This window comes from Mesocricetus auratus, unplaced genomic scaffold (assembly GCF_017639785.1).
Source record: "Mesocricetus auratus isolate SY011 unplaced genomic scaffold, BCM_Maur_2.0 Super-Scaffold_15014, whole genome shotgun sequence".
Classification (NCBI taxonomy): domain Eukaryota; kingdom Metazoa; phylum Chordata; class Mammalia; order Rodentia; family Cricetidae; genus Mesocricetus; species Mesocricetus auratus.
Window position 1 is genome coordinate 31,753,174 of NW_024429186.1, and position 64,259 is coordinate 31,817,432.

Here is a 64,259-nt window from a genome sequence, read left to right on the forward strand (position 1 = left end):
AGTTTCAGGGAGAAAGGGTTCATTTTGATTCGCTGTAATTTTGACTTGCCTTTCATAGGTCTCAATCCACCATAATAGGGAGGCATAGTGGAATCTGGTATCACTTATAGTGACAGCTTAGAAGCATTTGAGGGTAGAGTGGGGTAGGAGGGAAAGGGAGAGAAAGGGACAGAGGGAAAGACAGAGCTCACTGGGACAGGAAACAGCCTCCAAAATGTCCAAAGACGTTTCTACCTGCTAGGGACCAATGCTTTAGTTTGTAAGCCTTTGTGGGGACATTTAATGTGCAAACCAAAACAACGATGATCTTGAGGACAATGTGATGACGGGATTCTACTAGGAAACAAAAAGAGGCTAATCTTTTTTTTTTAGATTTATTTTAAGTGTGTGCATATGTGAGCACATGAGTGCATACAACGTGAATGCAGGTGCCCACAGAAGTCAGAGAGGAAATCAGATTCCATTGACCTCGAATTACAGGCAGTTGGTGAGTCACCCAACTCGGGTGCTGAATACCAAATCCAAGTCCTTTAGAAGAGCCATTCATGCTCTTAACCACCAAATGTCTCTCCAGTCAACCCCAAAGAGGATAATCTTTTTCTTTTTTTTCTTTTTTCTTTTTTTTTTTTTTTTTGGTTTTATGAGACAGGGTTTCTCTGTATTGTTTTGGAGGCTGTCGGTCTAGCCTGGCCTCCAACTCACAGAGATCCGCCTGCCTCTGCCTCCCGAGTGCTGGGATTAAAGGCATGCACCACCACCGTCCGGCTCAGAGAGGCTAATCTTGATCCCTGGCCTTCCACAGAGTGGAAGCTCATACCTGAGCTCAAGAACGGTAAGACTTAACCAGCTGAAAGGGAAATAGTATATGGGGTCAGGGTGGAGAAAAGCAAGTAAAAGACCAAGGGAAGTCACTATGTGTCCTGGGATCCGCACAGGCTCCCGTCTCAATACAGCGTCAAGGGCCAGCCCTGGAGGGTTTGATGAGGGCTGTGTGCAGATTTCCCTCTGTGTCTGCCAGCTCCATCAACATATATTATTGAGTAGCAACTAGACGCTGGGTTCTACGCGAGGTGTTGGAGACGTGGGAAATAAATATCATAGTTCCACTAGAGATGCGACACCAGTCTAGGCCTCTTAGATACTGTGGTTTTCTTAGATACTGGAGGGAAGAGGCAGTCATGTGTCCCAGGCACTGGACACAGAGCTGCAGGGTGTAGCATTGGCCCTGCAGGGTTTGAGATTTGCTTTGACTCAGTTCCTCCTTAGTTTTCTTCCACTTTTGAAGACTTATATTCCTATTTTTTAACTATGTATATTTATGTGCGAGTACGCACATGAGTGCAAGTACCCTTGGAGGCCAGAAGAAGTAGCTGGATCCTCTGGAACTGTAGTTACACGCAGCTGGGAACCACCAGATGTGTACTTGGAACCAAACTCGGGTCCTCTGCAAAAGCAGTGTGTGGTCTTAATCACTGAACCTAGTCTGCATTTTAAAAATCGAACTGTTTATTTACTACTGTAAGGTAGGATGGTGCAACTTGTTCCCTTTACTTTTACCCCTGAAAGGGAATTTAGGACCCGCATGTGTTCATAAGTGTGGCGTGTAAGGATGCATGTACCCAGGCATGTGTATGCATGTGCTTGTGGAGGTCAGAGATCAACCCTGAGTATCATCCCCCAGGAACTCTCCTTTTTGATTACTGTTTTTGTTGTTATTTTTTCCTCCTAATGAATATCTCTGGAAAAGTAACACAAGAGACCAAGCTTGTATTCAGACAGAGTCAATGTGTCAAGTGTTTAGGGACAATGAAAGGGGGTCCCAGCTATAGCATTCCATAATAAAGGTATATAAGGCAGAACGTGCTGCTAAGGTCAACACTGGACATGTCATAGGAGGCATGACTGGGCAAGCATGGTGGTGCCCCACCACAATCCCAGCACTTGAGAGGCTGAGGCATGAGGACTTGCGCTAAAGGTCAGACTGGGTTATATATCGAGACCCTGTCAAACAACCAAAGCCAAAACTAAGGCTATTACTTCAACAGCATTCTCCTGTAGGTGGAATTTTCTTTGGGCCTCCAACCAGCTCCCAAATAAAGACATGGAGACTTACTATTAATTATAAATGCTCGGCCTTAGCTTAGGCTTGTCCCACTAGCTCTTTTAACTTAATTTAGCCTGTTTCTATTCATCTATGTTTTGCCTGGAGGTTTTCTACCTTTCTTTCATTCTGTATGCCCTACTTCCCTGCTTCCTCCATGCCTGGCTGGCATCTCTTTTTATGTCTTCCCCAAGTCTTAATTCCTCCTTCTACTTAGTCTTCCTGCTCAGAAGTCCAGCCTATACCTCCTCCCTTGTTATTGGATACTCAGCTTTTTATTAGATCAATCATGTGCCTTACACAAGCAAGGTAAAACCAACATCTTTACATAATTAAACAAATGAAACACATTTTTATATAGTTAAACAAATGCAGCACATCTTTACATAGTTAAACAAATATTCTGCCACATTCTCCCAATGTTTGGGTATGGCAGGTCACTTTGTACTACCAAGGTCACTCTTACTGACTTTACCTGTATGCAAGTACGTAACTTCAGATTATGTAAAAAAACTGTCTCTGTCTCTCTCTCTCTCACACATACACACACACACATACACACAGTGTATTTAAAGAGCTGGGTTCATCATGCTCTCTTTTCCCATCTCTGATTTTTTTCCTTCACAGAAGCTGAGCTGCAATGACAGACAAGGTACTGGATCTGACTGACTCCTAGCATCCATTCTCTTCTTTTTGCGCCGCTTTCTATTTCTCTAAACTGTGTTTCTCAGACCTCCTGACAGTTAGGGATCTAGAGGAAGGAAGCTCTAGCAAACTAGATGCTCGCATTAAAAGGCAGAAGGAGATCAAGTCAGGCGCTCCCTCCCTATGGAACGCTGGCCACATCAGGGGACATGGGAACCCAAAGCAGCAGTGTTCCAGGGTGCTGTTCCAGATTAACGTGTGTAAGGTAGAAACTTGGCTGAGGGGGTGGAGGTGGGACCTGCTTCACCCTTCACCATCCTCTTAGCGCCCAAGCTTTCTTAGGCTAATTTCCCCGAAATGTAATGCACAGATCCAGTGGCACAGAAGACTGTAGGGAGTACACAATGCCAACAAATGTGTATTTATTTTAATGTGCACTGGAAAAATTAGTGTTATAACAGATCTCATTTCATAAATTGGTAACTTCATGGATATTCTTGTTTATAGCAAGGCTAGGAGGGGTAGAGATTGTTGTGGCAAAGCACGGTAATTAATTTAATGAAAATATGAAATAAATAACAGATGGGTAGCACACAGATTTGGCAAACCTCATGAGAATGGTATTCAAATGACTAAAACTTAGAAACCATTTCTTAGTTATGCATCCTGAGCCCCCTTGCTGTAGGAATGGGAAGGAACAAGTTGAGATCATGTGATATGTCTGTGTCTACACCAGATCTCCATGTCCAGAGACCACCATCCTTTTGAACTCCTGCTATTACTGGAAAGTCAACAGTGTTGTGACATCCTAGAGAGAACACCCAGAGCCTATGACTTATCACATGTCAAGACTCAGAAGAGCTCGTCGGCAGGACCAAGGTGTGGAGGAGGAGGAGAAATTGCAAAATGGACCTGGCTTTGAGAACGGCATGTCTTCAGCACACAGTTATCAATTCAGAAATACCAGACGTAGGTGTGTTTGCTATGGAGGCTTAGTTACAGTGAGAGGAAGGGTGTGACCTGAAATTATTGTCCTCAAAGGAAAAGTTGACAATGTCATCTCCCTGGAGCCCCAGTTAAGAGCCACAAGTCCCAGACACACTAACAAAATAAATGGAGGGCTTGGAGCCGCTGAACCTCTCCGTCCTTAGTCTTGTCCTAAAGACTTCAGAAGAGATCCTGCAGATATCTAACGCTAATATAATGAGTACAAATTGCAAGCACTCAAAAGCTATGCCTTGATAATACTTAATTGCAACCGAAAGAGATAAGATGAGAAACTGGACTAAAGGACAGCTAGGAAAAAATGTCTAAAAGGTCAGTGACTCCTGAGGGCCAGTTTACAGACAGATGTCCAGCTAGCTACAGAATACTCTCCACTATGCTGTCTGTTTCAGGAGGCGCGCGCGCACGCGCGCGCACACACACACACACACACACGTATATATCTTACTATTAAAATTAATAATTCCAGGTCACGTATGGTAGCATGAATTCATAGCTCTACTACTCAGAAGACTGAGACAGGGGGATTGCTGGGGAACAGCAGGGTAATATACTGTGAGAGTCCTCAGAACCAAGTAACATTTCTAACATAACAAACATAGCATTTGCAGGCAACACCCAGAAAATATTCTAGTTCAGGGAGCTGCGTTCCTGAGTTCACCCTTCTAACAGCAGTTCAATCAAGTTTGCAAACTACATTTGGAGTCCTTGAGCCTTATTCCTTAGTTTCTGTCTACTGAGCTCAGCCTTGTCCATTCCTCAATGCTTGTCAACTCTTACAGCTGCCCAACTTCTCTCCCTCCCTTCCTCCCTCTCGCTCATGCTTTTGAGTCAGAGTCTCACATGTCTGTGGCTCAGGCTGCCCTGGAACTCACTATACAGTACAAGCTGGACTCAAACTTCTAGTAAGTCTCCCGCCCCAGCCTCCTGATGTGCCCACTGCCACAACCAGCCTTGTTTCTCTTTGAACACCAGAGCCAAATCAATTATTCTAAAGGGCAAGAAAATCATATAGTAAAATAGAAAATGGGCCAGAGAGGTGACTCAGCAGGAAAAGGTACCTGCCACAAACCCTGAGGACCAGAGTTCAAGCCTCAGGACCTACATGGCGGGAGGGAAAAAGGGGACTCCCCTCAGGTTGCTCTATGACCTCCATATGCCTGCACGCACACACAAACACAAACACACACACACACACACACACACACACTAAATAAACTTACCTACACTATTGGATATCATAAGGATCAAAAGGCAGCTACTTATGCAAGCACCAAGTAGCAGAAGTAGCATGATGTAAATTGGTCACATCATTCCTACTTTCAGAAATGACCTGTAGCTATTAGTGTGCACATTTCTTTCAATGTGGTCAGCATCTATTCTTTGAAAACCTGTCTTCTTTTCCTAATTACAGAATCCTAGAGACCAGCCAAACCCAGATCCTATGAGCCAGTCAGACTCTCTTCTGGGAATAGAAATTTTAGAAGATTTAGAGATGGGGGTGGATACTAATAATTCCATGCCAGGTTTGGTGAGTGGCTCTCTACAGTATGAACCCTCCAGATTGTCCTCCATGCTATGTAATGGCTTTGCCCTGGTTAAGAACTAATTTAAACTCATGTATAATAGTCTCCTGCAAGACGGCTGGTGAATGGCTTGGATTTTATAGGTTAAAAAAAGATGTCTAACTCATCTCTGTAAGTCCCACACTATGTGGCTTAGTATAATTTGAACGTTTAAGACAGGAAGCCTGAACTGATGAGTCTACTGCCTGCTTGCTTTTGAGGCGGGATCTCATGTCTTGTGTAGCCAGGGCTGGTGTTGAACTCTTGCCTCGCCTGTCTCTACCTCCCAACTGTTGGTAATACAGGTCTCTGTCAGCTAGCCAACTGACTCTTTGAAACCTAAGGGCTCTAACTAGTACAGGTCTCCACTGAAGCCAGACCCTCTGGGTTATGCAATTTGATGTTCAGAAAAGGTTACTCATGTCCTCAGGACATCTTGATGATTCAGGAAGTCTTACGGTTAATGCATTTTGAAATTTTACCTTAGCATATTATCTTCATTTATATATTTTATTTTAAAAGCAATGCAAATTCCAATAGTTTATAAATAAAATGAAGAGACATTCTTGATTCTAGATTGATCTGCTGGTAAGACCATTAGAAAATGTCTTTCTTTAGCGTCCCCTCTCCCTCTGCCCATGTTATTAGCTCCAATTGCCAACTGGCCATTGCTTTCTGGGGCCACATTTGCCAGAGCTTTCTCTTTGTTCCCCAACAATGAAGAGAGGTAATGAGTAACAAGACTACCCTACAGTCTGAAAACTTGGCTTTATAGCCTGCTCTAGACCTGTTAATAGCTTACCTTCAGGCAAGCCATTTCTTTCTCTAAGACTCAGTTTCTTTATCTATACAATGGGGACAATAAAGTCAGATTCCATCCCTAAGATCCTGGTTCTATGATGGCTTGGATCCTTGGAATTTTCTTCACAGTGCTTAGTGGGTTATTGTAAGGAGCAAATGTACTAAAAGCCATGGAACAGTTCAATAACAGTCCTTTTCCCTTCTCCTTCAATGCCCTCTTCCGTAGTACACATGTGTCTGTAGACACAAAAACACAGCCTCCTCTACAGGAACCTTATCTGTGTGCTCATTGGCTCATTCGCACAGCCAGTGGTTAGCGAGAACCTTTTTGTGCCTGGCACGGTGACAAAGCTCCCTGTTGTCTGGGACTTACTATCTTAAAAGAGAGCCTTTTCAGTGACACAAGGGAAGCCCGGGAAGGTGTGGAGGAGTGAGAGGACGTTTCTCTGAGAAGGCTACCTCTGATCCAGAGAAAGAGACGGGGTCATACACAGCCCAAGCTGGTAGGAATACCCAGGTCTAGACAGAGGGACTACCAAAGATGTAGGCGAGGCTTAGGCAAGTGTGCTCCCACTCACTGAGCTACAGCCAAGTTCGGGATCAGAGTCTCCAGGAGGGGTGTCGAGTGCCATGCTGGGTCAGGAAGGTAACAAGATGTTCCCGAAAGGGCCAAGAAGCAGGCCAGATGAGGTTTTCAAACAGAAAGTAAAACTGGAACCGAAGACACTCCAGGAACTAAAAGCATGAGCCACAGAGAAGGTCCTCCAGGTTGCAGGTGAACCCAAAAAAATGTGGCTTAAAGCGAGCTGTTCCTTACACCCGAGGTGACAACAACAGCCCTTGATTCTGTTCCTACTTAAAACATCTGGATTCTCTGCCGTGGCTACTTTGCCATCTATGTGATGAAGTGTTGTCTTGAAGTCTGTTGTACATTGTGCTAAATTTTTATTTGAAAAAGAATCGAAGCCCTAGGTCAAGAGTAGCTCGATGTGAGGAACCCAAAGTTCCTCGTGGAAAGAAGAGCACAGATGAGGGGGATGGGAACGGAAAGGCCAGCCCCCGTGGCCTGTTGCCCATGGTGAAGAGACTGGAATGTAACACGCGGGGAAGGATGAAGCAGGAGGAGCAAGGGATGGGGTATAAGAACTTCGCTCAGAGCCGGGCGGTGGTGGCGCACGCCTTTAATCCAGCACTCGGGAGGCAGAGGCAGGCGGATCTCTGTGAGTTCGAGGCCAGCCTGGTCTACAGAGTGAGTTCCAGGACAGCCTCCAAGACAATACAGAGAAACCCTGTCTCGAAAAACCAAAAAAAAAAAAAAAATCACTCAGGCTGCTGTGGTTTACATAGGTCAGGATGGAAACAAGACTGTGTGGCATCACACACACACACAAATATAATAAGAATAGTTTCAAGATTCAGCTTCTCAATACTGTTGCCTTAGGGGATTAAGTTTCCAGCACATTCCTTCCTCAGGAAGGAGCACAAAGGCGCTCCGTTCAGAGGAACAGGTAGGCCTGTGTCACCTGCTTCAGAATCGCCATCCTCATCCTCAACTACATGGTGCAGCTACCCTGAACACTACTGACAAACCTCCACAGACCAACCCAACCTCGTCAATGGAAATCTCGTAGAATATGGACATCCAGAGTGGGCAGTGTCTAGTAATCTATTTAGAGCCCTAGCCCTTAGACATCTTGTTACTACAGTGTCCCTTCCCAAACCAGTTAAACTAGGTGCCTTCCTGAACAGTCAGTTCTGTGAGGCCAGCCAGCCTGTCTGTCTCTTCTCTACTAAGGTCACCCGTCTCTTCACCCATCCCCACACTCACCATCACCAAAGGAAAAGGGAGTGATGGAGGGAACCCAGATCTGAGCACCCTGGGCAGGGAAAGAAGGATGCTGGGCCTCCCCTCAACTCTCTGTCTATCAGTCTAACAAGTTTTTGCACTAGGAGCCACTGAGTATAGCTTTCCAAAAGCCATGACAGTGAACTGATATGCCCAAGTCCACTTGCATTTACCAGAGAAACTTAGGATTTTAAACATAGATAAGTTAACCATGGGTTGGCAGGGACAGAGCTAGACATTAAATATAGTCAATTCTATAGTTCTAGGACATTCCTAGAAGTTCAAGAGAGAGGAAGGGAACTTCATCCCTGTCTATATTGTGTTGTGCAATTAATAGTCTTTACAAATTCTAAGAAATTTATCCTCATTTGGACAGTAAGAAATTGAGGCTCAAAAAGATAAAAGTACAAATGTCATGGAAGTTACCAACCACTTTCCGATTGGATTTAAGGTCCATTCCATGAGATGGAATCTGAAACTAGATAGGTCATGGACCTAAATTCTAATTCCTGATAAAGAAACATAGAAATAAAAAGATTCCTAGTGACATATTGCTATACCCATGGAAGAGAGCATCACACAGCCCTGATCAGAAAAGCTTGTTCTTGTAGTAGATGGAAGTTAACACAGAGACCCACAGCTGGACAATGTTCAGAGAGTGAGAGACCTTGAAGCAGTCACTGTCCTAAATGGGGTGTCTGCATCAAACCCTCTCATTTCCAGTAGTCAGCCAACACACAACAGACTTCACAGTTTTTGTGTGGTTTTTTTTTGTTTTGGTTTTTTTTGGGGGGGTCTTAGTGATTTTATTGTTTTGAGTTTCCTTCCTTCCTTCCTCCCTCCCTTCCTTCCTTTCTTCTGAGACAAGAGAGGGAGAGAGAGAGAAACATAAAATTGGATGGGTAGGGATGTAGGAAGGATCTGGAATGAGTAGAGGGAGGGGGAAACATGATTGAAACACAGTATATTAAAAAAGATTTAATGATAAAGATTTTTAAAGATAAAGTAACTTTGCCATGATCACATGGCTAGCCTGTACTGAAGGCCTGATGAGAATCAAGGCCTGAAACACACCAAAGCTCATGGTCATGGCCACACCTTGTGCCTTTCTGGTGTCCTTCTCTAGAATATTCCTCCAATAGAGGGATAGTTAGTTTCCTTTCCCATGTGAAGTCAGATGGCAGCTGGCATAGCTCTCCAATTCCTGTCTCTCCTTGAGTCCCCTAGTGCCTCTTCTCCCCATGGGACTGAAGAGTGAAACCTGGGGCAACTTAAGTGCTCTACCACTAAATAATGTCTACAGCCATCTTTTTTACTTTAAGAAGTTTTATTAGTATATATTAATTATATATAACAACTGGTTAACTTACATTTTTATACATGTATATATTTTGATCATAGTCACACACAATATGACCTCTCTCATTTAGGATAATACTCTTCCTATTTAATCCCTCTTTTATCTTCATATCTGTTTTGTTTGTGTTGTTTTGAGTGTTATTTTGTTTTGTTTGCTGTTTGGTAACCCTGTGAGCTTCATTAGGGCTGTCTGCAGAATCATAGGCAGAACTGTACCTAGGGTTGTTCATAGTCTAGTCAGAACCCTAACCTGGACATCTGCATAGTGAACTTTTACAGAAGTGTGGCCACCCTACCAGTGGCTACAATGAAGAAAATGACACTCACACACCTGCCACCATCACCAAGATGGTGATGTTTATAAATTCTCAAGGAAGGTAGCAAGCTTTCTTTGTCAGACTATCTTTGGTCTACCAACCTGCAAATAATGACCTGGAGACATTAATTTTGAAAGCTTGGCCTTACTCCCATCTAGCTCTTATAACTTAATCCATATATTTTTAATCTATGTTCAGCCATGTGGCTCGGTTACCTCTTCTTAGTATGGCACATCCAACTTGCTTCAAGTCTGCTGGCAAAATCACATGTCTAGATTCCTCCTCCCAGTTTCCCTCTCTCTGCCCGGAAGTCCCCCCATTCTCTCCTGCCTAGCTATTGGCCATTTAGCTCTTTATTAAACCAATCAGAAGGTGCCTTAGGCAGAGGTACATTTTTTTTTTTTTTGGTTTTACGAGACAGGGTTTCTCTGTTTTGGAGGCTGTCGGTCCAGCCTGGCCTTGAACTCACAGAGATCCGCCTGCCTCTGCCTCCCGAGTGCTGGGATTAAAGGCGTGCGCCACCAACGCCCGGCAGAGGTACATTTTTACAGTGTAAACAAATACTCAGCAACAGAGGTGGGCACTCATGAGCTCCTACCTCTTACTTTTTATTTCAGGACAAGGACTCACTGACAAGGACAAGTTCAGGTTGAATTTGAATTCGCTCTGTAGCCCAAGCAGGACTTGAACTTGTGTCCCTCCTGCTTCAGCCTTGCAGAGAAACTGTGATTACAGGCCTGTGCCACTAGGCTCAACCATCCAGACTTTTCTAGCCCCATCTCTCCTCTTCCTCCGCATGTTCCCTGAAAATCCAGGCCAGAGAATTAAGGAAAAACCAAACACAGATGCTTAGAAGTTGGCCACTTTGGTTGCTTATTGTGCTGGAGAGGTGGGAGGGAAGAAATTGTTTTCACTCTGTGTTTTTAAGTGTTGATGATGGCTTTGCCTGGGGTACTGTGATTTTGCACGCCGACTCCTCAACAGTGAGAAATTTCCCAGCTACTCCAGGCCTGCAGTGATCTCTCCTTGAGAGATTACCCACAGAGTTAGCATTTACCTGGGAAACAGTCTTATCCTAAAACGTTTTCTTGTCCTGTACAGATACATTATAGCTAATCTCACCACCACCCACTCACACTGGTTAACCAAGGGGTAATATTTCATTGCCTCACTCATGGGCTCCACCTTATCCCAAACACAGACAAACACATTGCTTTCAACACATTCTGTTGGCTGCCTGGTTGACTGAGCCTCCAGCAGGTGGGAACTTCTTGGTTTATATTTAAACGGTGGCACCGGTTCTTGGCTCCTGGATCTAGTGCCCCTATCTCAGGCGCCCTGACACACCCTTCATGCACCTTATCTTTGTTAATTCTCAACAACAAACTTACACAGTATTATTCCCATGCGCAGCTAAGAAAATCCAGGATCTGAAAGGGTAACCAGCTTGCACCAATATAAGAAAGTGAGCAAAGAGCAGAAGCCAGGTTAGGGGGAAGGCGGGTGGACCACGAAAGAACACCATGCACACATCCATGTCTGTGCTTCCTATCCACCAGAATGAGACACCTCAGGGCACAGACTGGGTTTGGTCTCCTTATAGGCCTGCCCAGAACCCTACCAAGAGCACAGTAAATGTTTGCTCAGTAAATTGTCAAAGGAAGTTTACCCTGATTACTGATTGGGTGAGAACCAGTCCCGGAGAAAAAGGATGTATTTGCACAGAGATAAGGCCTGTGTGCCTGGTGGTAAGCCCTATGCCCTGAGCCAGTGAGGAAAAGTGAGCAGTGAGCAACAGAGGGGGCCTGTTTGAGAAATGTCCTGACCAGGAAGGAAGAAGGAGGGACCAGAGGTGGTCAAAAGACCTTGGATGTAATAGAAGGCGGTGTTTTGGCTATTGTTGGCATCTAGGCCTGTGGGTTCTTCCCAGAGGAGCTGGAGAGAGGGGAAATAAGCAGCGGCTCCTCTCTACACACGAGCATACCTGGGGGATGGAGAGGCCAACTGGGACACTGGCATAAGGGGCCTCTGGACAGAGATACCGAGGGTGGAAATTGAATCTGGAGGATCTTGAAGGTACATGTCACAGGGAAACAGAGAAGTATTGTCAGGTCCAACACCTCTGGAAAGGGGATTTTTCCATGGAGGGAGCAGACCAAGAGAGTGATAGGAAAGCATGGCAAGTGGTTAATCTCGGCCAGAAGAAAGCAGCAAGAAAAACATTTGGGGTGACAGAATAGCAGGCTATCATCTGAGGTGGGACCCAAACCAAAACTTAGTCTCAATTCCAGGTCCACTGGCTGTAGACTTGAGCGGTGTCTAACCCTTCTGTTTTTAGTTCCTGTTTGCTTTCTGTTGCTGTGACAAACACCATGACCAAAAGCAAACTTGGGGAAGAAAAAGGTTTATTTCATCTTACAGTTTGCTGTCCATCATGAAGAGAAGCCAAGACAGCTTAAGGTTGGAGGCTGAAGCAGAAGCCACAGAGGACTGCTGCTTACTGGCTTGTTCTTAGGCTCAAGGCCAGCTACCTGTCAGGCCCTCCTGCCCAGGAATGGCACTTCCCACAGTGGGATGGACCCTCCTACATCGATTAACAATGTAGAGAAATCCCTGCCCCCGCAGACTTGCCCACAGGCCAGTCTGATGGAGGCAACTCTTCAGTTGAGGTTCCCTCTTTCCAAGTGTATCTAGTTGACAACTAAGATTAGCCATCACTCCATCTGACCCTCCGTCTCCTTATCCATTAGGTGAAAGATTATACCACATGCCTTCGACCATTGCTCTCAGCAAGAAATGAGATCTGGAGGAGTCATTCCTAAGACCCTATTGGATATCAAATTGAGGATGGTCAAGTCCATTATCTAAAACTGTACAGTGTTTTCACAGAACAAAATGTATCTTCTTAGATAATTTAGATCATCTCTACATTAGTTATACTACTTGGTAGAATGTAAATGTTTCATGAATACTTGTTATGCTGTATTGTTTGGAGAACAACAAAGGAAAAGGACAGATGTTTATGTCCAGGATAGATGCAACTGCTCCTACATTTATGTATTTACTTGCCATCCATGGTTGGCTGAGTCTACAGATATGGAACCTAAAGTTTGGAGGACCAGCAGTACAGAACTTAGCACAGTGTGTAGAAGGGGGAAAAAAGGCCGTATCAGTGTTAACCACCACTGATGGCAGACAGAGCAGAGTAAAGCTTCTGGAAGGGAAGGGTCTAAGAATACAGTGAGAAAATTAGCTTGTTTCATGTCAGCTTAAAATTTTGGGATTGTACCATGAACCAGACCCCCTTCTTAGCCATTTAAGTGTTTTATTTCATTTATTTCTCAGAACAGCCTTAGGAAGTAGGTACTCCAATTATCCCTGTTTGCATGAGGAAGCAGATAGAGTGAATTCAGGAAAGCTATAGTCACATTGCAAGTATGTGACAGGATAGATTCGCACGTAGCAGAGTTCCGGTATTCTGAATCTGTGGCTCCCATACTTAAATCTTGCCACCCATCAACTTAATGCAAGGTAAAAGTTTAGAGACACAGAAAGGATATGTGGCAGAGGGTTAGGTGGCACGTCACATACTTTAGAATCTCCCAGAAAGATAGCTCAGCAGTTAAGAGCAGTTGTTACTCACGCAGAGAACCAAGATTCAGCTTCCAGAAGTCACGTGGTGATTCATAACCATTCATAACTCCAGTTCCAGGGTGTCCAATGGCCTCTTCTGGTTCCTGTGGGCACTAGGCACGTGCATACACAGGCGCGCATGTGCGTACGCACGCGAACACACATACACACCAGGAAAAACACATAATAAAACAAAAATAAAAATGTAAAAATTATACATTAAAAAATCTCCCAGGGATACAATTAAAACTGCACACTTCTAGGCATGATCACAGAAAGTCAGATTTGTTGGTAGCAGTGACAGTGGGGGCTGACACAGAATTGACAGAAATTAATTTTTTTAGCTAAACTCCATAAATAAAATCATTGTTATGGGTTTCTTAAGTGTGTGTGTGTGTGTGTGTGTGTGTGTGCGTGCGCGTGTGTGTACATGTACCTGTCTGAGTGCAGCCATGTACATATCACACTATCTGTATGGAGGTCAGAGGCCAATTCCTGGATGTCAGCTCTTCCCTGCCACCTATGGAACCCTGGGATTGAATTCAGGTCTCTGGCCTGAGTGCAGGTACCTCTACCTGATAACCCATCTGGCCGGTCCTCCGTAGGTAGTCTGATGCTGGAGATTCAGACATGAGGAGGGAAATAAACATGGCATGAGAGGAGACAAGAGAAGGTCCCGTGGAGGAGCTGAGTGCTGTGACAGGCGGTAACACCTCTGGCACCTAAACTTTAAGGACAGGTAGAATTTTATACATCCCTCCACTCTTTGCTATTTGGAGGGTGTGTGGGGTTAAAGGCATCCCCTGAAAGACTCGTGGAAGCCCTGGTCTAGAAATGTGAAGGTGGCTGTACTGGAAATAAAGGTCTTTGGAGATGTGGACAGTGCAGAATCTTGAGACCATTCTGGATTACTCAGTGGGTCCTAAATCCAGTGACATGTGTATGCAATACACAGAGAACGGGTACAAAGAGGAGAGAATGGCTACGTGAAGATAGAAGCCGAGATTATAATAATGAAGCCAGAGCCAAGAACTGCCTGGAGCCATCCAAAGATGGAAGGGGCTGAACGGAGTCTCCCTTTGGCCCCCAGAGGGAGAGCATCCCTACTCACGCCGAGAGAATGTATTTCTGATGTGTAAGCCATACACTTTTTGGTTATTTGTTGTGGCTGTCCTGGAAACTAGTACAGGGGCTTGCATCCTAGACACACGAGTGTCCCTACAGAGGTCACCAAGACTAGACTGAGCACTGGAAGTCACTGCCTGCAGGCAGACAGGACTCGGAGCCCCAAAGGAGAATAACAGCAAAAACACAGTGTGGTGGTGCCTGTGTAGGTCTGTTACTGTTCTTCTCTTGGGGTGTAGGGACTTGCTTTGCTTGGGATATTTTTTGTTTTAATTTTTATTACATACACTCATATGTTTTATTTTGAAGATGATTGTAACAAAACAGCAAACATTTATGGATTGATTGATTGAGCATTAAATGGTGGATTAAAGTCTTTTTTGCTTGTTTGTTTTGTTTTTCAAGACAGGGTTTCTTTGTAGCTTTGGAGTCTGTTCTGGAACTCTCTCTGTAGACCAGGCTGGCCTCGAATTCACAGAGATCCACCTGCCTCTGTCCCCTGAGTGCTTCTTTTTCATTTTTGAGGCAAGGTTTTACACAGTAGCTCAGGTTGGCCTTGAGCTCTTTATGTAGCCCAGGCTGAACTTGAACTTCTGCCTTAGCCTCCTGAATGCTAGGACTATAGGTGTATTAAGCCAGCACTCCTAGTTTAGAATCAGATTTGTTAGAATTCAAAGAAAAGCTTGGTCCTATCAATGGCTTCACAAGTTACAATGAAGGAAGTTAGCACCACCCACAACACTAAATATCAGTCCAAAGTCTCTGGCTAAGTGGGAGAGCTATGGCAAGTTCATACCATTAAGCCCTGTTTGGGATGACACTGTAATGTTCCTTTAGTTTCACTCCAAAAGAGATCACACCCACATCCCCAATGACTGGTTTTGGGGTTTGGTTTTTGGGGGGTCTACAGCCAATATGTGGGTAGCAGCTTTTGACCTTTGGCCTAGAGACTATTTCTTCCCTCTAGTTGGGGGCTTCTGCTTTAGGGTTGAGAACTGTACCAGCATCAAAAGCTGTCCTTCAAAATGCAGAAGCTGGCCATCTGTAGGACAGACAGCCCTGGCTGTGGTTGACAAAGCTTCGTAAAGTATGTCTTCACAAAAGTTATTAATACTTCCTTTGTCCACGTGCCATGGTGACTTTCTGCAAACTGAGAGAAAAAGGGTTCCCTTGGGGCCTTGGAGAGTTCTTCCTCCAGCCTTGAAGCCCTGTTTCCCACTCCTCCGTCTTCACCAGCACTTCAGCTGGGGGCAAATGGCCTGCTGGAGCGGGAAATGAACCTTGTCCTCCAGCTAGTATTGCAGATACTCTCCTTACCAGAGGACAGATTTCGCATTGCATTCTAGGTGAAAGGGACACGGTGCTTCAGCGGGAGAAACAGAATGCAAACCAAACAGGGAAATATCTATTGAGAAAGGCATGGAGACTTCAGGGATTCAAACAGAAATGGGCAAGGGTTAGCTAATTGGATTTATTTTCAATCCTGTATACAAATTGGATCCTGAGGCTTTTTTAATCCTGATATTGAGGTTGTAGCCTAGACCAGTCACATCCAGAAGTCTGGGAATGGAAGCAGACATCAGCCTCCATCTATCTGTCTCTCATCTATCTCTCTATCTACCCACCTGCATTCATAAACTGGACTGAACTTAGTCCCTGTGGCATGTGCTGTGCAAGCTCTCTAACCCTGAGATGTGTAGCTACCTCTTTTTTTCACTTTATTTTGAGATACAGTATCAAATTAGGTCAATCAACTCTATAGCCCAGGCAAGCCTTGAATATATATATATATATATATTTCCTTTGAGACAGAGTCTTGTTATATAGTTCAGGCTAGCTTCAAATGCACAGAAGTCTCCCCACAGCCACTTAAATTTTGGGATTACAGATGTGTACCACTCAGCCTGACAGACCCCATTACCCCTTTGATCTTCCTGTTTCAGACTCTGGGTAACCTCAGTTTAGGCCTATACCAACAGGGTGGCTTTGTTTTCAGTTACTAAGTACTAGTATTATTATGGGGTATATGTATAAGTAGGTCAGAAGACAACAGAAACTACTTTTCTCCGTCGTCTACCACGTGGGTGGCTCCTAGGGCTGGAACTCAGGTGGTGGGTGGTGGCAGCAGGCACTTTTACCCACTGAGCTCTTTCACTGCTCTGGTTTGGCTACAAAGTCTCAGTTTGTAGCTCAGGCTAGCTTCAGACTTGCAATCGTCTTGCTTCTGCCCCTCCTGTGCTGGGATTGAAGCAGTGCACCACCATACACAGCTCCCAGTTGTTTAAAATAGGTTTCCAGATGATTCCAGCATGCAGCAAGCACAGTTTGGGCATGATGAAAACATATTGTTCCAGGTGGCATGCCCATATATCCATCCTGTTTTTGTTCTACCGAGTTAGGTTTTAGGCAGTAGGAGTGTTTAAAAGCTGCCCTGGTGGTTCTGGTATGCAGAGACCAGTCTAGTAGATACCGAAGGAACAACAGTGAAACAGATATTACCAAGGTTCCTGAAGCTGTTTTTCTTTTCAACCTGTGTGGTTCATGTCTCTCATGGTACTGAGTTCCCATTAAAGAATAATAAAATAAACAATAGAATAATAGAACCAAGTTTTAGCAGGCTTCAATATAATTCGAAGCCAGGTGTGGTAGCACACTCCTGAAATCCCAGCATTCAAGAGACTGCAGCAGGAGGACTGACGTAAGTCCATTCATGGCTACATAGCAAGTTTGTCTCTAAAAAACAAAAAATTGTGCAGCAGGGTAGTTCACTGAGTAAAAGCACTTGTCCTCTGACCTCCACATACATACCATGCATGTGCACAGCCATGCATGTGTGTGCACACACAAACACACTATACATACATGCATACATATATGAATGATAGGGTTTCTCTGTGTAGCCCAGGTTGCCCTGGAATTCCCTCTGTAAACGAGGCTGGCCTTGAATTCAGAGAACCACCTTCCACTGCCTCCTGAGTGCTGGGGTTAAAGACATGGGTCACAACCCCTGGCTAGGAAGATGTAACTTTTAAAGTCAAATAAATAACAAACGTATCAATAGATACAGTAGACACTAGATGCTGATTTACTCAATGGCCTGGGAAGGAAAATGCATTGGAGGAAATCCACGAACTTTCTCGGAGCCAGGAATGAAGGTCTGTTATCAGTTAGTTTTTCACTCCAGGACACCAAGCTCTAGGGCTCCAGGGCTTCCAGCAGTCATCTTAGGTCATCTGAGGATCTACACACATGCACGCTTCAGGCATGACTGCATCCAGGTGGAGAGTGTTGCTGATGTTGGGAGTAGATGCCCTTTGACTCTGTCTTAATTTTCCTGGGAGGCCTTAGGGAACTCCGGGGCTACTTCCCAAGATAATTTTCCCATTTGTCTTTCTTGGTATCTTTATTACCCCTTCTTTGTAGTATGAGTGGCTATCCACACAAGGTAATGAGGGGACCCTGCAATTCTCATCTTCTGTCACTCACCCTACTTCCTTATCCCCATAACTGCATCTTTAAAATTCTATTTTTCTGTCCCTCAGTTACTCCATTCTTGTTGGCCTAGTGAATTTCTTTTTACCTTGGGTCTGCCACTGGATTTTGCCTTCTTGGTTTCCAGGACACAAAATCTCTACCAGGCTCTAGGAACAGTGTCCATAAGCAAATAGAGCTTGGAAGGAGGGAGGGAGGGAGGGAGGGAGGGAGGGAGGGAGGGAGGAAGGGCCCTTCTAGATCCATCCTTTCAACTCACAGGTTTTCTGAAACTTGTGTTTTTGAGGCATATTTTGCATCTTTTGCTTAAATCATCTCTAAAATGATTCTGAATTAAAACTTGACATGCAATAATTATATTTGTGAAGGACATTGTGACATTTTCATACACAGTACAATGTACAGTGATTAAGTAAACACAATCACTAGAGTCACTGATTTTTGCTGTTTTTGTAGTTAAATCTACATGACTTATAACCTCAGTTCACAGATACAGCACTAGAACTTTGATCTTGGCTGGGCGGTGGTGGCCCAGACCTTTAATTCCAGCACTTGGGAGCAGAGGCAGGTGGGTCTCTGAGTTTGAGGCCAGCCTGATCTATAGAGCTATGCAGGGAAACACTGTCTTGGGAAAAAACTAACCAAACTAAACTTTGATCTTGGCAATGAGAAATGTATAGGTTATAGCACACACAGTGGGAAAGTGTTCTGCACAGCACTGAAGAAGAGCATCGATCACCATGGAGAGCTGGAGAGAGGAATCCATGTTTCCCCCTCTACATTTAGCACCCTAGAGCTAGGGATGTTGTTTTTCAATAGAGGGATTACTTATCAAATGTGAGGAACTGGCTTTAACCCTTAAGACCATGGGAAAAAGTTTATTACCATGGACATCTGAAGAGGAATATAAATCTTGGTTTTTTTTCCCAAGCAAAATGAATTGAGGGGAGATGCTATAAGTTTAAACACTAACCATTAACATCATTGTGGATGTTCTGGAAGACTTAAATTTACATGTGAGCCTTAAGTGTTGAATTATGAACATTAGTTTGGGCAGAGAAAGACTATCCACGAGTATAAAACTTCTCAATGGAGTGGGAACTAAGTACGAAATAAGAAATTTTTATCAAGTGTGGTGACAATCCTATCTGAAAACTGGTCACTTCTATTTTCAGCTCTAACACTGACTCATTGTATGGTTTCAGACAAGTCACCTAACAGCTTTGGACCTCAGCTTCTCTATATGAAAAATGGTTATTAAAATACTGCTAGATAGAGGAACTAGCATTTATTGAGCAACTGTTCTCTGCCCATCATGTGCTGGGCACTCTGTACTATGCTGTAGTATTTCATTCAATCATAAGGCAAATATTTGTTGAACACTTATCTACAGGAGAATATGCCTGGCCTCAGAAATACACCAGGTCCCAAACAAAGCCCTTGCTCTTCGGAGTTCAGACTCCAGTGAAGTGGCAGTGAATGAATACACACGAAGAGAAATATGCAAGGCAGGGACGACTGCTGTGCAGGTGATGACACGAGATAGCATGCTGGGAAGTAAGCCAAGGGGGGTTCCATGTACCGGCGAGCTCTCTGGGAGGTGGTGTAGGCACTGGGACCTACATAATGGGTAGACTGCAGAGTCTAGAGTCTACAAGGCCGGAGGAGGAAAGCTCCAGGGAGACCTGCATGTTAGCAGGGCTGGATGGCTATAAAAGAGTGACCAAGCAGGATGAGGAGGAAGTCATCACTGGGAAGGACAGAGAGAGAGAGAGGTTGCAGTAGCCTTGTGAGCTGTGATAAACTGCTTGGGTTTTATTCTAGTTTAGCTGATTAACTTTTTTTTAAGTTACTTTGGGAGGGTTGGAGATGGCTTAGTAGTTAAGAGCACTGGTTTCTCTTGCAGAAGGCTCTTGCTTGAAACCCAGACCCCACGAAGTGCCTCACAACTATCTGTAACTCCAGTTTCAGGAGATCTGATGCCCTCTTCTGTCCTCCAGAGGCACCAGGCACACACATGGTGCACAGACGGACATGCAAGCAGGCAAAATGCACACACACAAACAAAACTTCAAAACATCCCTTTGTGTATAGTAACGAATGTGGTTAGAGGTCGACAAGAGGGGAAGGAGAGAACAGTAGGGAGAAAAGCAAAATACATCATAAAGATCCGATAGTTACTATCTCAGGGTTTGTGGGTCACAGTTCTCTGCCACAGTCTGTTCTTCCTCCTTCTTTATTAACAACCCTCTAAAAATGTAAAAGAGCGAAAGAAAAAATCCCACATTCTTAGCTCTTAGGCAATACAGAAACAGAAGGTCCCATGCCTGATTTGAGCTCCTTATCTGAGCAGCAGTTTGCAGCCTCTGGCTTAGAGAGGAGAAACTGATTGCTATCTATTTAGGACACAGAACTGATAGGATTTGCTGATGAACTAACTGCCTGTGTATGGAGAGAGAATGGACGACGAGGAAGCAGAGATAGTTTCAGGCACTGGGTAGAAGGTGGTGTTATTTACAGGGGAGATGAGGAGGAAGCAGATTTGAGAGGCAAAGGAGAGAGGAAATCTAGAGTTACTCATCTAAGTGGAGTTCTTGAGACAGGCACTGGCTGTAGACTCTGCAGCTCAGGGCAGAGGTCAGGGCTAGATATCCATGTCTGGAAGTTATCTGTGTGCAGATGCATTTAAAGTCATGGGATTGGATGACATCACCAGAGAGCAGCACAAGTGTTCCAGGGCCAGATCTGGAGGGCTCCATCACTTAGACGACCCCATTGATGGGATCCTTGGGATTTGCCTCCATGTAAGAGACTAGGACACATGGCGAGCACTGGGAACTGCTTTCCAAAGGGTCTTTTTTATCTTCATGAAAACTAGCTTGTGTCAGCCATGTAAGTACACATTGCATGTAGGACTTTACACATGAATGGGAAGGGATGTGGGAGCCAAGGATCCTTATAGGTTGGTGTCCACAAAACTCAAGCCACTCTGAAATGTTAGCTGGTTAAAGTGGGTGGCTTGAGAGGCCCAAAGTGCTTCACCCAGCAAACTTGTCACAAATGCTTCCCCCCCCAATATAATGCTGCCTGGCCTGGAACTTAACCATGTAGACTAGGCTAGCCTCAAACTCACAGAGCTCCACCTGCCTCTGCTTCCCAAGTGGTAGGAGTAAAGGCATTTGCTACCACCGCCCAGCCCCCAAAGCTGAGTGAGGTGTATTTTAAGCATGCTCCTTCTTTTTTTTATTTATTTATTGTTTTGTTTTTTCGAGACAGGGTTTCTCTGTATTGTTTTAGAGGCTGTCCTGGAACTTGCTCTTTAGACCAGGCTGGCCTCAAACTCACATAGATCCGCCTGCCTCTGCCTCCTGAGTGCTGGGATTAAAGGTGTTCGAAACCAATGCCCGGCTATGCATGCTCCTTCTTATATAAAAGAAAGGTTTACGAATCTATAGCTTAGATGGACAGACTAGATGTTTTACCCCCAAAGACTTTTGTGGCTAAGGAATTTTAGGTTATGTGGCTTGGTATGTTTCAGGACGACAAATATGACGGCCCAGGACTGCTAGGCAGTTAGAAGCATTTACTCTGATTGAGGCACACTTTCTAGTCCATCACCAGCTCCAAATGAGGCTTTTCCCTCATGCAGATCAGATGGTACCTTCTCCAGTACAGGTGCAGAGTTTATAAGTTTTGGTTCCCTAGAGCTGTCTCCTGCCCACAGCACAGAGGCAAGATTTTGTCATTGTTGCTATTCTGTGTCCTTCTATGGACTCATTTTCTAATAAAAACATAGTTAGGTGTGGTACAATGTGCCTGCAATTCTGCCACTCAGGAAGCTGAAGTAGGACTGAGAGTTTACCCTCTGGGCTATATATGTCCCAAAGAAACAAAAGCAAAGGGATTTAGGTAACGGCGGTGAAACTGAAGTCAGGATTACAGTTTAGATACATCGTGTATTCAGTGAATGTGTGTGAAATAGCTAAAAATAAAGGAGGGAACTTGCTGTTAGTCCTTCTGCATGAGCCAAGAACAAGTATTGTCTTGCCTTCATGGTGCCAGCACTGACTGTGCCTGAGTGGCAAGCAATACTTTGGGATAAGAAGAGAAAGCAATCCTTGCCCTTACAGAAAAGATATTGTGTTAGGTAGGCAGACAAGTAAGTACAATAAATAAATAAAATGGAGGCAGTACTAAAGGGGAGAGCTAATAGAGGAAATAAATGATAGAAGGCAGAGACAGAAAGTGTTGGGGGCTGGGAATAAGTGAGATTGCCAGACAAGAAAGGATCCAAGAGCTGTGTGTGATACAGGAAGTAATCTAGATTCTCAGCCTCAATTTCTCCATTTGCAAAATATTACAGTGCTTTCCCAAGGAAGGCTCTGACCTTTGAAACTTTTTTTTTCTGACACAGGGTCTTCATGTGACGATCTGGCTGTCCTCAAATGCAGGCCAGGTTGCCCTTGAACCCACGGAGATCTGCTTGCCTCTGGGAGTGCTGAGATTAAAGATGCTCACATCCAGCCTGACCCTTCATCACTTTTGAGCTGTGGGGTTGTGTTGCTGTTTCACATTAATCTGTCTATCTGTCTGTCTGTCTGTCTGTCTGTGTGGGAGGGTGGAAGTCAAAGAACAACTTCCGAGGGTTGATTTTTCTCCTTCTACCATGCAGGTCCCAGGAATCCTACTCAAGTTTTCAAGTTTGGCAACCAGTGCCACTTTACCCCTGGCTCTCTCACTGGCCTCTGGGATTCTGAATATTGGCAGTCTAAATTCAGGCTAAGTCTGAACTATTTCTCAACCAGACATTGTTCACGTATGGCAAGAATGCTGCTAAGTTGGTTTGACCAGAAATTCCCCTTACTCCAAATATTTCCTTAGTTGCTGAGCCGTAGTTCTCTCCCCTACCATACAATCCCATTACAGCACTGTGGTGTACATCTGGCTCCAGTTTCCTTGAATAAAGTATTACAGTTCTCCAAGCTAAGCGTCATCAGCACTTTCTAAGATACTACCCAAGTTTGTTATCATCTCATATCCTCAGTGTCTCATCTAAAAACTGAAAACGTTTGTCTAAATTATTTTACAGGGTTTTTGAAAATATCAGATGAGATCTCTAAGATAAGTGAATTAGGCTGTGTTCTGATGGTGAATGTCTGCACGCAGAGGGTAGAGATAGCCAAACCACTGCAAGTTCCAGGTCAGCCTGGACCAAAAGACAGTCTCAAAAGAAAAAAAAGTGAAGGCACTTAAAAATACATAGCCTATTGTGTAAAAGTTAAGATGAAAATATAAAGAAAACATATGCACAGGTATTTTACAGGTTGCCAATCTCAAGCTAGTGGTCAGAAGACCCTGAGGACTTGAGTGGACAGTGAATTAGAACAACCATTCATGTTGCTTCCCATGCATCAGCAGGGAAAAGGCCTATGCAAATTTTCAGGACTGTCAATCTCATCCAAGATCAGGAATAAAACAATCAAGCCAAATGCTCCTAAGTGGATGCCTCATAAAGTATTATATGGCATTTGCCAGATCTTAAAATGCTTAACAACTCTATTATATTTGTATTTGTTTTGTTTTCAGACTTCTGTTCCAGGAAAAGACTTGGTAGACAAAGAGGAATCATTAAAAAAAAAAAAAAGATCAACCATTAAAATCACTAAGGGCAGATAGTTCATCTTCTGACTGTTTTTGCTAAAGTTCAAGAAACATGAATTAAAGTGGGTAATGGTACCGGGCATTGGTGGCACATGCCTTTAATCCCAGCACTCGGGAGGCAAAGGCAGGCGGATCTCTGTGACCAGCCTGGTCTACAAGAGCTAGTTCCAGGACAGCCACCAAAGCCACAGAGAAACCCTGTCTCAAAAAAATCAAGGAACAAAACAAAACAAAACAAAACAAAACAAAATTGGGTAATGGTTACACACATAGGCTACTGTTTATTCTAAGGTGTTGAAGTATGTTTTTTGAGACTGTATAGCCCAAGCTGGCCTCAATCTCAAGATCATCCTCCTTCCTCAGTCTCCCAAACTCTGGGATTAAAAGCACGTACTGAGTGTGGCTCTTTGTGTATTTTTCATCTCTAAATACTTGGTTGTAACATAAAGATGATAAACTTTTGTTTTAAGGCTTTTTGTTTTGTTTTGCTTGTTTTCCAAGACAGGGTCTCACTATGGAGCTTTGGCTGACCTGGAATTCACTATTTAGACCAGGTTGGCCTTGAGCTCATAGAGATCTGTCTGCCTCTACCTCCCAAGTGCTGGGATTAAGGGTGAGCAACCACTGTCCCAGGCACTAAATATTTTTAAATTGACCAATAGCATTTAGTAACTATTTTGTTATGGGTCACGTAGTTTGGTTGCTTTATCACTGGTTTAAATACGACTGATAGGTCTGTTGAGTATATGAGAATGTACACCAATAAACACATCACACATGCATAGTGTGGCGTCAAGCAGACAGTTGGTAACAAATGAATGATTCCTATGTGAATCAGCTCACTAGGAATGATTAACTTGGATGTACAGAGCACACTTTGGCAACTTGACAATGCTCATCTGGTAAATAATATTGTATGCACATCTCTGACTGGACCAAAAAATGACTTAAATGTTTGGTTAGAGTATAGCTTATCACAGAAGACTGCTGATGTTTCTTTCAATAAATGACATTTCGAACACCAAAGTCACACCAAGACTGAATACTAGGTTCAGAGGTGTTAACTGGATACCTGTCAATTCACATTCATCTGTCGTCTCTACACAGCCTTCTCTGGGTTAGTGGAGCACACTCAGTGAAAAAAACTTCCCTTTGCATTTTTCCTCTTCAGTGCTCACTGTCCCAGCTGCTACCAGAGTAAGCTTTAGGGCACTCATCTCATTTTGTGACTTCAGGCCCAGTCTAAGCAGGCGGTGGGCGGGCCCCAGGAAAGACTTTGTGGCTGTTCCTTATTGGAGCCTGGTTGCTATGGTGTCACCGACTTTAAAACGCGCACGAACCACTTCCGGCAGGTTAACCTAGAATTACTTCCAGGGCTGCCCATACTTACTATGGCTCACTCAGTGGTCTTTCGCTCCAATAAAAAAATAAAGCCTATTCGAAACAATATCTGGCGACTCTTCTTCAGCCCCTTAAGCCCGTGGTTTTGACACACCACCGTATCTCTGCTCGATTTTTAAAATTATTCGTCAGACATTCTTTCCTCTCTCGGCCAGTCACCAAAATGGCGCCGACGGCCTCGCCAGGTCAGAGGCAAGTCACGTGGGCCCCCCCCCCCCCGGTTCCGGCGCGCTAGAGGCCCCGGGTGGTGAACGAGGCTCCGGCACCATGTCTGGTTCGTCTGGCCCACTATCCTGGCCTGGCCCTCGCCCGTGTGCGTTGCTCTTTCTGCTCCTGCTCGGCCCCAGCTCGGTGCTCGCCATCTCCTTCCATCTGCCCGTGAACTCTCGCAAGTGCCTCCGCGAGGAGATCCACAAGGACCTGCTAGTGACGGGCGCGTACGAGATCACCGACCAGTCCGGGGGCGCAGGCGGCCTGCGCACCCATCTCAAGGTGCGGCGCGGGGGCGGGCGGCAAGATGGCAGGCGTAGTCCGGGGGAGGCCGAGGTGGGGGCAGGCCGGCCGGCCGGCGGGCGGGCGGGCGGGCGGAGGCCCGGGCTTGGCCGGCCCCCCTTCCCCAGCGCTCGGGACGCGCGGTGCGGTCCGCCCCTTCCTTCACCCCGCGCGTTGGGGTTCGCGGGGCGGGGCCGCGCGCCAAAGGTCCCGGGCCCTAGGAAGGGCTGTGAGGCGTTGGCGCACCTAGACTCCAGAGAGCTAGGACTATGTCGGCTGTCGTCAGGATCCTGTGTCTGTGAGGGCTCAGGGATCTTGAGCAATAACGTGGTTTTCCTGAGATACCTTTAGAGGATCCGCGGGGATTGACATCATAAGACACCTCAACACCTACAGGATAATGGAGACGATAAGATTGATTGACTGTGACTAATAAAGTTTGTTATTTGTTAAGCATCTGCCGCGTCACTTCCTGTGCCTCTTAAAGGTTGTTCGTTTAGTTCAAACTCTACCCTATGGACTCGGGTAGCATGAGCAAGGGTTCCAGATGGAATTGGCCCACTAAGTATATTGGCGGAAAAGTGCTACAATCTTCCTTTTGCTTTTAGTTTGTGATTTCTGGGATTTATTAGAATCCATTATTGGTCACTAGATGGTTAGTCTCTAATGCCTTCTCTTAGCTATAGCCTTGACCCTTGGATGGTGACAGCTACTTTACATAATGCCATTTGGTCCCAGTTTTCAGTGGAGTTTTACTTGGCCAGATTTTTGAATTATTAATAGCCAAGAGTTGATTGTGTTCTGAGTAATTAACACAATGTGTATTCATTCACAATGAACACTGGTAATTTTTTGTTTCTTTTTAACAGAATGAAGATTTCACATTCTTAAGCTAAATAGAAGAAACAGTTTAAATTTTATGTATTTATTTTATTTTATACATATGAGTGTTTTGCCTATATGTATATGTGTACCACGTATGTGTGTGTGTGTGTGTGTGTGTGTGTGTGTGTGTGTGTGTGTGTGTACCACGTGGGTGCTTAGGACCAATGGAGGGGCACCAGATTTCCTAGCCCTGGAGTTACAGATGGTTGTGAGCCACCATATGGATGCTGGGAACCCGCTGGGTCTTCTGAAAGAGCAGCAAGTGATCTAACCCTGAGCCCTCTCTCCAGCCTGATACAGTGTTGCTGTCTTCTCCTCCAGTCTTGAGTTTGAAAACCATTCAGTGGCTCACTGTTGCCTGTCTGATAAGTTGCATTTGCCAACATGCTCTGTGGTGCTCTCATGAAATCTGTCTTGAGGCTTCATAGGATGTTAGCTTCCAATTTGTGCTCTAACCAGGGCACAGTTAGGTTCCCAGCACCCACTTCTGGCAGCTTATCCACCCCACCCCCCACCGTGTTTCTTGTGAAAGGAGTGAGGTGTAAATATGGAATCAGATTCAGTTTTATGGTTCTGGTGTGGGTATACTTCCTGACCAGAGTTCATTGTAACTACTTCTTTTTACCCTGTCTCCCTTATTAGGCTAGTAGTAGTTTCCTAAGGGTAGGACTTGTTTTCCTGGTTATGTTCTAGCTGGTTCAGTGAAATTAGCATTCAGTGAACTAGGAGCCATGGTATAACCTTAGAATAATGAGCAGCTAAGGATGGATTGAAGGCTGTTGACCAGACTGGGTTGACAGACCAGTTTGTGCTTCTACTTACTAGTACTTCACCAGCACTCAGTTTGCTCTCACTTTGTCTGCTGTGTCCTTGCTACTGCCCAGCTTAACTGGACTGCTAGAATCCTAAACCCAAATGCCAAGTAGATAATACACAAGAATGAATTGAGCCAGGTATTAAAGAAGCAATGATGATAAAAGGAGTATAGCTAACCAGCAGTGGCGGAGAAAGTGAATTTGGAGTGGCCAGTACACTCCTCCGTTTTGGTTTTACGCCTCACTGGAAGCCCAGGTTGGCTGGAACCCTCTATCCTCATGCACACACCCAATAAATTACAACAAAATTCCCCACTTGTTTGAAGAAGACCTATTTAAAATGTATTTGTTGGGGCCAGAGAGATGACTTAGCAGTTAAGAACAAGGACTACGCTTTTAGAGGACCTCAGTTAGGTTCCCAGCACCCACTTCTGGCAGCTTATCTCCCCCGCCCCCCCCCACCATGTTTCTTGTGAAAGGAGTGAGGTGTAAATATGGAATCAGATTCAGTTCTATGGTGGTGGTGCTGTATGGGACTAGGGATGTAGCTTTGTAGTAGAACACTTACCTCATGTTCCAGACACTGGGTTTGACCCTAGTGCTGAAAAAGAAGTTTACTTACCTCATGGATGGTGGTGCTGTGGGACTGGGGGCCATGATAGATTCCTAAATTCAGATGTATTTTAGGGTCCTGCTGCTACAGTTACACAACCCCATAAATTTAGTGGCTAAAGAGACCACACTAACCTTAACTGAGTGGTTTGCTATGTGAAGTGGAATCAGGGAAGAGGAAGGTAGGGGGTTTTCAAGCCAGAAGTAGATATTTACTTATTTATTTATTTACTTGTTTACTTATAGATAGCAAAGTCTCATTCTGTAGCCCTGGCTGTCCTGGAACTCGATGTGTAGAACCAGGCTGGCCTCACACTCAGAGAGATCTGCCTGCTTCTGCCTTTGCCTCCTGAATGCAGGGATCAATGATTTTTATTTTTTTTTTAAGACAGTCTTTGTAGCCTAAGCTGGCCTTAGCCTCCTGAGTGCTGGGATTGTAAGATACGTGGCACCAATCTACAAAAACATTGCTTCTTGAATGGGCGGGCATTTATTTTGAAATTGAGAAAAGATTTTTATTTGTAGTATGACTATAAATACAGTAGTTTGTAAGACAAGATGCTGCTCTGTTTGCATTTATTCAGATGTTTTTCTGTGATTTTTTAAAAAGACCATTTGATTACCCTAAAGTTTATAGTTCATATAAACAGGACAAATGAAGACTTTATGCTTGGGGGGGGTAGTTGGAGACAGGGTTTCTCTGTGTAGCCCTGGCTCTCCTGGAACTCACTCTGTAGATCAGGCTGGCCTCAAGCTCACAGAGATCCACTTGCCTCTACCCTCCTAGTGCTGGGGTTAAAGGTGGGCACCACCACCGCCTAGCAATAACTTTTTAATTCACAGTGCTCGGCATACTGAATTTTTAAAACATTTCTATGTAATATATGTATTTCACTTTTACTTACAAGCTCTTTGTTAGCTTGCAACTATAGTATGTAATTCACTTAGTTCTACATCTTAAAGTTGTGGCTGTTCCTGCCCAAATACTGCCTCAAGGATCCCTACAGTGCGTTGTCATCTCAGCTTCAAAAGCGTACCTCCCAAGCACATAGCTCCTGCGTACATGTCAGGCCACAGTACCAGTCTTTGATCAGCCTGTGGGTTTTCATCTCTTTGGTGGTCACATACCCTTCAGCTGTCTCAGGTTCAGTTTGAGTGGAGGTAGGAGAAATGAGGACTGTGTGTAGTACAGTTGAACCACTAAACGTGGTAGGTGGGGATTGCTCTGATTGGTCTTGGTGAATGTATAGTGCCTGCTTTTGTTTGTTTTAAAATAGGGTCTTATCTATCCCAAGTTCCCTTTAACTTTGTAGCTGTGTGCCACTGTTACTGTGACATGCAAGGCAAGCACTCTGCCTCTCCATCCCCATCCCTTTTTGGAATGGGATAGGAAGTAGAGCTGAAGGTTGAATCTAGTAGACAAGCATTTTACCGTTGAGCTATATCCCCAGTTCTAAGTTACCTTTTAGGCCTTTGACTTGCAAACCTGCCTCAACCTCCCAAGTGTTAGCAGACCCGTGCCACCAGACCAAGCTATGCTTGGTTGAACCTTAGGGATTCATCCTCCTGCCTGAGACCATCTTAATGTCCAGTGAATGTACCTAGTGCCTATGTTATAGATCTATGTTTTTCTTGTCTACCTGTTTCTTAAGATAGGCGTAAGTTCCTTGAGTAGTGTGTGTATCCCATTGCAGTGCTATGTCTAATATAACGCCTAGCACATGGTAGAATTAACACAAGAAATGAGTGAACAGATGAGTGGTTACCACGCTTTCCTCCTCTGCGATCCCTCCCTTTCACTTCCATTCTCTCACCTTTAGCCATACTGAATACCTCTCAGATCTTTAAATATAATGTGTTTCTCAGCCTGGGGGCACCTCCTGTGTGCTTTCTTTATACATTGCTTGACAGGATAGCCTTCTTGGTGTAATGTGGTACTTACTTTTTGATCTCCATCATGTCTTATCCATTCCCCTCCCTCCCCACCACCACCTGATGATATGGAATGTTTTTTTTTTGGTTTTACGAGACAGGGTTTCTCTGTATTGTTTTGGAGGCTGTCGGTCCAGCCTGGCCTCGAACTCACAGAGATCCACCTGCCTCTGCCTCCCGAGTGCTGGGATTAAAGGCGTGCGCCACCAACGCCCGGCTGATATGGGATGTTTTAATGAGAGGGTTCTAGCATTCTGTTTGTAATTCCTCTATTAATCCAAAAACATTTATTTAATATTTTTGAGTGTTAATGGTTTATGAGTTAAGGTCCATGAATTGTAATAAGGAACAACAAAGAGAACATAAAAGAAGATGAAAAAGCCTCATTTCTGATAGTGAAAGGTATTCTGAAAAGTCAAATGATAAGGGAGGAAGTGATTGGTGGGTAAGGGCTATTTAAGTGGTCAGGGAAGTCCTCTGGACAGCTAGTCGTGTGTGTGTGTGTGTGTGTGTGTGTGTGTGTGTGTGTGTGTGTGTGTGTGTTTGGGTGTATGATTCTCATGCAAAGACTGCTGTTTCAGACACACTTTGTGTTGAACATTTCCAGGTGTCTATCTTATCGCTCTCTTCCCCATTCATTGCCCTAAATGAGGCTGAGTCGTCCTTAGTAATAGACTATCAAGACTTTACTACTCAAATTTGAAGCTGGAAGTGTCTCCTCACCATCCATAGTCAATATAGAGATTGCCCTGTTACTTCAGGTGCTAATAAAGCCTGTTGTAGGAACTGATGGTCCTAAGTGTAGGTACTGCAGACATGAACATGCTTACTGGACAGTGACAAGGCAGTATATGTAATACAGTTTCCAGGTTTTTCAGGGAATGATTATATTTCTGGTGTCTATACTGAGAATGTTTGTGTTGTAGGGGACAAGCAATGGCATACTTGTTGCTTATTTCTCAAAAGATCTTCTCTTTTATTAGTAGCTGTTTTGGGAATTGACTCCTTACTTGGGCTTACCTTTTTCTTTACATAAAAATATGGCCCTTTAAAATTGATATTTAATGTTACTTTTATCAGTGGATTAAGACCAGACCAGTAACTAGATTTGCTACAGAAGGCCAGTTTGTACATTACCATTTGATTGCATTACAGTCAAGTTTCTTCTTGTATTATATACAAATCTTCTAGCTTTTACTTAAGCTCTGGTCTTGTATTTCCTTCTTCATAAAAGTTAAAAGATAGTGTTTCTTCACTGAATTTTTTATTCAGTGAAGTTGTCTATAGCCTTACATCTTCTGAACTACTTTAGAAAGGGGGACTGCTTAGATTTTGATAGTCAGTGATAACTTCTGAAGACTGTCCAGTTTTTAGGAGCAGATTATAAAGATGACCTGGAGGGGTGCAATGACTTAGACTTCTCAGTTACTGACTGGATGATGCTAAGCCACCGCCCCCATATTCATATCAGCCTGGCAGTGTAGACAGTAGGGCCCTCTGTGAAATCATCCAGCTGGCCACAGACCAGAATTTGGGCTCCCAAATAAGCCTCAGACTTGAGTGAGGTTGATGTCATCTGCTTTATCCTGTGCCCCAACTTCATTGTTCAACATAATGTGTGGGAAATCAAGAGACTAGTTGTTAAAAAAGAACAAGGCTTTGTTTGTGCCTAAAAGGGTCACGCTGAAGGTTTTTACCGTAAATAACTCTGGAACAGTATGAAAAAAAACATTTGATCTGGCTTCACCCCCGCAGTAGTGTTGTTAGGGCAGCAACTGGTCTTTCGTTCTCATTCCTTCCCTTCCTCTTTTTCCTCTTCTTCCCAGCGTCCACCCCCTCCAGTCAAGCATGACTGTTGCCTGTGTTGAGTTAATGTAGCAAATGCTGATAGAAGCAGGAGAGAGCATCTGCCTGTTAGCCCACCACTGCTTGGAAGTTTCCATTTCTGATTCTCAACAGTTGTACAGGAACCTCCCTTCCCTGATCATAATTTAGCTTAAACACCATGGGCGTATTGTGCTGTGTCATCACTGAATTGGGTGGAGAATTTGAAGGAATTTAGTGTTGAATGCTGCTTGCTCTTTGGCTTTATTCTCAGTATAATCTGTGTGTTCTTCTGACTTCCAGAAATACAGCTGATAGACTTTGCATTTGCCCTTGGCTGGGAAGTCAGGGTAGGGGCTAGAGAGATGGCTAAGTGGGTATGAATTAGCAGGTACTATTCTTTTATTATTACTGTTACTATTTTTATTTTTTGGTTTCTTGAGACAGGGTTTCTCTGAATAGCTTTTGCTGTTCTGGAAGTCACTCTGTAGACCAGGCTGACCTTGAACTCACAGAGATCCACCTGCCTCTGCCTCCAGAGTGCTGGCATTAAGCCTGGCTGCAGGTACTGTTCTTGCAGAAAACTTGAGTTTGGTCACTTGTACCCCACTGGGTATCTTACAACCACCTATAAATCCACTTCCACATGTATTTAAAAATAAAAATAAGCCAGGCGTTGGTGGCACACACCTTTAATCCCAGCACTCGGGAAACAGAGGCAGGTGGATCTCTGTGAGTTTGAGGCTAGCCTGGTCTACAGAGAGAGTACCAGGACAGCCTCCAAAACAATACAGAGAAACCCTGTCTCGAAAAACAAAACAAAACAAAAAAATAATAAATTTTACAAAAAAGAAGTAGAAGAAAGAAAAATCAATAAGTTCTATTCATGTTTTTTGTTTTTGAGATACAGTGGCAGCTTGTGTTTTGCATATTTCTTTATGCAGGAAGTTGACCTCAGAACTTCTAGAATACTCACTTTACCTAACCCCTGCCCTGAGGTAGGCTAGGCTCAAACTTGCTGTGTAGCTGAGGATAACTCTCCTCTTCTTCCTCTCTATATTTTCCAAATGTTGGAACTATAGGTATATATGGATTAGTACCCCTGACTATATGCTTTGTGTGTGTGTGTGTGTGTGTGTGTGTGTGTGTGTGTGTGTGTGTGTGTATACGTACATGTGTAAGAATCCCATGTGAACCTGTAGATGCAGGAGTTGGCTTTCTATTTTTACTGTGTGGATTCCATGATCGGATTCAGGTCATTAGGCTGTCATCAGGCACCTGTACTTACCATCTTGCCAGCTGTGGCCTTTTGAAAATGTCATTCTTTTCCCAGGCTAGAACTAGTTTGACCTGGAAGCCCTGGCACTCACTCTTCTCTGAGGCTGCTCTCTAAGTTGATCCTTCCTCTCTGCCTTACATGTGCTGGGATTACAGGCAGGAGCAGCAGACCTGACTTACTGTTGGATTATTCCTGTAGTTTCATCAATATCAGATTATAAACCACATCTGTGTTGGTTAGGGTTTCTATTGCTGTGATAGAACATCATCACCAAAAGCAACTTGATCTTACAGCTTGTAGTCCAGGAAGTCAGGGTAGAAACCTGGAGGCAGAAACCGAAACAGGCCATGGTGGAATGCTTCCTGGCATGCTCCTGGAGGCTTGCTCAATGTTTTCTGTTATCCAGGACCACCTGCCCAGGGGTGGCACTGCCCCCAGTGAGCTGGGCTCTCCCCCATCAGTCATTAATCAAGAAAATGTCCACAGGCTAATCTGGTGGGTGCATTTTCTTAATTGAGGTTCCCACTTCTTAAAAGGGCTCTAGGTTGTGTCATGCTGGCAAGACACTAGCCAGCACGTTTACTCTCCTTTCTGCTTTGCCAGGCCTTTGGACCCGACAGTAACTATTCCACTGTTTTCCTTGAAGATGGACCTGGTGTTTCCCTCTATTCCCATGTAGTGCCCATCTGGGCCCCAATTGTCCCTAGGTTTCGTTAACACAGCACACTGTCCTGTGTGAGAAGAATGGGCTAGCCTGATGGTTTAGGGAGTTCTGAGTTAGGACTAACACGGTTGGGATAAGTACTGCTAGTCCTTCAGACAGTAACATTCCACTGAGTGCTTGTGTGACAGGCACTGTTCCAGGCCTTGACCGCCTTCAGGGATCTTATGGAGCATGCACATCTGTGTCCTTACATTGTGAGTTAGGCATACCATGTCAAAGCTTACAGCCAGTAAGTGATGTAGCTGTGATTTAAGCATAGACCACGAATCAGAATCTAGACCCTTCCATCGTTTTTCTTCCCTTTGTTTTGTTGTTTGTTTGTTTTTTGAGTCCGGGTCTCATAACCCAGCTGATCTGGAACTCTGTGAGCTTCTCCTGATCCTCTGCCTCTGCCCAAGCACTGAGATTGTTGACACACACTACCATGCCCAGCTTAGAACCTCACAGCTTTTTAAAAATTATTATTTTATTTCACATGTATGAGTGTTTTGGTTGCACGTGTATCTGTGTACCACATTCATGGCTGGTCCTGAAGGAGGCCAGAAGAAGACCTTGGATCCCCTGAGACCAGTGTCACTGATGCTTGTGAACCATCATGTGAGTCTTGGGGATTGAACTGTGTGTTCTGCAAGAGCAGCAAGCACTCCTTCCTAACCGCTGAGCCATCTCTCCAGCCTAGAACCTTTCATCTTAACTAACATCCTGTATTATCTCAAGAAAGGAAGGAGGTATCTTTGCTGAGAGTGATTTTATTCTGTACTAGAGCTTATAGGAGGGACCTACAAGGTTGGTTGGTGGTTGTCCTTAAAGTCATTTACTCAGTATTCCATCAAACTAGCCAGAACTTAAGAGGATAAGAGTGTAGATAAGGTCCAACTTGAAGGGAGTTACAGCTTCACATTTCTATTAAATTTATTTTAAACAAATTTTAACAGTACTTGGGAGACAGAGGCAGGTGGATCTCTGCTAGTTCAAGGCCAGCCTGGTCTACAAATCTGAGTTCTAGGACAGGCAGGGCTATTACATAGAGAAACCCTGTCTTGGCAAAACAAAACAAAAGGGGGCAGTAAAACATGTAAAGTTATTTTATGTGTGTGTTAGTAGTATGTATGTCTGTGTACCATGTGCAAGCCTGTTGCCTACCAAGACCAGAAGAGGGTGTTGGATCACCTGGAACTGGAGTTAGAGATTGTTGTTAGCCACTGCGTAGGTGCTGAGAATCAAACCTAGGTCCTTTGGAAGACAGCCAGTGTTCTTAACTGCTGAGTCACCATTCCAGCCCCTAGGATAGCTCTTTTGTCTGATGGTTTTCTCATAAGACTGTGTGGGTGTGTGGGGGGACTACAAAGGTCAAATGTCATTCTTACCACTTATCACCATGACTTGTCACAGGTCATCTGGCTGAGTTAGTGTTTGTCAGGCTTCTCCATTGTAGGTATTGTTTATGCTGTGCTCTTTGAGATGAAGTCATTTAGTGCAGCCAGCCCACACTTACGGAGAGGGGAGTTCAGTTGGCTTCCCTGAGGGTGTGGTACCAGTCTACTGAAAGAGACTTGCCTCTTCTCCCTCACTAGTTCAGTCGTGTAGTCTGGTCTGGATCCACAGACCCTGCATTCTTCAGATCACAGTCCACTGTCTCTGGTGATGATGCATTGTTTCCCACTTGACTTTCATAGCACTTTCCTTGGGCTTGTCTCTTTCACACACTTCAGTCCTTGGTGTCTATTTTTGAGGCTTCCTCACTTTCTGGCACTGTAAGGTATTATGATCTTGTATATTTTCTGATGGTCCTAGAGGCCTGGATCGCCACTTCTCCAGGGAGCCCTGTTTTTGTGCATTGGTTTGTCTGTTAATAAGTTTTTTTTCTGATGCCTTCCCCCCAGCAATTGTGGTAGCAGGTGGGCAAATAGTCCCACCCTTGCAATTTGGAACGAGGCTGGTGTTCTGTGGGCAGCAGGAGTGGGCTGGGATGGAGAAGAGAGTTGTGGTTCGGGGCCAGGCGGAGAGCCAGGGCTTGGGAACAGTCAGGTTCCTCTAGATTCTGGTGCAGTGCTGTATGAGATCAGGCCATCGTCATCAATACCGGTCAGGTCACTAAGAGCGCCCACATGAACTCACTAAATAAAGTGAGTTTTTAGAGTGTTTTTAGCAGGCTGTGGTTGAAAATGACAGGGACCTTCCTGATAAATGGCTCATGTTTAGTTCCAGGAAAATTACCCCTGAGATAAATTTGTGGGCTTTCATCACTAAACAAATCATACATAGCTCAGTTTCCTTTTCTTCCAGTCTTTTCATCTCCATTTCAAGCAGACTTAAGGTACAAAGTGCTATACAGACCCCAGACACCTGCTCGTTCCTCCACATGCACACTGTTCTGTTTTATTGCGAAGTGCTTTACTGACCTGGGCTCTCACAGCTCCTCTGCATCCTGCAGGGTGTTATCGTGAACGTTTAGTAATGGAGTTGGTTAGCAGGCAGGCCTCAAGACCAACTCAAGAACCTGCTCCTCGCCACTGCTTAGACTAATCCAAGAAGACAGAATTCTAGATGAGTTTATCTCCCCAGTGACCTGTTTCCTCACTTAGTTGACAGTTTCAGTGTGAGTATTCACATAGTCTTGACATCAAGTACTCTGCTTATACAATTAACACCTTTTCCTCTCTTTTCAAGTCGTGAATTTTGGCTTGCTTTTCATTAGAAACTGTTACCTAGAAACAAAATTTTATTGCTTCCTATTCCATGATGTCATTTATGGACAAATTTTAGAGCTTACTATTACCTTTGTTTAACCAGAGAACTACAAGTAGTTTTGTTGTTTAGCCAAGCATGGTAGTGCAGGGTGATTTGTGGCTGTAATCCCATTTCCAGGGAGTAGGCTTCAGGAGTAGGATCCCATAGTGGGATTACCCAGGTTTGATGCAGGCTGAGTTTCAGCCCAGCTATAATCAAAATTTGGTAATTAAACGAGAGTTAAAAACATATTTGTGCCTTGCTTAGTGGTACACGACTTTAATCCCAACACTAGGGAGATAAAGGCAGGCAGATTGCTAAATTCAAGGCCAGTCTGGTCTATGGAGGGAGTTCCAGGGCTACACAGAGAAACCTGTCTTGAAAAACCAAAACAATAACAAACAAAACAAAAAGCAACATCATTTGTTTGGACTGTAACCCTAGGACTCAGGGGACTGAGGCAGAGGGTTACCACAAATTCCAGGCTACCCAGTGCTACAAGGCAAAACCTTACCTGGAAACCAATAAATAAATTAATTCATCATTTCAGCCCATAGGCTTTGTGGGCTTTGATTAATCACTGAGTTTGACCCAGTTTCCTATTCTTTAATTCATCTCCTGCTGGTTTGTATCATGATGTTGGGGTTAGCTGTGCTGTTAAATAAGTGCAGCTATTTGCTCTTGATAAAAATCTTACTGATTTTTAGGAAAATATGAAGATCTGTTAGAATGCCCAGCAGTTTGTTTGAGTTGGTCTAACCCGAAAGCTCAATTGCTAGGATTTCTAAGAATCCAAATAACTGCTCTCACATGGTTGGGTTAGCTTAAGTGATGAGGACAGAATTGTGATGTCCAAAGGAGCACTAAGTATTGTTGCACATTATTTTATGCTGATGAAAGGCAGTGGTTTGGGGGTTGGTATAAGGATCCCTACAAGCGACACAGCTGCCAGGGAAATGATCCTCGTGAGGTACTCTGGTCAGCACGACTTAGCTAGTGCTGGGTCAAATGCTTTTGGAGTCTTACCAAGTAGTTTATTTTTCTCAGAGATTTAAGCACAGTGAAACTTTGGGAAAAGCTTTCCATGTGACAGTTATCACAACAAAACTTTAGGCATGACTACCTCTCTTTAGCCAAGCACCTGACTATAGGAATGAATTTTATTGACTGATAAACAGTGTTCAGGATAAGAGCCTAGGAAGGAAGGGTTTGTAATAAGCATATAGATGTGTTCTATTGACTGAAAGGATTGCTGAGGATCGGGGGGATTTGGGGAAGGCTGGCACTATAGAATAGCAAAAGACCAGCAGGTTGTTAGACAGCACCCACTCCGGCCTCCAGGTGACCAGGCACCGTTTCCTCCCTTTGAAGAAAAAAGTCTGTGTTTTTAACAATTCTAGTTTCTAGTGCTTTCTGTAAGCTGAGACCCCTACAGGTTGGAGGCTGGAGAGATGGCTCAACAGTTCAAAGCCTCTTCTTGCAGAGGTCCTGGGTTCAGTGCCAGCAGCCCCATGGAACTCCATCTGTAATTGCAGTTTTGGAATATATAATGTCTCTTGGTCTCTAGGCACACGTATGTTGCACATACATACACGCAGGCAAAATACTCATACATATAAAATTAAATTTTTAAAAATGCTTTAAAAGATGGGTCCTTCATTCAGCCCTCTAGTAATACAGTTGCATCTTTGCCCTAGAATGAACTTAACCTCTAATGGTTTTTTGCAGATGTCATGGAACAGACAGAACAAGTAGTCCTTCCGTGGCTTTAGTTTCTCAGCACAGTGTAGAGGGGGTTGTTTAGAAGTACCGTTTGGAGGTATGAATTGTGGAGTCCTTCAGAGGAACACAGCTGAGTTCTTGATTTATTGTTGCAAATCACTCCATAAAGCATTGTTACCAATGCTTCAATAAGAGTTTATGACCTGCATTTGAGGACTTGTATCATCTGGAAAGCCTCCGTTCATTAAATTAAAAAAAAATCACTGAAGGACACTTAATATTTTAGGAGAAAATTGAAGTGATCATAATCTCTCTTCTAGGAAATAAGGTGGTTGGGCAAATGTGTGCTGGCTGTCATAAATGCTGTTAAATGAGTTGTTTGTCTAGGCAGTGACCTGGTCCCCTTCCTTGCCTGAGTGTGGAGAAGATGAAATCTCTTAATTGTTCGCTGCTGTGAGCTTACTGCTTTGTCCCTGTTGTCCTCTGCTGGTTCTCTTACGAGTAAGCACATCTTAACAACCTGCAGTTCTGCTCCCTTTAGAATTAGACTAGTGGCATAAGCAATAGTGAAATCTCTTTCACCCAGATTCACCCTAGAAACATTCTGTGTTGTCTGAGACACCATTTATATGCGATTAATCAAATTGGGGTTTTCACATCAGCTTTGTTCCTACCTTTTTAATTTTGCTCAGATTTATTTTATACGTATGAATGTTTTACCTACATGCATGTATCACATGTGTGCCTGGTAACTAAGGAGGTCAGAAGAACATGAATCTTCTGTAAGAGATGTGTGTGCTTTTGGGAGGCTGGCAGTAGGAAAGTGAGGGTTAGTGGGTGGGCTGATGCTGAAGAAAGGAATTGCGGCACCACGCTGGCTGCATCAGTTTGCGTTTGATGTTTCCAGACCATTTGCGGGCTCGCTTTTTTCCTTAGTTGACTATTCAGGAAGAGTATCCCACGAACAGAGACTTTAATGAGTCTTCAGGGCCGAGAGATCATGACCCCTGGGGCTGCCTGCTGATGTCTGGGTGTGAATGCAGATGAGCAGTGCTGTGGACCATTTGAGAGGACTCTCGGCTGCTGGAAGCTCTTACCTCTCTTCCCTTGGTTGACATTCATCTCGAAGTTTCCGCTTCTTCTCCCACATCCTCCGTGGCCCTCCACATTCCTGTGCACCTGCGGCAGTGGCTCTTTGCATTGCATCTATCTGTCCTCTTCCTGTTTCTTGTTTCAGCTTCGTTTTTGGTATAATTGGTAAACAGAAGTTGTATATACAATGTTAATGCTTTCATAAACCAGGTTAATTAGATTTTTTCATCACTTCATGCCAGACGCCAACAGGTACACAAAAAGGTGCCCATCATCATTAATCATCAAGGAAAAGCAAAGCTGAAATGGCAAAAAGGAATAGATAATAACCTTTCCCTTGCTTACCCAGTGACTGCAGATCTCAAGGTTTCAACTGTCTCAGGTTAATGGACGATGAGAAAGGCAGAAACACTGAACTAATATTAACCAGTGTTATTAGAGAATTTGGGGGTTTTATTAACACATCCTTTCTAATAAGTTAACTTTCGTTAGTTATTATTTTTCCAAAATAAAATAGCTGTATTGTTTTTCTTGCTAAGTAACATGCCATTGTAGAAAATTAAGAAAATGGAAGGAAGGGTTAGTAAAAAAGGCTGATTTGAGTTCAGTTCCCAGAATCCCTATGGTAGGAGGCAGTCAGCTTTCTTAAGTTGCCCTCTTCCTTCCACATGCATGGTATGTCTCCTGCCCCTGTCGAAATAAGTAAGCAGACATAACCAAACGGGTGTGTGTGTGAAGAGGAAGTCCTGCCTTTTAGAATTAACTATTCTTAAAATGTACTTCTACTTAGCCTGTGATACATGGTAGTACATACCTGTGAGTTTGAGGCTAGCCTCATCTACATAGTGAGGTCTGGGATGGCCAAGACTACATAATGGGGAGATACTGTCTCAAAACAACAACAAAACAAAAAGTGCTTCTACTTCCATGTATGGTGGAACCAAAGAAAATATTAATATATTTGTGTGTTTGTTGTATAAATATTTATATGTTTTATATATATAAGTTATATATTATAATATTATATATTGCATTTTCAATCATTGCACACATTCCTTGCTGTCTCGGAACCCTTTTGGAGCTTCCTGCAGCATGTCGGAGCAGAGCACCTGCAAGCTGGAAACCTCCACAGTCCCTAGGAGCTGTCAGGGCTGCTGTGGGGAAGGCCCTGAGAAGGCTTGGTGCTCTTCAGTAGAGAACAGTGGTGGTTGCTGGACAGGTTGGTGTGTACTTTGGACCTGGATTTGCTATGCTTTTCCTTATGGTCAAACACCAGCTACTTAAGAAGTAAAGTAGTTGGGGCTGGAGAGTCATCTCAGCACTGAAGAGTACTAGTGCTCTTCAATTCCCAGAACCAAATTGGCAGTTCACATTTGTCTATAACTCTAGTTCTAGGGGATCTGACACTGTCTTCTGGTTCCTGTAAGCACTAGGCATGCACACAGACATACATGCAGGCAAAACACTCATGCACATTGGGGAAAAAAAAGTTTGTTATTGTTTTTGAGACAGGGTCTCTCTACAGTCCTGATGGACCTAGAACTCACTATATAGATCAAGCTGATCTTGAACTCAGAGATCTACCTGCCTCTCTCAGTGCTGGGATTGAATGTGTGCCCCATGACACCCAGCTAAATAGTTAAGGTATTTTAATTTATCCATTCTACAAATATGAAGAATGTGTTGGGTCAGGTATGATAGCATACACTTTTAATCCCAGTATTCTGGAGGCAGAGGCAGGTGGATCTCTGTGAGTTCAAGGCCTCCCTGATCTGTATAGCTGGGGTTATATATGTTGAACTTTTACAGCATACTAAACACATTATTAAGTAAATAAAGAGCATGAGTACTTATGTGAATATGTGCATAAATAGGTTGTGTACATGAGCTAAATGCCTACAATCTCAGTGCTCCTGGGATGATGAGGCCGGAGGATGAAGAATTGAAAGTCATTATATGCTACATAACAAATTCAGGGACAGCCTAGGCTACAAGAACCCTGTCGTGAAACAACAGAAAGGTCTGAATGTGTGCCACTCAATTTTACTTTTACATTTTCACTTTAAGACTGGGCATTATAGTACATGATTTTATTAATTTTAGCATGTAGAGGCTGGCAGATCTCTGTGAGTTCAAGGCCAGCCTGGTTTATATAGTGAGTTCCAGGACTATGTGGGGAGACTTTACCTTAAAACATTTTTTCATCTATTCCGTTTTTAACAAATGACATTAGCATATCAAGTTTAAGGTAGGGAAGCTACTATTTGTGTTTCACATTGCAAACAGCATCCTCTTAAGTGATGAATATGTGCTTTTAGCCTGGGGTTTTATCCCTTAAATTGCTGCATTGATCCCTTGCTTTACATGTGGCCACTAATCACAGCATGCCCTTCATCTGTTCTTGTAGGTTATCCTTAATAATGGAGCAGTTAAAATAATGAGGACTGCTGTGACCTACTAATAAACAAACCATCATTTGTGAATGCTAAATTTGTCTTTTTGAAGAAAAAGTTGGGCTTATCCTCTATGTCTAAGATTCATTTATTTTTGTTTGTATGTGTGTATGAGAGAGAACCCCCACCTCCTCTGTGTGTGTGTGTGTGTGTGTGTGTGTGTGTCTTCATGTTCAGGTGCCTAAGAGGAGAAAGGCATAAGAACTCCCTTAAGCTGGAGTTAGAGGTGGTTGTGAGCCATCTGACTGAGTTCTGGAAACCTAACGTAACGTCCTCTGTAAGAGCAGTATAAGCTCTTAAGCTCTGAGTCTTCTCTCCAGCCTCCACTGACATAATTAACATGCAGAAACAGATCGTGTGTACACATGGCTTTTCCTTTTTGTAATCAAGTGTCTTGTCTATTCTCACCCCTCCAACCATGCCATGTCACGATTTATTTTATAAGAAATGTGTTTTATTGGACCTTTCTTATTTATTTCCCTCTTTAAGGAATATATAAGTCTATGTTCTATAATGTGAGTTTTTGGCAATAAAGTCTGTATAATTTAGAACATTGACTGGATCGGTCCTATACTGATTTTAGGGCCAGTAAGATGTGGCTCAGCCTGACAGTCCAAGTTAGATACCTGGGACTTACATGGGGAATGAGAAAACTGAGTCTCCTAAGTTGTCTTCTGCCTTCCACATGTGCCCATACATAAACACAGACATATACAGAATAAAACAAATGAGTATTAAAAATTTTTAAACAGATTTTAGGAGTTAGAAAGAGAGCTCAGCAGTTAAGAGCACTGGACCTGGATTTGGTTCCTAGCACCTCTATGGTGACTTCGGTTCCAGGGGATCCATTGCCCTCTTCTGACCTGCTGGTATACAAGGGAGCACAGTAAAGAAACTGCACCATGACCACTCCATTGGGAGAAGGCTTTTATTGTGGGTTAGAGAGAAAAATATCCAGAGTAGAGAGAAAGAGGAACAGACTGGACATGGCTAGGACTGTCTTCGAGAAAATGTTGGGTGGACAAATCATATGGATTATAAGGATTGCCTCTTTGGGGGGATAGAAACCCTGGAAAATCCTTTTCACAAGTTCCTGAGTAATGCTGGCTTTTATCTAACCACCGGCTTGAGTTGTAGTCCATCTTGAGCTCACTTTTAGACATGGAGGGCCTTAGACTCAACACCTGGCATCAGGCACTCACGTGGTATATGTACATATATGCAGGAAAACTCTCGTATACATAAAATAATCTGAAAGAAAGTAAAAAGGAATGTGTTTAATCTATTTGAATGAACAAACTTTTACTGTTATTTGGGATGTTTTATACTTTTTTTTAATAAAAGTTCCTGGTGGTCCTGGAACTTGCTTTATAGACCAGGCTGGCGTCAAACTCAAAAAGATCTGCCTGCCTCTGCCTCCTGAGTGCTGGGATTAAAGGTGTGTGCCACTATCACGCTTGGCAGCATGCTTTATCTTTTAGTCCAGTTCTGGTCTCTTTCAAAAAGCTTTATTAGCTTTAGTTATATGTATATGGTGCCTGTGTGTGGGTATGTACACATGAGTGCAGGTGCCCTAAAAGGCTGTAGGCAGCAGATCCCCAGTAGCTGAAGTTACAGGTGGTTGTCAGCCACTGGACATGGGTGCAGAAAGAGCTGTACATGCCATCTCTCCAGCTCCCCTTTGTCTTTTTGTTTTTTGAGGCAAGGCCTTATATAGACTTGGCTGGTCTTGAATTCTCTATATAGTTAGGGATGACCTTGAACTTGTGACCCTCCTCCCTCCACTTGAACAGTGTTGGGATTGCTGGTGTGCATTGCCACACTCCGTTTTTATTTGGTGCTGGTGATAAAGCCCAGGACTTTGTGCATTCCCTCTTCAGCTGAGCAACTTCCCCAGCCCCTGGCTCTCTTTTTATATTACCTGTCTCCCCAGTTGCCCTTCCTGGGTTCTTCGTTAAGTAACTGTTCTTTGTCTTCTTTAGATCACAGATTCTGCAGGCCATATTCTGTATGCCAAGGAGGATGCCACTAAGGGGAAGTTTGCCTTCACCACGGAAGACTATGACATGTTTGAAGTGTGTTTTGAGAGCAAGGGTAAGTAACCTCAGGGTTGTTTTTGCATCAAGCCTCCTCTCCAGCTTGGCGGATTGATTGCTAGTTTCGTTTGGTTCTTGTTTATTCTAGTACAGAGACCCAATGCCTTGTAACCTTTCACGCATCTTTTAAAAAACTGGGTGGAATTAAAGGTTGAAGAAATTTCTAGGATTTCTAGGGTAGTGGGACCTCCTGTCTGGTACTATAATGATGTATATATTGGCACATTTATTCCACTGCCTCAAGTTCTATGTATCAGTGTAGGTTCATCATCTACTGATCACTCCCATAGCAGATGTTGGGAATGAGGGAGGCTGGCCTGTGTAATGATAAGTCCTCTGGAACTGGAGAGAACTAAATATTTTCCATGCAGTTTTGCTTTAACTGTTTAAGTTTACTTCACTATGTGGCTCAGGCTGGTCTTGAACTCCCAGTGATCCTTCTGCCTTAGCCTCCTAAATGCTGGCATGGTAAGTGTGTGCCACTATTCCTGCCACCCCCAATGTTAGGGATAGAATTCAGGCCCTGGACATCAAAGGCAAGGTCTCTACCAGTGAGCTATAATCACCTAACTTTCTACTGTTTTGATAAAATACTAACCAAAACCACCTTGAGGAGGAAAGAGTTATTTCATTCACAACTTATAGTACATTGTAAAGGGAGGTCAGGGCAGGAGCTGATGCAGAAGCCCTTAAAGGAACACTGCTTATTGGCCTGCTCTCCATGGCTTGTTCAGCCTGCTTTCTTATGACACCCAGGACCACTGGCCCAGGGGTGGCACCACCCACAGTATGCCCTCCCACATCAGTCATCAATCAAGAAAACACCCCACAGACTTACCTACAGGCAATCTGATGAAGGCATTTTCTCAGTTGAGGTTTCTTTCCAATGAATCAAGATTGTGTCAGGTTAACAAGACTCTTAACCAGGACATCACCCTCTTGGGTTTGTTTATTTATTTACTTATAGACTTCATTTTATGTGTATGTGCACTGAATGTATTATACCTGTTGCCTAAGAAGGATCCTAAGAGGTCATAGGATCCTTTGGAATTTTGAGTTAAGGATGTTTGTGAAATAACCATGTGGATGCTGGAAACCAAGCCCAGGTCCTGTGCAAGAGCAACAAGTTTAACTGCTGACCCATCATTCTTGTCTGCCTCTTATCCCTGTAAATGAGGAAGGAAAGCAAATTTACACCACGCTGTGGGCAGTGTCACTCTCATGAGTTCACGTGGGACTGGGCAAAGAAGCTACTCTGGCTGCTCTGATTATAGACTTGTTGACTTAATATTCAGAAGACACCCATGGTTGTCTTAGTCTTTTGAGTTTGTGGGGTTTTTTTTAATGTTTAAATTTTTTTGTATGTGTGTATGAGTGCGCTGACACCACACATTCTTACATGCCTCTGAGTGTTTGTGTGCGTGCGTGCAGGCATTTGCACACCAAAGCACGTATGTAGTTAGAGGACAACTCACTGCAAGCCTGGCTCTCATTGCTCACCTCGCCTGTTGCTGAGGGTAGCAGGCTAGTGACCTGGGAGCTCCTAAGGATTCTCTTATCTTGGCCTTGAGTTTATGTCATGGGAACACTAGAATTATAGACATGTACTACCATGTCTGGATTTTACATGGTTCTGGGGATTGAACTCAGGTCTTGTGTTTGTACAGCATCTTAATCTCACCTATACAGTCTAGTTTTTTGTTGTTGCTTGTTTGTTTTTTGTTTGTTTGTTTTCGCTTACAAGTTGATCTTCCTAGTCTATCCCAAAGTTGCTTTTTATTGTCTTTTGAACATACTCAGCCATGCATGTATGGCTCATGTCTATAATAATCCCAGTGTTTGGGAAGTGAAGACAGGAGAATCAAGAGGTCACAGTCAGATTTAGTAGCTATGTTGTGCATTTTAGGCTGGTCTGGGCTACATGAGACCCTGTGTTAAAAGGGGAAAGGGGCTGGAGAAATGGCTTATTGGTTGAAAGTATTTGCCTCTCTCCCAGAGGAATTGAGTTCAGTTCCTAGTCCCCAGATTAGGTGGTATAGGACCACTTGTAACTCCAGCTCCAGAGGCTGTGACACCCTCTTCTGGCTACTACAGGTATCTGCAGATCTCACACACGCACGCACGCACGCACGCATGCACGCACGCACGCACCTCTCCTTAGCTCAGATAATCCTAGCTGTGGAGCAAAGGAGAGAGGAAGAAAGGAGAAGTGAGCTCTAGGCTAAGCTGCTAGCAAGCATCTGAGAGAGAGAGAGACTGGAGCAAAACATCCTAGACAAGGGACAAAGCATGGGTATGGGATCAGATATGGACTGTGTGTGTGTGTGTGTGTGTGTGTGTGCGCGCGTGCATGCGTGTGTGCGTGCGTGCATGCATGCCTGTGTGTAGCTTTGTTTAAAACTTTTTTAAATTTATGTATCTCTCTGTCCTACATAGTCATCGGGTCATTTGAAAGCAGAGATTATATCTTTGGAAAGTCTCACTAGTGCAGTTTTAACTCCTAGTGAGCTCTCCATCATCAGTACTGTTTGAGTTGTCTTCAGCCAGTTTCAGAAAAATCTGTCTCTCGGGCAGCAAAGGATATAGTAACATCAAGAAACCCATTTCTTAAATGGCACTAGATCTGCCTAAGGCTTCTAATTTCATGCAGACAGTTTTTCTTTTGTTATTGTTTTTTCTGGTTGTTTTGTTTTTCAAAACAGGGTTTCTCTGTATGAACTTGATCTGTAGACCAGGCTGGCCTTGAACTCACAGAAATCCACCTGTCTCTGCCTCCCAAGTGCTGGAATTGAAGGTGTGTGCTACCATGCCTGGCTTTATGCAGGTAGATTTTCATTTTATAAATAGGTAAAATGCAGGAAATTATGGGTGATTTTCTGGGGTTTTTGAGTCTTTCCTCTTCTGCTTAGTGTCTTAAGAGCCACTAAATCAGTTTAATTTTCTACTGTGATTGCTGCATTGTTTAGGCCTGTTATCCCAGATAGACACTTCCTTCTAAGAAGCATCCTGATGGTTATACTATAAATTTGGCTTTTTTTTTTTTTTTAGCTTTTCTAACTCTCAAAGGCTTAAGGGGTTATCCCTAAAACTTTTTATTCACTTATTAAAATAGGCCCTACTAAAGTGTTTTAAACAAACAGGGGTATTAGATAAGACCTTTATTTTCAACGCCTAGGTTTGTTTCGAGTAATCTAACTTCGCATACCCTGTAATCCTAAGAGGCTTTGGCTGTCTCTTGGAATTTGACAGAGCCTTGTTTTGAGATGTAGAAATGGTGTCCACTCCTTGTTGATATGCACGCCACTCAGTTTCATGCTGGTGTGACTTGATAGTCCAGGAAGGTGGTTCTCTTTTTCCTGGTCTGCCCCTGCACCAGTTGCAGCCTCTCGTGTCTTGTCAGAGATGCTTACCAGTGGTATGTTCTGTTTGCTCCCGGCACCCACACAGCTGGGAGCTTTGTCTGCAGTGTTGGTGATTTTAGTCCAGGCCAGGAATTTGCTGCTGCAGAGCAGCAGGGAGCAGTTATGACTGTTTCCTTCTATTGAGGAGATAGGGTTAGGAGGAGGGAGGGTGGATGGGTGATTTCCCGGAATTTTAAGTATTCTGCACAATGAGTCTTTTGATTTCTCTCTCAGGAACAGGGCGGATACCTGACCAACTCGTGATTCTAGACATGAAGCATGGAGTAGAGGCGAAAAATTATGAAGAGGTATGTACTGCTCCAACAGACGAAGAGGGAGTAACACTCGGGGCTGCAAGGTTTGTGTGACCTAATCAGGCCAATAGGCTACACTATGCCCAGAAGTTTGTGGTTTTCTCAGCAGTCATGTGACAACCAGCTCCGGTCCTAGTGATACAGAAGGTTGTAGTAACAGACTTGAACAATAATTCTGGCTGGTGATTATAGCCAGTGGACTGAACCAGCTGTCTGTACGGCTGTGTGTTGGTGTGGTAAAGAGTTCAGTCATGCCACTAGCATTCTGGGGCAGAAGACACACAAACAATTCTTTAAAACTGGAATTCAGTCAAAAAATTTAAAAAATTTAAATTCCACTCCCTCTTCCACCAAACTCATAGGTACATATAGAGCTTAGGGCATAGATTCAGTGCCACTTAGTCTTGAACAGCTGTGCAGGTTTTGAGAAGCCGTAGTAGTCAAAACATAACTTCTAGCTAAAGTAATTCCAGACTACAGGAGGAAGGCAGGATGGTACAAAAAGCTGCTAGAGAGAAGGGCTGTAACGCTGACTAGAAATTTGAAGGAGGCCCTTGTGGCACACACTGGTGACCCTTGCATGTGGGAAGCAGAGGGATGGGATTATTATAGTTCGAGGCCAGGCTTGGCTACCTGGCAAGTTCTAGGTCAGTCTGGGTTATAGCAAGACCATGTTTCAAAAAATAAAACAAAAAGAAATTTTATTCTGGCAGGAAATACTATAAAATAATAGAAACGGATGTTTTGGGGCATCCTAAAGAAAAGTTGCTTAAAGTGTTTTAGAAGAATTTTTATGAATGATGAACAGACATTGCTCTGGCAAGACTTTGGAAGGAAATTGTCCTAAAATGGAAACAGATAGGAAATGATTGGCCATTTGTGCATCAGGAAGTGGTAGCATAATGGAGTTTTCCTCTTTCTTCTGTTCACATGTTCAATTGAGTGAAACCAGAATTACTTAGACAGAGCAAGCGTTACAGTACCGACTAAAAGACAGTTCCCAGGAGAGATTAAATTGCTTGTATCTCCAGGTTCATTTAATTAAAGAAATAAAGTGGGAGAGCCTCTATTTGATGAGTTTAAGTCTTCAAGATTATGAAGAATCATAATTATATTAAAATAAGATAATGTTTTTAAACTGCTATTGTGAGATATTAGACACTAAGAAAATTGTGGCCTTTGGTTTTCTTTTTTTGTTTGTTTGTTTTTTCAAGACAGGGTTTCTCTGTATAGCCCTTTTGACTATATCCACCCCTATTCTCCTCACTGTGTTTCCTCCAGACCTTCCTAAACATGGCTCTTAACTTCCTCTTTGTTGTTTTTTTGAGACAGGGTTTCTCGAACTCATAGAACTCCGTCTGCCTCTGCCTGCAGAGTGCTGGGATCAAAGACATGCACCGCCACCACCCCGTTTATGTCTTTTTTATAGTCCACTGAGTCTAGCTAGTGCTGTCCATATGCAAATGGGTATGGGGCATGAGCAGCACTCTCAAAGAGCAATGGCTTCCCCCCTTCCCCCCTCCCTCCCTCCCTCCCTCCCTCCCAGCAGCCCTTGACAGCTCCTCGGCTAGGCTTGTGAGATCTTGTACAGCTGCTGTGGGTTCTTTGTGTCATGTGTGGAAGACTGTTTATTCCACAGCCCTCCTCCTCCCTGCCCTCTAGAGCTTGCATTCTTTCTGCTCCCTCTTCCACGTATTCCCTGAGCCTCGGAGGGTTGCAAATGCAGCTCTTTTGAATTACGAGAGAGAGCGCGTGTTCAGTGCATCGTCACGCTGCTGCTCCTCCCATAGAGCACTCTTGGAAACAGACATTGCTTCCTACTGGGTGACCTTTTGTGACTTTGTCCTGTCATTAAGGTGCATATGTGTTAAATAACAGGGTGCCTGAAGCCCTATTAAACTGGAGACATGGCATATTCTCCCCAAAACAGTTGGCATTACTGTATCTTCATAAAAAGACTTGTATGGATACTACTATCATGCCACATAAGACAGGAATTATCCCTGTAATTCCTGACATTTCCGGTATCTTTAGATGTTACTAACACTGGAAAAAGAATTTTATCTTTTTGACCCTCTGCTTAATATAAGAGGGGAATCCCTAGCGGAAAGGAACTACATGGCTTCCTTTGCCTGCTTCCTGCTTTGGCTGTCTGGCATGCCCTAAGCTTTTTACGCACATGATTACCACACAGCTCTAAGGTTCTGCTTCCTAACCACAAACTCTCCCCCACCACTATCTTTAATGACTTCCCTCTCCCAGCTCGCAATGGCAGAGCCGATGGAGGCAAAGGCGGGGTATCTATGATGGCCAGTCCTTCTTTGAGTCTGTGACTAGGCTACTAGACAACTTGGACCTTGCTTAGCAATAGCTGTGACTTGTCCTGAGCTAATAATGCCTGTGGTGAGATAAAGGTAACAGAAGCGTTTTTGTTCCCGAGTTAATTGAGCATGTTTAGTGCTTTTGAGACATTTAATTTTAAGCCCTGGAGACTCTTTATCCCAAAAGGATTTGGACAATTTGGCATCAGGAAGGCAGCATATTTCTTTTTCTTCACATCCAGCATCACCAGAATGTGGACTCAGTTCCAAAATCCTGTATTGTCCTGTAAAATTCAGGAATGCCTTATTGTTTGAGACAGAGCCTCATCATGTAGCCCAGGCTGGCCTGGAACTCACTTATGCCACCCCAGGCTGAGCTCAAACTGTCAATCCCTTTAATCTCAGCCTCTTTGATACTAGGACTGCCAGCCTATATCACTACAGCCAGCTTAATCAGTGTCTTAATAGTGGGACAGAGTAGCACGCTAACCTATTAGAAATGTTATGGGGGGATCTTCATTAGTAAAGTTGCTATATAGTCTTAATTCAAATGTGTCTGGAAGACAGTTACTTGCTGTAATGTAAAGAAGCCTGAAGACTTGCATTTTGAATTCATAAGAGAAAGAGTGTTCTGTACAAAGAAATAGATATTTGCTCCCTGTGTTTTAAGGACTTCTGCTACTGTCATGCCTCTGTTCCTTAAATAGTGATGTCTCTTAGATTCAGTATGTGAATCTGGCCTTTCTGTTTTCTAAGTTTTTTAAGCAGCTGTGCTCTGTGAGCTGGAGTAGTGGTTTGCAGGGATAGACTCCCTGCTTGTGTACTGGGAAGACTGTCAGGTATCAAAGTGGACCTGGCCTCCAGATTCTCCCCAAGTCTCTCAGGCTTTACCTGTTACAGGCCCTGCTGGCTGGCATACCCTGCCCTCCACCCTGAATTCTCCAGTCCAGGGACTGAGGTGCCCTCCCTGTGGCTGCTTTCCCTATACAATCCAATCATTTTGGTCACCTGGTCCATTTGTCTACTCTTTGTGTTTCCTGGCTCCTGCACCTGGCCCTGCCTTTCCCCTCGTCCTTCCTCTCCCCTCCTTCTCACATGTCCTAGTCATGTCCACTCTGGACTCTCCCACATGTCTCTGTGTCTGGCTGTGCTCTCCCATATATCCATAATAAACTCTCCACAATATATACGAGCGGTCATCTCTCTCTCTCTCTCTCTCTCTCTCTCTCTCTCTCTCTCTCTCTCTCTCTCTCTCTCTCTCTCTCTCTCTCTCTCATTCATCTGGTGACAAAGGCAGTTTTTCATAAAGAAGGAGCTGTGATAAATCCCCTAGCTCCTGAGCTGTGTATGGCCTTTCTTACTGTGGATGTCCACATTTTCAACATGAGGAAGTCCTGTTTTAACAAGGTTCTATTAGTCTATCATTCTATCAGTAGATGCTCCAAAACACAGTTAGGGCCACAGCTGAAGACTTCCCAAGTGTTCTGGTTCTCTGAATGCTGTCAAGAGAGAGGAATTATGCATCTGTCCACTGACTCTGAGTTACAAGACAGGAGTAAAGCCCCTGAAATGTGATTGATCAGAGTGTGAGTTTTACCTCCTTTCCCCTACCCATCTTGGAGACTGTCAGATGATCACAACAGAAATAAATAAGAGCGTTCACATTTTCCTGCTTGCAAGTGAACTTGTTATCTGAACTTGACGCTGACAGGCTCAGACCTTGTTAGCTGCTGGGAATGGACTTTTATGATCTGTGTGCCTACCCTGGTGCCAGGAGATTGGTCCTTGGGTCATGCTCTTTCTTTACCTTTTGTTAGCCTAGATCTAAGTCCCTCGCATTTATTGTTTTGTCTTGGGAGCATATGGGAGCGGATTTATTTTTTTGAGGTGGGACAGACTGAACTTGGCTTGTAACAAGTTTTTTACATGGGTCTCGAAGCAATTGAGTTTATTTGTTCTGCTTACTTTTGCTTCGATGTTAATGGTTTTTCTCAGTGCCGTTATAGGTAAGTCTGTGAAGTCTTTGGGTTCACATCATCATCAGTGTGGCAGACATGGATACAGTTTAGGAAGAGCTTAATTTATTGATGCTCTGAAGATACCTGGACAGGGAAAGCCACATGGCGTTTTAGCTTTTTCTAAGCAGTATGGACTAGTCATGTTAACGTGGTAGATACTGAAGGATGGAGGGTTTTCTCTGGGCAGTGAGTGGGCTTTATGGAGAAAAGATGCAGAATGATCTTCCCACACAGAGCACCTGCTTAGGGGGCCACTTGAGAAAGCTGGCTCCTCTGGGGTCAGTGCTGTGTATTAGATCATGTCCTTGAGTTCAGGTGTGAGATACAAGTCAAACAATAATGTGTGAATGTGTCAGTGTATGAGTGTTAATTGTGCCATCCAAAGGAGCTGCCATAGACAGAATGACTGAAGGAGTTCTCATGATTGACACTTGCAGATAAGTAGGATTGGGGAGAATGAGATCGGAAGCTTCTGAACTACAGGATTAATATTCTTGGGTTTTATAGTCAAACTTTGCAGTTTTAATGCCAGATAAATGCCGAGCCTGGGTAGCTATTCAAGAGACCATGGTGCTGCTAATCTCAGTCAGCCACCAAAGGGGCTGACTATGGAATGTTTAGTTTCCTCTTCTGTAAAATGAAGGACTCATAAAATGAGTGCCTTGTTCCTCTAATACTCTTTGATTGTTTAATGGCTACATGCAACATATCAGGAGAGTGGCTCCCCCTAGTGGAATATTTGTGTTATGCAGTCATAGTCTGCCCTTAGGAAGCTCTGGGTAAAATACCTTAATTCCGGTCTTAGAGAAAAAAGTAGTTAGACTATTAGTCTGTCTCTCTTCATTAAACATATATCCTGGTGTTCTTTGAGAAACTTGGAGCATTAAGTCAGACAGCAGTTGAGGGTAGTGGTAGGTTTTCACTTTCTTTTAAACAGGTATTTTACTTGTTTGCAGTGCTGGGGAAGGCTTTATGCATGCTAGTCAAGTACTCCACCAGCTGCATCCAGCCTTGAGACGTTTCTTTCTAGATTTGAACTGACTAGTATGTGAAGTCCTGGGGTGCTCATTGATTGCATAGTCCTGGCCAAGTGAAGAGAGCCTTCTGGAGAATGCACTCAGAATTTCGTTTAATGTTTTACTCTTTTGCCTACAAACATGAGAATAATTGCAATGGGAAAACTGGAAAGGTTCTCAAACTTTACTAGTCTGAAAAACTTAATGAACCCCTCTGACTTAGTATAATTGTTCACCTTTTGGGGAGGACGTTGTATGTGTGTGTGTGTATGTATGTATGTATCAATCTATCAATCATCTACCTACCTACTTATCTAAGGGCCTTGTGCAGCCTAGGCTTACCTCAATTTTATTGTATGGCAGGCAAGACTTTCCTAGAGCCTCTGCTTTACCTCTCAAGTGCTGGGGTCACGAGAGTGTACCAGCACGCCTAGATGAATGTGCATGCGTGGGGTCACGTCGTACTCTATAACCCAGGCTGGCCTCACTCACAGCAGTTCTCCAGCCATCTTGAGTCCCGGGATTATGGGTCATACCCCTGCTCTCACTTCACTTTCCATTCAGGAGCATCCTAGTGTAGTAATCTGATTTCTGATTTTCTTCATCAGATTTCTAGAACCTACAGAGTGAATCATATACTCCGATAGACTGGGTCTCATCTCAGTTCCACCAAGCTGTGAGACCTTGCTTGAGAAATTATTTAATGTCTCTGAATTTTAGTTCCTTTGCTAAAGACATAAGGATGGTAATACTTTCGTGAGTGAAAGATATAGTAAAATATAAAGCACTCCATACTGTACATGTGCTAATAGGACTGATTAGTATGTTGCTTTTCTCGTCCCCAGTTTAGCTTAAGCCCTTCCCCTCTTTCCTTCCTTCTCTCCCTCTCCTTCCTCTCTACCGTTTTCTCCTTCCCTCTCCTTCCCTCCCTTTTTCTGGTACTAAGGACTGAACCCAGGACCTAGTGCATGTTCACAAGTATTCTACCACTGAGCTATATCCTTGACCTTCTTTTTGCTTTGGTATTTTGAAATAGGAACTCACTAAGTTGCCCAGCCTGACTGTGAGCTCACTCTATAGTCGAGGAAGGTCTCCTGCATCAGTTTCCCGAGTAGCTCTCACCAAGCCCAGCTCTCAGCCTTACTTGAGAGCCTTTTATTTGCTGGTATCAAGAGCAAGGTTGTTATTCAGCAAAAATGAGGCTTCCTTTTTATTTTAATTTTAATCTTTATCTCACTAATAGTAGCCTGAAAATAATTTTCTGAAAGACTGATGGAGGCTTGGTATGGATTTCACTGAGGAAATACAATCAAATCTGGATAGTGGTAAAGAGTTCTAAGTAGCCCGGTACTAGGTAGGGCCTGCAGATCTGGATGGCTGAATAAGCTCTGTGGAATACCATGTAGTCATTAAGAAGAATGAAATGAATCCAAAGCACTAATGCTTTTAAAAATCTTTCTAGGTTGAAAAAAGTAAGCCATAGGACATTGTATAGTATGGACCATTAGTAGTAAATACATTTTGTTTTGTGTTTTGGAGTATACTCCAAAAACACCATATATATTTTAATGGGATCTAGAAAACCGTGTGCCAAGTTTATAACTATAGCTGCCTCTGAAAGGGAGCTGAAGGCTGTCGAGGTAGACTTTGGATTTGTATTCTGTTTCTGAGTAATTAAAATTTTTTTGTTTTGTTTTTTGAGACAGGGTTTCTCTGTGTAGCTTTGGAACCTGTCCTGGCACTCATTGTATAGACCGGGCTGGCCTCAAACTCACAGAGATCCACCTGCCTCTGCCTCCTGAGTGCTGGGATTAAAGACGTGCGGCACTGACGCCCAGCATAATTAAAAGTTTTTAGCCGAGGGCATTTATGAATTACTTAAGCAGTTGATAAATAAATACTGCAAGGATGGGGAATAGATGTAATTTACATAGGCCATCCTTGATATCAGTGCTTTGGCTAGTGCCATCTGTCATGTCTCTCTGTCTCTGTCTCTCTCTCTCTCTGTCTCTGTCTCTCTCTCTCTCTCTCTCTCTCTCTCTCTCACACACACACACACACACACACACACACACACAATTTTTAGCTGGCAGAAGCACAACCACAGTTTCACTTCCAGTTCCTTTTTGCAAGTTTCTATTTGGGGACCCTTAAATAATTGATGTCTAAGAAGTTTCATGCCGTGGCCTTTCTCTGTCTCATTCAGGAAGCTTCAGATGGGGAAGCATAGGGCAGGGAAAGATATTAAACAGACTGAGTTTGCTTTAGTATACATCTCATTGGTACCTTTTCCCTGGGGATTTTTATTTGTTTGGTTTTGGGTTGTTTTGTTGTTGTTGTTATTTTGAAACAGGGTTTCTCTGTGTAGCCCTGACTGTCCTGGAACTCACTCTGTAGACCAGGACTGGCCTTGAACTCACAGAGATTTTCCTGCCATTGCTTCCCAAGTGCTAGGATTAATAATATGTGCCACTGTACCTGACTTTTTTGGGGGAAGTTTTGTGCTCTGTAACTTTGTGTGAAATCAAACAGCAGATAAATAAGGTTAGTGGCAACTCTGGACTCTCAGCTAAAAAAGTGTAAGCACTGTATCTCTTCCAACAGGGTCTGGAAATCTATGTGCTAAGTTTGTAACTATAGCTGCCCCTGAAAGGGAACTGAAGGCTGTCAAAGTAGACTTTGGGTTTTTATTCTCTGTTTCTGAGTAATTAAAATTTTTTAGCACATACTGTTTAACTACTGGCTAAATCTTACATGGCTGCCAGATACTGTATGAAGCGGCATCATCTTCCAGTGTGAAGAGCCCGTCGGTCAGTGAGGGCTTGGGTGTCTGCCATCAGCAGCACAGCCTTTCTGTCCCTGCCTTAGCAGCTGGTTTCTTTTAACATTTCAAATGGTTATATTCTTATAATTAGTGTTGTTTATCTTGCTCTGTACTCTCAACAAAGAGTAGATAACTGGGTGGATTGGTGAACCCATGTAATCCCAGCACATTAGAGGTTGAGGTAGGAGGGTGATAAATTATAGAAAGACGCTGTGCCAGGAAGAAAATGTAGAGATTAGAAAAGGAAATCACTCCTAAACCCTTCCATTTGTTCCATGTTAGTAGCATTTCATAGAAAACAAAGCAGGAGGGTTGCTTTGAGTTTGAAGTCAGCCTGTGCTAACTCTGACAGACAAACAAATAGCAAATGCAGAAAGGGAATTATTTAAAAAAATGTTTGTTTGGGAAAACTTAACAGCCCCAAAATTTTATTCATTCATTTATTTATTTTTGAGTCTTCTTACATAGCCCAGGCTAACCTTGAACTCACAATCATTCTGTCTCAACCTACTGAGAGCTGAGATTACAGGCCTGGCAGTTTCATCCTTTTGAAAGTAAAGCATAAGCCAGACATGGTGGGTGCCTATATATATTCTCAGCCACTTGAGAGACTGAGGTGAAAGATACATGTGTGTATTTGTAATAGGCCCTCATGTAGCCCAGGCTGACTTCAAGTCACTGTGTAGCTAGCCTAGGATTACCTAAATCTCCTGCCTCTGCTTCTGGAGTATACATATTATAGGAGTGTGCTACCATGCCTGGCCTTTCTATTATTATTATTATCATTATTATTATTATTATTATAAAAATAAAAATAAAGGAAATAATAGCTGATAAAAAACAAACAAAGCAACTGCATGTTTGCTTGTGTGATATGTACCTCTGTTTATTACTTTTCACTCCTTCATACGTCAGCCTTGGAGATTTCTTTTGATAATTGGCTGTATCCTTTTAGGAAGGAAGGAGAAAAACCTTGGGGTGATTTTTTTTTTTTTGAGCAAATGTAGGATTTCTCTTGACTCTGAACTGTAATCAAGCCCAGTGGTGTATGACTTACATGTGCAAAATAGGATCCTCTTGGTGTGTGTGTGTGTGTGTGTGTGTGTGTGTGTGTGTGTGTGTACATATGCTTTCTTCTTTTGTATATATTTGACCTAATATGACTCTCACACCTACCATACTAATTATAGTGTTTGTTGCCTTCCAATGAATGAAAAAGCATTGTAACCTGCTTTATTACAGTCGGAAATCTGAGGAAACAGTATCTTCTTTACAGTCTTTCATTGTACCTCTAAAGAATTGGGTTGTTTGTTTTGGTGTGTAAGTCATACACATGAGAAAAACATTGGGCACCTTCCTCTGTTGCTCTCCGACTTTATTTATTTATATTTATTTTGTTTTTTTTTTTGAGACAGGGTCTATGTGTTATAATACAGCAAGAGGGAGAACTTGGTGGATCCCATGGTGGTGAGGGACAAAACATGCCACACAGGCTGAGCTTTTGTGGGAAGTTTTGTCGAGAGAAGGGAACAGATGCAGGGTGGTAAGGGAAGAGAGAGAGAGAGAGGACCTGCCTGCCTCTTCAGAGAGCAGTGGAAAGAGGGCAGGAGTGGGCGGAGCTTGTCTCTTAAAGGGACCTTTGTGCCTGTTTACAGAGCCAGGCTGCTGGTTGCCATGCCCCCCCTCCCTCCCAAAGGAGCAGGGCCAAGGTGTGCCTGGATGCAAACACTCCTTTCTGAGCCTTAAACTCACCAGTTCAGTTAGGCTGGCAAGCATTTCAACTCCTCCATCTGCAAATCTCCAGCCTGCAATGCAAAGTTGGAGTTTCAAGATTGCATCACCGTGCCCAGCTTTTCAAACATGTAGGTGTTAGAGATGAACTTAGGTACTCTTGCTTTTCCAACATGTGGTGTTACCAACTAAGCCATTTACAACATCTCCCTAGCCTGGTTTTGAAGACAATCTTTCTTTGTGCTCTAGGCTGACCTTGTCCTGGAGATCTTACTGCCTCTGCCTCCTGAATACAGGGTTTACCTGCACTACTATAACTATCTTAAAGAAATCTTAATTAAAAATTAAAGCTCTAAGGTAGAAAAGATATAGTTTGTAGATAAAGCTAGAAAGCTAAATTTTAAAATACTTAGGATGATTGACAGAAGAAAACTTGAATGTAGTAAACTTATAAAAATCTTTGACAATTTCATACATGTGTATAATGCATTCTGATCTCCCTCTCTCTTTCCAACACTGGCTGACCCTGCTACAAACCCTCCCACTATGATAACTTGTTTTGGTTTTGTGCTTGGTGTTCTTGGCTTGAGCAGCTTTTTCAGGGAGTGGAGTACTAATTCTGATCTTTTCCAGATTGCAAAAGTTGAGAAACTCAAACCATTGGAAGTGGAGTTACGACGCCTAGAGGACCTTTCAGAGTCAATCGTTAATGATTTTGCCTACATGAAGAAGCGGGAAGAGGAGATGCGTGACACCAATGGTGAGCGGAGGATGGCCTTCATTTCTTAATGAGTGAGCTGTACAGGAGACCCTGACACGGAATGCTAGGGCGCACTTTTCTCAGTCTGGGAACAGTGGTATATAACTTAGAGAAAGAGAGTTGCTTCTTTGGGGCTATTGCTACTAAAGGTGAATCAACTGGCTAGATTTTCAAAGAATGGAATTTTCTTCTGTAATGTAATGAACATATTCCTAATTGACTTGTAGCAAAAGGCTACCAATTTATAATTTTTAACATTTTAAATGAGATTAGAAGCAAAACAGCGCTGGAGCTAGAACTCAGAGCCTTGTGCATACAAAGAAAGGAGTATGCCACTGAGGCACCTCCCCAGCCAGTGCTTTTTTTGTTTGTTTGTTTTTTGGTTTTTCGAGACAGGGTTTCTCTGTATTGTTTAGGAGCCTGTCCTGGAACTCTCTCTGTAGACCAGACTGGTCTCAAACTCACAGCCTCCTGAGTGCTGAGATTAAAGGCGTGCGCCAGCCAGTGTTTTTTAACAGGGTTTGCTGTGTAGCCCAGGCTGGCCTGAAACTCAGGCTCCTCCTGCCTTACCCTCATGAGTTAACCGCTGAGATCACGGGTGCATTACCACACCCGTCTTTTTACTTTCTTTATCTTTTTAATTGTTTGCGCTCTAAGACTTAGGGACATAATGAGGTTAATTACTTGTCTTCTCACTGGCCATTGTTAGCCAGCTGAAGCAACTTATTTCATTCCATTCATGATGCTTTCTCTTTTTCAGAGTCCACAAACACCAGAGTCTTGTACTTCAGCATCTTTTCCATGCTCTGCCTCATTGGACTAGCCACCTGGCAGGTGTTCTACCTGCGTCGCTTCTTCAAGGCCAAGAAGTTGATAGAGTAATGAGGCTCAGTCTTCTGTCCCCTGGTATCTCAGCCAGCAGAACATCGCTGGGACGTGCCTGGCCTGGCTCAAGGCCATCCTACTAACAGTACCATCAAGGCACAGTGGAGCTTTCTTGCCAGAACTGATTTCTTTTGGTGTGGGAGAGCATGGGGCACCACCTACACCCAACAAGTCAGTGAGAACTTCTTTTTAATGCGGTAGGATTTGGACTGGTTTTTGACAAGATTATTAAAGTCACCGATGGAAAAACAAGACAAAAAAACAGGGGTTACCTAGATAATGCCAAAGCCAGCATTCGTCCTGGGTTTCCTCGAGTGATCGTTTGAGATGTTGGTTTTTGTTGTTGTTTTTTCTCCCACTTGCTCATCACCTTGGTCTCACTCTAGTCTTCTCCCAGTATTTCTATGGCCATGGCCATCTTGTTTCATGGCAGTTGTCCTCTTCAGTTTCCTTGTGAAAACACCCTGAACTTTCTCTTGGCCCTTAGATGAAATGTTTACATAGTTTCTGGTGATATCCTTCATAATTTTGTCTCCTAAAGGGGTCATGGATGGGACACATAAAAAAGTGAGCTTTGGCTTGTAGATAATCTCCTAAAAGAAAATCTCATTTTAGATAATTAAAATGTTTGTGTTCAACTGCTTGAACTCCTTGTGTGTGTGTGTTCAGTCCTGTCTCAGTGTGTCACGTGTAGATCCCAGTGATCATCTCAAGCTGGAGTGGTCCATCGTGTGCTCTGCATACCGCCCCTTCATAGCCGCCCCCTTCCTGCCCCGGCTCCCCAGTCTGCTCACCATTTCTGTAACCTTGTCATGCACATGGAATCATCAAGAGTGTAGCCTTGGAGGTCACTTCCCGCTCAGCAGAGCTACCATAAAGAAAGTGTCCCTCCAGGTTGTTGCATGTATTGCTAGTTGCCTCCTTTCATTGCTCATACTCCTCCAGGCTCTGGATGGCACTGCATTGTCCTTAGGTCATAGGGGTGGGTTTGGGGATTTGGCCCTTAACTAGTAAGGTTCTTACGTGAATGTGAGTTTTCACCGCTCTGGGATGCATGCCTAAGAGGGCAATGGCTATGCTGTGTGGGAAGTAGTTTCTTAAGGAAACTCCCCTGCTCTTGTCTAGAGTGACCACAGCATGTTATGTTCCCACATTCTCGTTAGTACTTCTTATCATTGTTGTTTTAACTTAGCTCCTTGAATAGGTGCCTGTAATATCTCATTATGGTTTTAATTTGCCTTTTCCTAGTGGTGAATGGTGTTGACCAGTCTTTTGTGTGCTAGTCATTTGCCATCTGTATGCCCTTGGCAGTGAAATGTCTGTTCATGGCTTTTGCCCATTTTCTACTTGGATCATTTGTTCGTGTCACTATTGGGTTTTGTGTAGGTCCTCTATCAGACATGTGGTTGCTTGAATTTTTCACATAACTTCTACCAGGGAGAAATAAGTATATTTTACCAGCCCTTCATTCATGGCCAGTCACTGACTTATAATCCTGTCCTTATATGTCCTTAACTCCTGTCCTAATCTCTAGAGAATTGGACATCCGGGGTTTAAATAGACATCTAAGAAAGTTTTAGAAAGGTAAATACTTGAAAGTATGTGTTGTAAAAGGTTCAGTTGTTGGGAGTATTAGGTACCTCAAGGCCAAATCTAATGTACAAAGGAGATGTGGGCTGAGAGTGAACCTCGGTGATAGAGTGCTTACCTAACATATGGAAGGCGCTGGACCTGATCCCCAGCACCAGAGGAAAGTTGTACAGCGTTTGTAAACAGGAAACATACTCATTTGTCATCTGATATCTTTCCCACTTCTCCCAGGAAAGTAAGTAGGAGTTCATCCTTTCTGTAATCTTTAAACCTTGCTGACCTGTCAAGGGCTTGTCTTAATTGCTGAGCTGAGAATTACAGGACTTCAGCCCATGTTGCTTGCAGTAAAGAAGTGGAGTATTGAAGTTATCAGAGAACACTGTTGAGTTGACCTGGATGAAGTACGAAGGGGAAGGGAATGATTTAAGTTATCACAGTCTCAGGCTATTTTGTTAAGGTCCCAGTTACTGTAAACTCAAAAGCCTTTGTCTTCTGACTCACGTAAATTCCTCTTGCGTGGCATGATGTGTTCTCTGGTGCAACACTGCCATCTGCAGTTGAGAAGTGGTAGTCTCTCTTTTAAGAATTTAGTGTTGAGTCCTCACCACAGCAACAGCAGATGTTCAGGAATCTGCAGTGTTCATATATCAAGTGATAGAGGAACAATTCAGGTAGGAAAAGAATAAACAAAGTTTTGGGTCAAAATCCATCTGTAGACTTTTAAATGCAAAACTGTGGTCTGTGCCATTAGTCTAACAAGAGACTCCTATTTCTGACTTGTGCCTTCCCCCCTTTTAAGAAGCAATGAAATTACTCTGTTAGTTAGGGTTTTCTGTTCTGAAAAATGTCAAAGAAGGTAGGAGAAAGTAAAATAAGTATTTTGTCCATATTTTTTCTTTCCAAGTACAGCTCTAAAGCTTAGTAGAACTGAAATTCTTTCAAGTCCTTTTCTCTGTTTTGATTCATGCCAAAAACAACCAACTTGGACATTGTGTTTTCAGTTACAAAGTTAATTGAAGAGCATTTGCCTTGGACAACAGGCTAGCACAGAAGCATATCAGCTTTATAAACAGGTATGTTATCTGCTGCCCTCTGTTTTCAGCACATTCAAGATGATCTTAGAGTAACAGTTTGAACAAACCTTGTTATATACCATTGCATTGTCATGAGCCCCCGTTAGAGCCGTTCTGCTGTCTGTTAATGGAAAGAGGCATGTGGGATTTATACAGACTCACCTGTTGGAGATTTTTGTGTAAACTTTCACAAATAAAGGCTAGCAGAAACCATTTGAGGTGTACTTTGCTATTACTCTTTAGTGCTTTTTTTTGTCTGAGTTAGCAACGATTCGATTCCTTTGTATTGCTTTTTAAGGTGAAGTAAATGAAACATGAATTAAAGAAGAAAATGTCGTCCCTAATTTACTCCACATGGATAAACACTGTATGTGAACTAGTAAACCCTTACATACATATATTTCGTATGTCACTTATCATTCCTTGTATGTCATCAGAAGGGATGGGTCAGGTCTGTACACTGCTCTGTAGTGTCTTTTCTTGCTGCTACCACTGGAGTTGTCTCACCAGAGTTTGCCCTTGCTTCTGCCCTGGAAATACCCCTCTCAGTTTACAACCCTGAAGTATTCTTTATTTACAATTTTGGCCTATCTGAGTAAACTGCACCCCAGACAGAAAAGAGCAGTTTCTCTTCCCCTTTCACTTTTTAACATTTTTTCATGAATATTCCTTTAACTTTTCATTTATTCTTATATGTATGGGTGTTTTGCCTACATGTATGACTGCACACCTGGAGAAGCTGAAAGCCAGAAAAGTGTCAGATCTCCTGGGACTGGAGTTACAGACAGTCGTGAGGTGCCATGGGAATCAAACCCGGGTCCTCTGGAAAAGCAGCAAGTACTCTTAACTACTGAGCCATCTCTCCATCTCCCCATGAATCTTCTTTCTAAAAACCAACATGAAGTGTTCTGTAGATCACTAGCTGGCCCCACACACACACACACACACACACACACACACACACACACACACACACAATTAGTTAATCCACAGTCTACTGTGAGTCCACTTTAAATAGTGTTTCCCAATATTGGGGGATTTTCTTTAAAAACAGAATCTCTATGTAAACCAAACTGGCCCCAAACTCGTAGCAGTCTCTTGCCTCAGCAAGGGTGAACCACCATGCCTGGCCAAGTATATTTTTAACATCAAAAAGTGCAGAGCTGCAGAGATACCTCAGTAAAGGGCATGACACAGAAACATGAACGCCTGAGCTTGGTTCTAGCGCTCGTATAAGAGGCTGAGCATACATATAATATGTGGCCTGTGCTTATGATCCCAGTGTGGGAAGGCGGAGACAAGTGAGTCCTTGTGGCTCATTGACCTCTGGTCGTAGCCTAATCATGGAGCTTTAGGTCCTGAATCATAAACGAGAGGGATGGTGCCTAAGGTTGACCTCTAGCCGCTGCATGTATACCCGCACAGACACAGACACACCAAAGTGTTGTCTTGCTGATGTCTGTGTATACCCGCACAGACACAGACACACCAAAGTGCTGTCTCGCTGATGTCTGCGTGTATACCCGCACAGACACAGACACACCAAAGTGTTGTCTCGCTGGTGTTTTAGAGAGCATACTGAATTTGACAAAACTTTAAGTGGAGGCTGGAGAGATGGCTTAGTGGTAAAGAGCACTTGCTACTTTGCAGAAGACCCTGGTTTGGTTCCTGGCAGCCACATGGTAACTCTCGTTCCAGGAATGCCCTCTTTTTACCTTTGTGGGCACCGGATATACACATACTGCAAACTGCATGTACATACGTGGAGGCAAAACACTCATGCATGAAATAAAACCTTTTTAAAAACTTACAAATGAACTTCTTTCAATAAAATCACGGCATATTTGTTGTAGTTAATACATATTTTATAAATTATTGTTTGGTGATGTCCCATATATGAGCTGCATATATAATTTACATTTTTATAGCTGGGTAGTAGTGGACAGGCAGATCTCTGTGACGCCAGCCTGGTTTGCAGAGCGAGTTCCAGGACACACACACATATTTGGGACGTAGAGCCTCGTCATATAGTGCTTCAAAGTCTCCAATCATTTTCCCACCGTCCACAGGAAGCGTCAAACAGTACAGCACACAAAGCTGTACTTGTATCCAACCGCGCGGTGGGCAGGCTCCCAACCTCCTAGTCTCGTCACATCCTGCCCTTCCCCGGATTTGATTGCTGGGTTTGACTCTCAGGCTCCTCTTAGCTAGCTGTGTCATGCTAAACAAGGTGCCTCCGATCCCGACGCAGACACCTTGTTCCATGGTACTGTGAAATTGAGGGCCGTGATATAAATAAAACCTTCAGCTTACATAGTCCCCGTCAGCATGCATAGGCAACCCTGTGGTGTAGGTAACAGCACTGCAACTTTGTAGGGGGAAAACGATGTTACGTTTATAGTAGGTATGGAGTAACATAGTGATGAAACTGTATTGACGGCACTGCAGTTCCCCTGGGGACTCGTGGGTAGGGAGCACCAGTCTCTGTTCTCCGGCCCCGGTGCTTCGGGAATGCTTCGTTAGATCATTAGACCAGACTGTCAAAGATGTGCAAAACCACATCCGATTATGCAGCATTTGGAAGATGAGAAGGGAGGCGAGAACAGACAAAGCAGAGTTAAGGTATTTTAGGAGCTGCTGGGCGGTGGTGCGCGCGCTTCTTTAGTCCCAGCATTTGTGAAGCGCAGGCAGGCGGCGCTGAGTTCGGGGCCAGCCTGGT

General features: G+C 43.6%; 1 protein-coding gene across 1 annotated transcript; it reads left to right on the top strand.

Moving 5' to 3' along the window:
- Positions 1–25,197: 25,197 nt before the first annotated feature.
- Tmed10 (transmembrane p24 trafficking protein 10) lies at positions 25,198–58,995 on the top strand. The gene is given in 5 exon segments (NM_001281688.1): positions 25,198–25,443; positions 43,494–43,605; positions 47,243–47,316; positions 57,866–57,992; positions 58,753–58,995. Coding segments are annotated over 5 exon segments (660 nt in total). The 5' UTR covers positions 25,198–25,218; the 3' UTR covers positions 58,875–58,995.
- The last annotated feature ends 5,264 nt before the right edge of the window (positions 58,996–64,259 follow it).